Consider the following 69,854-nt stretch of genomic DNA (forward strand, 5'->3'; position numbering starts at 1 on the left):
CCGCAAACAAACCCTAACCGTACCCTTGGATTGTCCTTTGCATTAATTTCTGTTATACCCCCTCCGTGGGTGTGATTGGACTTGCTGAGTACGTTTGTACTCACCCCATTCCTATTTTTACAGTGGAAGACCCAGACTACGTCCCCGAAGACAACGAGTAGGGTTTCGTCCTGCACCCAGTCTTGCCTGTGGTTGAGGCCACCGTTGGATTCCGCATGGCGCAAGACTCTGATGATTCTCTTTTCGTAGCTAGTGTAGTAGTGTGGGTTCTGGTTGTAATCCTCGCGATAGTGGCGCTTCACTGCCCATTACCGCGTAGAGTTGTACGGTGATGTACCAGCTGATGTAATAAAAGTGTTATCAGCCTCCTGGGACTGATAAATCGACACTTTTAAGTCTTCCCTGATGGGGGGACGCTTCACATGATCGGTAAGATTAATCCTCCATCGAGTAAAGGCCATCAGTTCATCTTGGCCATTACAGATTATTTTACTAAATGGGTAGAGGCTGTGCCCATGAAGTCGGTAACATCAAGGGACGTCATCAATTTCGTCAAAGAACATGTTATCCATAGGTTTGGAATCCCTCAGACCATTACAACAGATGGAGGGTCGGTGTTCATATCTGATGAATTCAAAAAGTTCGCTGCCGACATGGGGATTAAGTTAATCAAGTCATCTCCATACTATGCTCAAGCGAATGGACAAGCCAAAGCGTCCAATCAGAGCCTGATCAAGTTGATCAAGAGGAAGATTGATGAATTTCCACGGCGTTGGCATGAGGTATTATCAGAGGCATTGTGGGCTTATCGTGTTTCATGTCACGGGGCAACAAGAACTTCGCCATATCATCTGGTATATGGGCAGGAGGCCATATTGCCATGGGAAATCACGGCCGGTTCAAGACGAATAGAGTTCCAGAATGAATTGACTGCTGAAGAGTATGCAGCACTAATGAGCGATAATGTGGAAGATATTACAGAACTCAGGCTTTGGTCGCTGGAAAAGATCAAGGAAAATAAGGCCAAGGTAGCCCGTGCATACAACAAGAAGGTTAAACCGAATGAATTCCAAGTTGGGGATTTAGTATGGGAAGCGGTGCTGCCATTGGGGACTAAGGACGCGGCATATGGTAAATGGTCCCCAAATTGGCACGGGCCTTATAGAGTTGACCAAGTCCTACCAGGGAACGCATACATGTTGAGGAATTAGATGGTAGTAAATTTCCAGTGGCTGTCAACGATCAACATCTCAAGAAATATTTCCCGAGCATGTGGGAAGACGAGTAATAAAGCCGATGTGATGCATCAGGCTATGGACTAGTATAATCAGGGCATTGGCAGGGATATAATCGAGTACTTTGCAGCACATCGAGTTGATCTAACCGGGTACTTTGTAGGCTGCAAGACAGCACTCATCGAGTACTTTGGAAGCCGGTGCAACGCATCAGGCTACAGGATGGGATAAGATGAACGAGTCAGACCTGTGGAGGAAAAGTAGTGCCGGTCCATACGCAGAAGTAAGGATCGAATAGCCGATGTTAAGCCATCGACTTCAGAAACAGTAGTTGGGTCCTCTCAATTCTGGGTCTTGATAAAAACAGAGAGGACGATCGCAGGAGTCTATTGATCTTAAAAGAACAGGTTCGACTTCTTCGAGGGTTTTCTCTGGTACCCGCATAGTTTGATCCGACTGAGGGAACGGGATCCAACAACAAAAAGGGTTGATTACAGGGTACTTTTGTTAGCAGGAACATTCACAAAGTACTCGAGTTCTTGAGATTTTGTTAACCCGGAATAAAAGAAGAACTCGAGATTAGTTCGAATAATGCAAGGGAAAGGACCGATGCGATGCCATTGAATTTTGAGATTAAAAGTCAAGGATTGGCTTGACGAAAATAAAGGATTTATTTACGAAAGGGTGGTTACAAAAGAAGCCGATCTACCGGCTCTGCGCGCAATGGCGGAAGACCCTATGAGCTACCACCAGTAAGCCCCTAGGGTTCTGTGGCGCTTATACGAGGGGAAACACTGGTGTCGTCGTCGCCATCGCCGTCGCCAGTGCTGCTGCTGTCGTCGCCATCATCACTACTACGACTGGCGTCGTCTCTGGAGTCTTCGTCGTCCTCTGAAGACGACGATCCGCCGCAGAGGTATCTTCTCGCTGCCGAATCACGGTCCGAAGAAATAATCTGGGTATCTTCTTCCGAGGAAGAAAAGAAGTCGCCATCCCAGGAGTCGTCGTCGTCTTCGTCCAGAGCCCCGTGAAGAAGGATCTGGAGGTCTTCATCGTCGGTCAAAGGCTCGTCGTCCTCTGACCAGGTACTGTAGTCCCACTCCTCTGCATCCCAATACAGAGGAGCGAGATCTTTATATGAAGCCATTGGATCGAATTCCGGCGTTGCCTCTCTGGAGGTTTCAGAATCAGGAGAGGTAATGGAAATGGTTTTAGAATCAGGAGAGGTAATGGAAATGGTTTCAGAGTCAGGAGATGTGATGGAGATGATGAGAGAAGACGAAGGGGAGTTGGAAGAAACGGAGGAAGAAGAAGCCATCATCGGGGGATGCAAAGTGAGCTAGCACGGCTAATGCACGGGGAAATAAGATGGGTGGAAGTGAATCCGCTGATACCGGTTTAAAGAGGCAAAGATGGAAGGCGAAGCGGCGGTACCGCGTTTCCCGAGGGAGAAGACAAAGGGACGCGCTCAATAAGATTGGAAGGTGATACGTGTGTACAGGCCTCGGAAGTCGAAGGGCCGTGTCTGGCGGCGTTGAGAACAGTACGTGCGTACGCAAGTCCAAGAAGTCAAAGCAACAATGGTTTTGGAATTATCATTGCCAAAACCAGGGGGGCATGTGTTATCACCATAATTTGGCCGGGCCAAAGGATGGACCGAGAGCAACATGGGCTGAAGAGAATCATCGTAATGGTCTGCGAATCGGCCTCTGTACAAACATGTCAAGGGCCAGGATGGCCGTGTATCTAACGATAGTTTAAATATAGTGAGTTAGAGATTGAATCGTAATCAGCTAGGGTTAGTTAAGATCAAAGTCTCCGGACTATAAATATGTATCGTGAGAATCAATAAAGACAATCAATCATCCACAAACAAACTCTCGGCGCATCGCCATCCCTTCCAAGGGCTTTTCTCCAGGTAATCGACATGCTGCTCTGATCATGCCCTGCATGGTCGGGGCAGTGTTGCGCTTATCTGTTTATCCTTGTGTTGCTCGTACTGAAGCGTTTTTGATGGCGAGTAGCACTAGTTATCTTAAACGATTATGATGCTGCATTGGTCCGGATAGTAAATCATACTTTGTTTGCTGCTTGTAATCGTTGAGCTGTCCTTGTGTCCGATCTCGGGCGCGGGGGCAGCGTCTTGCTCTGTTATTACCTAGTAGATCCAATCTGTTATGATAGTTCTTTGTCTTACAAAGAATTAGTTTAATATCTGCATGATTAGACCCTTCAAACGGGTTGAATGTTCCGGCTGCATGTTTGGTGCCTTATGATAACTTGACGAGGGATTGTTCCGGGGATCGACTTGTTAGTTGGTTTTTAGGCCTCTTTTTGGGTTAGTGTATGGTAATCTTTCATGTTTGTTAGGCTTAATCGCGCGTAGGATGTTCCGGTTATGCAGTGAAAGCTTTATCGTCGCAGGTTAGATTAATTTGGTAATTGCAGAGCATGTTTTCACCTTTTCTTATCGGATTCGTGCAAGCAATCATATGTTTAGTAGATCCGATCTGTTGAACATAGCAGTTGGCGTCTTCTAGCCGATTCTGGTAGAGTACCCGAAGGTCCAGCCTGGCACGAGGACAGGTCTGACCAAGTACAATGACTCCGTCGGCTTCTTTGGCTGACCATGGGAGTCATTGTAAGAGCCGATCACGGCTCGGACTAATGTTTAACATGTCTGTGCATGCAGGAAGATAGCTGACGAACGACTTCTACACCTTCCTGATCAGGTATAGGTCAGGTGGCACGCCTAGCACTTCACCAAGCCAGGGCGTGTGCCGGACTCTTGGGCCGTTGACCGAGGGACCGGGGCCCACCAGCAGTCCCGGAAGCCTCCCGGCTCCTCGTGTTGCCTGTCGCTGCTCGCCGGTGGGTTTTGACCGACAACACACCGGCAGCCACCTTCGTCTTCAATGAAGCGCAGGCGCGACGGCTCCGTGCGGCGGTAGTCAGCAGGGAGCTCCGCGCGGAGTCCTCGGCCACGGAGAGTTTTTTGTGTGTGTATGTGTGTGCAGGGCAATATGTACCTGGACAAGAAGTGAGATGAACCAAAACCAATCAGGGATAATTGGTCGAGCATGGTGTATCTTTATTTTTTTGCATTGAGAAATTCTATGAATCATCGATACTTCACTAACCCAGCCGTTTCAAGTGGCTGAGACAGAGCTGAGCCCCAGGGGCTCTCCCGTTCCTCTTCTCCCTCTCGCTTTCCCATCCTTCCTTCTTCCTCCTCAAATTTGTAGAAGAAGCTTAGGAGGGCTCCATAAAATTTCTGGAGGGAGGGGCTCGAGCCCCCTGACCCACTGATGGATCCGCCCCTGGCTATATCCGTATCCGATACTCCGATACTCTCTCTATATTATCACTGTGTTGTTTTTCAAACTCACTTATCACTGTACCCGTATCTCGTATCGGTGGAGAAATCTTCTCCCGTCGAAAAACTTTAAATGAAAGTATTGAGGATGCAACGCCTTTCGGCAGGGAAATTGCGTCTCCTTACACAGTGCTGTCAGCGAAGCAATTCTATAGAACACTTTATCCAAGAGAGAAAAATTCCTCTTTTAGATGAATGCAAGAAATTCCTAGTCATAGGAAACTGTAGGGATCATGAACAAAAGCTCTGTTTTTAAGGCTTTTTGGGCCATACTCGGGCCATTGGTGGGCCGCGCTGGAAATCTTGAAGTCTAGTTCAATCTGGAGTACCATAATGACCCATATGCTGATGTGCCAAGCGCTGAAGCGCGTGCCTTGTGAGGTGCTCAGGTGCAGTTAAGCTCTTTCTCTCTCTCTGTTTTTTTTTGAAGAAACGTTAATCTCTCTCACGATTCACCTGACCTTACAGCGATTTGCTGCCAGAACCTTTACGCAAGCAAGTTCATGGCTTCACCAGATGACATTGCGGACAAAAACAAACACAGGCATCACAGCAACATAGATGGATAGAGCATGAATTGTTCCATCGAGAAAGACATCGTATATAGTGTATCAGCAGAGCAAGCTGGACCCTTGTCAAGCATAATGGCGCTGCTATCACCATTAGAAAACTTGGCTCCAATGGCTGAAAGATTATCAAGATCATCTGAGTACGCGTCTCTTACCAAACCTACCACCACTGCAAAAGTCGGAAACAGCAGCAAGAAACATTTGTCAGATCTCATTTTCCACGAATTCACGAACGACGTGCACCTTCATCGTGTACTTGGTCTTCAGCAGCTCGAAGAGGCAGAGATCTCCCACCTGCAAATTGTTGTCACGTGCAAAACGTCTCCACCCTTTGCCAAGCTTTTGGAATTGGCATTGGCCGCTTGGAACCTGAAGGTGGCACATCACGTCCCAACTCTTGCCATGACGACGAAGCATCAACGTCCTCTTTATGAATGGAAGATATGCCTCAGAATATTCTGCAGAGAAGCGCTGACCACAGAGGGAAAGGGTTCTCATTGTTAATAAGGTCAAAATAATTGAAGTTCTATTTACTTCCCTCAAAGATTATTGTAATTCGCTCAAGGCATCTGGGGAGCTAAACAACATGCTCACTAGCTAGAAGACGTGCATTTGCAATGGAATATCAGTTGGGGAACAAAAATCCTCTCTCACCATATGTTGATGTTCTCCAGAAATATTGGTCGTCTTTATGACGCACCCATAGATAGGGATTTCAGAACAAATAGCTTGGACTTTCTTTTCTAGTTTCTTATTTTGCACATTAGTAAGGCTGGTTCCTCTTGGGAGGATGTAACTCGGAACAGAATGCGCTTCATGTTCTTCTGAAGATGTCGAACCTCCTATAACCAAACAAAAGGAACAGATAAAGTCATGATATTGTAAATGTACATTGACGCTACTAGGCTTGACACTTTGGGTCTTAACCTGATGACTCAGATGGTGAGCATGATGATGAACTGATATTTGCAATCTTAGCAGAGTTGCTTGAAATGTCAAAGGATTCCTCTTTCCTTTGTCTACAATTATTAGTATTTTTCGTGACAAAACATGTTGGTACTTTCTCGCAACCACTAGGATCAAAGATCAGAACCTTCATTCGAGAAATCCCATCGTACTTGAGGGCCTGTTTGGATCCAACGGAAAGAGAAAGAGAAAGTGCAAAACTTTTGCTCTTTTGCACTTTTGGATCAAAACACCCCAAAGTGTAAAAGGGCAAATGCTACCGTAATTTTACTAATTATGGATTAATTAGGCTTAATAGATTCGTCTCGTCATTTAGTCCTCATCTATGTAATTAGTTTTTTAATTAAACTATATTTAATACTTCTAATTAGCATCCAAACATCTGATGTGACAGGAGCAAAAATTTGCCATTTGCCCTTTTGCCATTTAGGGGTGGATCCAAACAGGCCCTGAATACCAAAAAGTCCAACATCTTCAAGCCATGGGCACTAACAAACGACTCCCATCCAGATTGAAGAACTAGTCTGCCCGAATTCTTTGCAACTTGAACATCAAAAGTATGGCCACTACGGGATTCAAGCCGATCCTTTAGTTCTATCAATGGTATCAGTCGCCTCTACTCGCGTTTTTTAGAAATCGGGATGAAATCAAACCCAAAGAAACCGAACAGAAATTGAAAATGCAAACCCTAGCAAAAGAAAACCGAACAAACAGAGGCCGACCGGGGGAGGAGGTGCTTTACCTCGCCTTTTGCCGCGTTGTCCACCGCCGGTGAGCCCGCTGCGTGCAGCCCTCGGCTAGATCCGGCGCCACCACGTCGGAACCGAGCCCGACCCGAGCCTTGGCGCTGTCGCCTTGTACGCGTCGCCCTCGGGCACCACAGAGAGACACCTCGACGGCGGCCCGTTCACCTTTCGGTGGACGCGCGCGCCGGCGAGGCGCCTCACGGTGGCGCCGCCACCGCGGCTGCCGCCACAGCCGCAGCCGCCGCCCGCTCGTCTCGGGAGAGGAAGAAACGGAGGCGGGGGGGGGGGGGGAGAAAGAATGAGCTAGGGTTACAAGGGGGTGCAGCCCGAGCTGGTTTTGATCGGCCGAAACGCGCAGTGGACCGTCCGATCGTGTGCGGTGGATCTGCACCGTTCGATCAGGGGGGAGGGGGGGGCGGGCCGCCGCGTGCCGTGGGCGCACCGCATGGGCCGCCGCGTGCGGGGTGGCAAAGGCCGCCGCCACGTTGGGCCGCTACGTCGGCCGGCGCGCGCGGGCCACCGCGCGCTGCGCATGGGCCGCCGCGCGCTGCGCGGGCCGCGTGGCCACAGAGTGCGGGGCTGTGATGGCGCCGCTATAGAATGGGCCGGGCCGGCGCACGCACACACGCGCTTAAACAGGCCAGCTCGAAGGTTTGTTTTTTTTAGGCCGGTCTCAGGCTGCCACATAATTTGGCCCAAAACACAGATCTTGTTCATTTTACTTCCAGAAAAGATTCAAACCAAAGATTGATAGAAAACTTAATAGATTATAGTTCCCTGCAAAATTTTGCACCAACGTCAATTATTTGCATGGAATTTTTACCAACAGACTATTTAAGTACTCTTTTATTTATTTTCCGCTGCAAAGATTCATAAGTTTTATATGTTTTATTGCTTGTCTTGATTGTTTAAATTCGAACCAACGGGAGAATTTTAAATTTTCAAGACGAATCGTGAACTTATTACAGAATTGTTTTTAGTGGTTCTCCTATATATATTTTCTGCTGCATAGATTTATAGATAATTTTTCTTTTTGGGCATGTCTTGAATTTTAATTTGAACCAACGGGATAATTTAAATTTCAAGACAAATAGATTTATTTCTATGATGTTGCAATTTTGTTATTTTCTGACCAACGTTGATAATAACAATATTGTAATATTTTCAGCAGAATTTATAGATATCCTTTTATGTATTAATTCTATTTTCTGCCCAACGGTGTTTTAGAATTAATACACAAGTTACTGCATGTTTTAATTCTCAGCCAACGTTGTTTATTAAAGTATGCAGTGATATATTCTTGATTCATGTTATTATTGTTCTCACTTGGCATGGCTAATTACAGGAGGGCATTCCATGATGTTTTCCATCAAGGATATCCCTATTCTAAAAGGAGAAAATTACCATGAATGGTATAAGAAGCTTGACCTGTTCTTCACACTGGCTGAGCTAAATTGGGTCCTCACTGCACCGGTTCCAAAAGAGCCGGAGAAGCCAGTGAGGGAAACCGAAGATACAAATGCTGAATGGGCGACAAAAGAGCTCTCCTACAAGGCGAGCAAACAGAAGTATGACAATGATCATGCTAAATGGGCCCCTGCCAACAAGAAATGTTTGGCAGTGGTAAAGAATACAATTGAGCCCGCCATCATGGGTTCAATTACAGATTGTACAACCGTCACAGAGTACCTTGAGAAAATCAGGAGTCAGTATACTGGCTCTTCAAAGACATATGCTACCCAGTTGATCAAACAACTGGTTTCAGAAAGGTACTCTGGAGGTGGTGTACGAGAGCATATTCATCGCATGGTGAACCAGAATAACAAGTTTAAGCCATTGGACCTTGCCTTCAAAGAGGATCACATCGTTCACTTGGTTTTTGCTTCACTGCCCAAAGAGTTTGACAGTTTTGTTGTTAACTAAAACATGCAGCCAGATTCTTAGGATATAGAAAAGACCATTGCGATGTGTGTGCAAGAGGAGGAAAGGATAAAGTCCGCCAATGGTGGCTCTATCAATTATGTGCATAAGAAAAAGATTGCCAATAACAAAGGCAATAATTACTCCTCTAAGGGAAAAGCCCCTCAGCAGATTCAGCACAAGCCTGGGGAAGGACAGTATGTAGTGGAGAAGGATCAATGTCTCCACTGCAAAGAAAGGGGACATTACAAGAAAGATTGTTCCAAATACTTAAAGATGCTCATGAAAAGAAGAGGTGAGAACATTATATCTTTTGTGAATGAATCTCTGTATGTAGATTATTCCAAGTCTACTTGGTGGATTGATTCAGGAGCAACTATTCATGTTGCGAATTCGTTACAGGGATTCCATTCGACGAGAACCACTCAAAGAAACGAAAGGCAAGTTAAAGTTGCAAATGGAGTCCAGGAAGATGTTGAAGCAGTTGGCGATGTTCATTTGGAGCTCGACACTGGCTTCACTTTAATTCTTAGAAATGTCTTTTATGTATCGACATTACAGAGAAACTTAATAAGTGTTTCATGCCTGGATAATGATGGTTACACTTGCTCTTTCGGTGATGGCAAATGTTTGATAGAATGTGATAATAATTTCGTTACTATTGCATTCCAAAGAAATGACCTTTACTTGTTATCTTTGCGTGAAAGTGTGAATTCCGTATATGATAACAACGCAAAGGCATCCTCATCTACAGTCCCGAATAAGAAAAGAAAAAGAACTCATGATGCGTCATCGAAATTATAGCACTGTCGTTTGGGCCATATTTCGAGGGGGAGAATAGAGAGATTAGTCACACATGAGATTCTTCCTCCATTAGAGTTCTCAGACTTCGATCAGTGCATTGACTGTATTAAAGGAAAATTTGTAAAGAAAATAAAGAAAAATGCTAAGAGAAGCACAGGTGTATTAGAAGTAATTCACACAGATATCTGTGGTCCTTTCTCTGTAAAGAGTGTGGATGGTTACGATTCGTTCATAACATTCACAGACGATTATTCCCATTATGGATACATTTATCCGATTAAAGAAAGGTCAGAGGCTTTGGATAAATTTAAAATATTCAAGGCTGAAGTAGAAAATCAACACAATTTAAAGATAAAAGTCGTAAGATCCAACCATGGAGGGGAATACTACGGTCGACATACCCCATACGGTCAAGTTCCAGGTTCTTTTGCAAAGTACCTAATGGAACAAGGAATAGTCGCCCAATATTCAATGCCGGGCGAACCTCAGCAGAATGGAGTAGCTGAAAGACGTAACCGTACCCTTATGGATATGGTGCGAAGTATGATTAGCTACTCCACATTACTAGTAAGCTTGTGGATGGAGGCCTTAAAAACCGCCATTCACATTCTAAACAGAGTTCCTAGTAAATCGGTGCCGAAAACACCGTACGAGATGTGGACAGGAAGAGTACCCTCATTGAACCACCTACGGGTCTGGGGGAGCCCTGCTGAGGCAAAAGTGTTTAACCCGACAATTGGAAAACTCGATCCCAAAACAGTGACTTGCCATTTTATTGGCTACCCAGAAAGGTCAAAAGGTTTTCGTTTCTACTGTCCAGATAAGTTCACAAAGTTTGTAGAAACGAGACACGCTGTCTTCCTTGAAGAAGAAATGATCCGGGGGAGCGTGACAGCTCGGAAAATTGATCTTGAGGAGAAGCGGGTGTACGCACCCAACCCTGTGATTCAAGAACCTTTTTTCGAGCTGCCCGCTTTTGCTGTGCCGCCTGTGCAAGTCACGGCAATGCCAGCATCTGTAGTAACTCCTCCTAGGGTAACGCAGAATGAGAATGTGGAACCTGTCCCTCAGGAACCTGTAGAACCTGTTACCACAGATGAAGGGGAGCAACAACAACAGCCCCAAGCAGATGAAGGGGAACAAGAACAACCCCAAATAGATGAGGCAACGCAGGCACAACCATCTGGAAGGCCTCAAAGAGCAAGAAAGTCCGCTATTCCAGACTATTATAAAGTCTATAATAGCGAAGAGGTTCAAATGGAGAATGATCCCACCTCATTTGAGGAAGCCATGAGAAGTGAACATTCATCCAAATGGCTTGAAGCTATGGAAGATGAATTAAGATCGATGAGAACCAACCAGGTTTGGGACTTGGAAGAAATTCCTAAAGGAGCCAAAACAGTAGGCTGTAAATGGGTCTACAAAATAGAATATGACTCCCAAGGGAATATAGATAAATTTAAAGCACGACTCGTGGCGAAAGGATATACACAGAGAGAAGGAATTGATTACAATGAGACATTTTCTCCAGTCTCATGTAAAGATTCTTTCAGAATTGTAATGGCCCTCGTGGCTCATTACGATTTAGAGTTACATCAGATGGACGTAAAGACTGCATTCCTAAATGGGGATCTGGAGGAAACAATATACATGGCACAGCCGAAAGGTTTTGTCGTGGAAGGAAAAGAGAGGATGGGATGCCGTCTAAAGAAATCTATTTATGGATTAAAACAAGCTTCAAGACAATGGTACTTGAAGTTTGATAAAACGATTAAAGGTTTCGGGTTTAAAGAAAATGTAGAGAATAATTGCGTTTACGCAAAATTCAAGAATGGGAAGTATATCTTCCTAATCCTATACGTGGATGATATCTTACTTGCAAGCAATGACGTAAGTCTGCTGCAGGAAACGAAAAGATTCTTATCCTCGCATTTTGAAATGAAAGACCTCGGTGAAGCGAGATTCGTGTTGGGAATCGAAATTCATCGAGACAGAACAAAAGGGGTATTAGGACTATCGCAAAAGACATACATAAAGAAGGTCCCGAAGAAATACGGTATGCACAAATGCAGTGCTTCACCTGCTCCTATAGTTAAGGGCGATAGATATGGGGAATTTCAATGCCCCAAGAATCAATACGAAAAGGAACAGATGAAAACGGTACCATATGCTTCAGCTGTGGGAAGCTTACAATATGCACAAGTGTGCACTCGCCCTGATCTAGCTTTTGTTACCGGGTTGCTTGGCAGATTCCAGAGTAATCCAGGACCAGAACATTGGAAATTGATAAAGAAAGTTCTGCATTATTTGCAAGGAACAAAAAGCCTCATGCTAACATACAGAAAAACAGAATCTCTGAAAGTCGTGGGATACTCAGACTCTGACTATGCTGGAGATGACAGAAAATCCACGTCTGGGTATGTGTTCACCCTCGCGGGGGGAGCAATATCGTGGAAAAGTAGCAAACAAACCGTCACTATATCGTCCACAATGTATGCCGAGTTTGTTGCATGTTATGAGGCTACAGGGCAGGTGAACTGGTTAAAGAAGTTCATACCCGGATTAAAAGTGGTTGACGACATCTCAAAACCACTAAAGTTATACTGCGACAATGAGCCCGCAGTGATGTATGCATACAACAACAAGTCAAGTGGTGCTGCCAAACATATTGACATAAAGTATTACGTTGTGAAAGACAAAGTCCGAGATCAAACCATAAGTCTCGAGCATATAAGCACAATAAAGATGCTTGCGGATCCACTGACGAAAGACTTACCACCCAACGTGTTCAAGGAACACGTGGCCGGCATGGGGTTAAGGGATAGCCTATGATCTCTGGACTAATAAGGCCCAAAGGATTATTGAATCGCTTTCTGAATAGAGGAGTATATTGTAGCTGTTGAATCTATCGGCGACTGACTGTGACGATGAAGCATGCTCTATGTACAAATCCATGAAGAAGCGAGAAAAGTAAAGGAAAGAAAAACACAGAGTGAGATCAAGGGGGAGACTGTTAGATTGATCTCCAAAACCCCCTCGGAGTCCCAACGGATCCGAGAGGGCCTTGCCCTCACGCGCCCTGATCGGGGGCGTACCAGCACGACCTAGCTGGTGGGCCCCCGTCGCACTGCGCCATATAAAAGGAGGTGGGGGCCAGCGGCACACGATACGAGATTCACCGGCGCCGCAGCCACCCCACTGACACAACCCTAACCCTAGCCGATCTAGAGGAGAGGCGCAGCAGCGGCGGGATTGCTTCACCGAGCCGTTCACGCCGCCCCAACATTCGACATGGCAACCTCTACTTCCTCGGCCACGACGACACACGAAGGTGCCAATGCTAAACCTCTCTCTGTTTCTTGTCATCTATTTACCTAGATCCATCGTTGATCATGACTAGAAATAGAGACCCGATCTAATTAGCGCGGTAGCCGATCCTTTAGTTCTATCAAATACTTCTTGCTATTTTGCCTCTGAAGTGTAGCGCAAGTTTATCTGGCAAGACCTGCAGCAAAAATATTAGTGCAGAACAAAGCGTGTATGAGGTGAGGGAGCAGTATATAAGTCATTACTATATTGAGAGTTTTGTTAATGTGATCAAGTTCATTATCTTCTAAGAAGTCATTGACACCATCATCTAGCAGAAAACATATTTAGTTCCAGATGCAAAACAGTTAGTAGAGCTGCTCAAATGTAGCTTGATTAAATCAATTTCATTCCTTGAAGCTGTTTAATAAGAATGCTTTCAGTATTTTGGAAATCCAATAAACATTTCTTCCTCATCTCATGGTGCAGAAGGATTCAGGTAAAATAGTATTTGCCATTTGTCTTGGAAGTGATGTTGATGGATTCATGCATACTAATAGAACTTTGATCAGTAGTCAATTAGTCAGGTAAAATATGCTAATATGCATTGGAAACACTACTACAATTGAATAAATATCACAAGTTACCCCACTTCTGAGCAGGTAGCAACTCCACAGGTAGTGACCTAGCGCAGAAGAAATTGCTCACCAATCTTTTACGGAAATCACCAATGAGAACCTTGAAGAAACGCTTGCATTGATTATCAGTGTGATTATTGCAGTGGTCATTTGCATCCTTCTCCCTCCATCCCTTACGAGGCTTTCCCATCTTGGAACCAAACATCCAAAAAACGATGAAACAAAGCTGGGAACAAAAAAAATGTGAGAAGAAATTGGGCGGGTTAGGGGAAAAACACCCTTTTTGTTTTGTCAAAATTCAGGGTAAATGTCGTGTGTCCTACTTACAATTTCAAATTTCGTTTCTCTATGGGTTTACACAAGTCATATAGAGGGAAACAGAAGTACAGGAATGATCTCAGATCACCTCCCGAAGGGGGAAGAAAAGAAACGCTGAAATTAAGAACGGGCGAAAGGATAGGGAAGAGATAGAAAGAACAAAACCCGAAGGATGCACAGATCAGAAGGATTTTCTTAGGACTAGGTGATAAAGACACCCAAAGGATGAGAACTTACAGTGCTTTACTAATTTTTCCTTTAAGATCCCAACTGCGCAAGTGTTTGCTACAGAACAGATGCTCCTCCAGCTTCTTGATGAGATTACTCTTGAGGCAGAGAGCCAGTGACCATTACTCTGACGGAGGAATCGAGAAGGTTGCTTTTGTGTGCAACAAATATCACCTACAAAACTCTGCTTAGGCGAAAATTGCATAAGGCCGGTCTCAATAGTAAATGTCGTTGATAATTATGTCGAAGGAGCGTGATCACGATCACACTCCTCTCTCATTTCATGAAATTTCCCTTTATCTTTTTTATAAATAGCTTTGTCATATCAGCAAATTTGCTGATACGGTATGATATTTAATGTTTATGATATTTCTATGATACTCCTATTGATATTGGCTTATGACCAACCTCAATAAATAATTTTATAAACATTAAATTTCATACCATATTAGTAAATTACTGATTTGATAAAATTATTACGAGTAGAGAGAAGAGAGTAGTTTCATCAGTGAGAAGTTTCATCCTTATAAGATCAGTCTTAATTCATAATTTTATTGCATAGTTACCAAGACTGAAAACTTGGGTAACCAAGTTAGATAAGTGTTATAGGGATAAAACTTTTCTCCTTCCTCCCTCCTTGTAATGATTCTGCCATATCAGTAAATTTGCTGATGTGTTACAAAATCTAATGTCTATTAAACTTCTGACGAAAACCTCATTAAGACTGGCCTAACACTTAGCAAGCGCAGTTACCAAGTTTCCAATTTTAATAACAGTATAATAAAATATGCACTGAGACTATTCTAAGTATGTCATATTAGCATTTTAAAAGTATGATAAAAAATAAAAAAATATAAAATCAATTTTATGAGGATAAAATTCTATATACACTGTTTTCAAGATAGTTTGTATCTTAGATATAGTTAAGAAAATAACAAATAATAAAATAATGCATTATTTATTTTATTGTGTGATACTCCCTTCGAACGCTTTTGTAAGGCGTGTCGGCTTCTATTTCACATACCAAGAACAATTAACTCCAGCACCATTTTATCAATTGACACGTGAAACCATCATCAATTTGCATGCATGCATGCCATGAACTTTGTGCTTGACCAGGTTGGAAGAATAAATAGAGCCAATAATTAAGCCCATGCAGCTGAACTTTAATTACCTAGGTCTATGCAAAATGTTTTGGTTTCTGTGCAATTTGAATGACCGGCATCAAAATGCATCGGTATCTACATCAACATCTTACATATTGGCCAAAATAGAAAATAAAAATACATCTTGCAAAAGGATCAGGAGAGAGTAGTGATGTAAGTCTGAGAGTATTCAATTTATAGTTAACATAGACAAACAACCTGACTTCAATTACAATCGCTCAGTAATTAGGGGCAATAAAATTATTTCTAGACGGTAATTTATCTAAACTTTAATAAACGTACATTTACTTTTGGATATATGTATTAGTTATTTTCTTGCAAAGAGTCGATTTCCCAAGCTCGTATTAAAAGTCAAGAGTGCATTTTTACACTGTCTACTTATGCTACTTTAATTATATTATCTACGAGTGGATGATATCGTATTTCTTTTGTCCCGACCGAAAGATAACCATTACATGAAACGTACTGGTGTAAATATATTGCAATATTCATACTATCGTATTTATGCGGATATTATATTCATTGATTCTCGTGCGCCGGCTGACTAGGATTAGGGATCGGAACAGATGAGCTGAAATACCCAATTATTCTTTTGGCAAGCAACTCAGGCTTCGTCACATGACGTATACCGCTTCGTCACATGATCCCGGACCTGTTTAGATTTTTTAAAATTAAATTTTATTCTATAATTATAATTTTGTATAAATTAATTAAGCTAATATAGTTATAATATAGTTGTATATGGAATATATTTGTATATTACTGTTGGTCATATAAAGGTCATATATACTTATGTACTGCACTTCTGTTATAAGGATGCGAGTCGAAAAGTATGCTATAAATTGTACATTAGAAATATAATATGAGGATTTATATAATTAATTTTCATCTCCCACCCCATAAATTTAAAATAAGAATATATATATATATATAGGAAAGTTGTGGAATGCCAAGTTTCAAAATAAATAGTGTAGATTCTAATTTTTTAAAATAAAGAGATCCAAATGGGACCTACGAGGAATTTTGCTAAATGTTTTTAGCTAAGTCTTAATAAAAAGTTTCAGTGTGAAACCTGCTACCCGTTATTACAGTGCATTGCTACCACTACTGTATTTTTTTTACATGCAATGGATTGATGTAATACTGTAAGTACGCCTCACGTAATATGCTTCTTTCCCCTTCATACCATTACATGGATTTCTAGAGGATTCAACATGGAATTTTCCAAAACTAACCCTAGCCGTAGATTCGGTATGTATTTGGATCATTTCTTTTTATTAATACAATGATTTGCAATTCTCTTACGTGTTTAAGAAAAAAATCATGGCATTTTCCAACTCGTTATCCACATGTTCTAGTACTGGTCAAAATTTATTTTGTTGTTTTTCTAATTTTTTTTTCTTTAAGCCGTTTGGGTTCAATCAAAAGCTGCCCAAGCCACAACCCGGTGGCCCAAACACGATACTGCTCAGTGATTCATTTATCTGTCACCTGCATTGTTACCCTTTTCGTGCCACATCCTGAAGTAAATATGCAAGTGCCTCAAACATTCCTGGAATGACCAAATTCACAATGCCTGAAGAGAAAACAATCTTGAGGCCTAAAACCAACCAGCTTAAGCCTTGGAGCGGCTCTTTGGGCAAACTCTGAATGTCATAGAAGCACATAGAAGATACGCTGTGCTGAAAAAAATTCACATTCCAGAGCCAAGTTTGGCTGCAACCTATATATTACTGTAGAACTAAGTAAAAAAGGACTGCCAACAGCTGGGCACGAACACACTCCTTTTGCTAAAAGGGAGAAACACACTCCCAGCAACAGGACATGCACCTCTATGAACAATTTCTATTTCCGAATAATATGGATGTTCATTGCGAGCATTTTTTCGTTCTTCAGTAGTTCAAAGAGGCATATATCACCTATCTGCAGCCTGTTGTCACTTACAAATTCTTTCCATCCACGACAAAACCGTATCGAATTTCTCTTGGTAGCACGAAGGAGCACTTGCCACACCTTTCCATGTTGCTGAAGCCTTAGAATTTGGCTCTCACTTGGAAGATACTGATTGGCATATTTTCTACAGAAGCCCTGGTAACAGAGTTTGAGAAATGTTTAAAACTAATAATTCAAAAAGAGAGAGGAAATTTTTTCTTCGAGACAAATAAAACATGGTTTTGCCCATGGGACACTCTTATGTAGTTACATTCGATAATGGTCTTAGGGCACTGCAAAATCATGGTTTTGTCTATATGAAAGACGAAAGGGGGAAAGACCATTCTGCTCTCATCTTCTTCACTTCTCTTGACATTTTTCCTCCATGCATAGATTGTATATAATTCATCCAATTTTCTTGAAAAATGAATACAATGCTAACCGTGCAATTTTTCTTGATTTTCTATGGAAAATTTGTAGAATTAAGCTGAGAGCATAATGGTCTTTCCCCTACAGTGTCCTACAGATAAAACCCTGATTGCAATACAGTATTTTTTGGACCAATTAAACATAAGGATGTCCCCTAGGAATAGCCACATTCAAATGATGTTCTGGATAAAAATTTTCCTGTTAGAAGTATGGCAGAAAATTACGATGGCCTCTGCTTCCATCTGAGAATAGCAAGGCTCATATATTACATGGTCATGGATTTAAATACCTTATCCTATTAATTCCAACAAATTCAAGCATGGGAAAATCAAACTCACCAGATAGCGAGGGTTTCGAGTAATGTTGCATTTTGTCATGACAGACCCAAATATGGGGATGCTAGAACATATATCCTGGACTCTCTTTTCCACTTTCATCCTTTGCTTTTGAGTGAGATGTGTAAAAGGTGAGAAGATGTAACTAGTCATAGAAGATATTTCTTGATCATTCTCTGAGGAATAAACATCTGCAAACTCTTCAGTGCCCAAAACAAAAGGAGAAGTGTGATACAGGAATTGAACCTTATCTGCAAATGAGTTATGCACAGTTGCACATGATAGTGTAAGTACTGTTATTACCAGGTGCATTTAGGTGGCAGGTTAATGAACTTGTATTGGTCTTCTTAGTGCTCTGGTTTGGGCCTTTCTTTTCAGCTGGAGTTGGATCTTCACTTCCTGATGATTGCATGGGCTCCTGGTCATCACCAGAGTCGCTTGAAATGTCAAGAAGATCTCTGTGCCTTTGCTGGACTTGGACATGATCGCAACAGTTCTGAGCAACATTTGAGGACTCTTTCACACAACAGCTTGGATCAAAGACCAAAACCTCAAACTGAAAATTTCCATTGTATCTGAATACAAGTAAGTCAGCCAGCCTTATGTCATGAGTGCTGATAAATGCCTCCCATCCTGCTTCGAGAACTAACTTATTCCGATGTCTGGCAACTACAACAGTGCAAGTGCTTCCATTATACACTTTCAACTTTATCTTTCCTCGGATCTTATCCCTAAAACGCTGTGCAAATTTGTCTGGTATGGTCTGCAATGATAAGAGGGGAAATTATTGATTTTAAAGCCAAAAACTATTATGATGTCAGGAAACGGTAAAGTACAACTACAATGCAAAGAAATAAAAAGGAAAGAACTTGCACGACCAAGTTGTTGTAACAAGGGTTAAAATGCTTTTGGGCTTTTGAAAAATTTAGTCGGAGTTGATCATGCCGAGAAGAAACGAATGAGCCACAATAGAAGGTATGAAACTCAGCCTCTCGCATACCAACTGAGAGCAACTGAGGAGCACAGAGAAAGTCCATGAGAATGACTCACCATTCGACTTCGAAAATCACCCATCATAACCTTGAAGAAGTACTTGCATCGATCGTCCATATCCCAAAAATCTCACTCTCCGCACCTTGCACAAGAACTGTTCATGGTATGGTCGAGACTCACCTAGTGTATGAAATACTGTGATTACAAAATAAATAATTAGGAAAATATTTTGTGCAAGGCTACATTCCTTTTCCATGACTTTGTGATGCCTTTTTAGGTAGTGTAATGGCCTATTTATACACCGGATTCTCAAAATACAGAAAATGGGAAAACACAGGATTAGAAAGTCCTGACACCTAGAATCCTATTGTCTACGGATGGAAAAAGTACATAAAATCTGCACGAATCCCAGTTGAGTTTGGAGCACAGAGAGAATGCACAGGATTAAGAATATAGAAAAGCATAGAGGAATTTTCCCAAGACAATGGATCTCATGTTAGAAACCCTCCAAAATTCATACGGAACAAGCGTTCTATCATAGGAATTTTCTGAGCAATTCTGGAGGTTGAATCCTTTGTGCATAGAGGATTTCATAGAATATTTTCCTACAGAAACAAACCCTTTGAATTTCTCAGCTTTTCCGTTGCTCCAAAGGATGCGTGAAGCAGGATGGTCGAAGCACGAAGACTAATCTACAACAGCAAAAGCCGCGAAGAATGGCTCACCTGCGAGCGCTCCGACAGCATAGACTGGAGGCGGCGGAAGGTGGAAGCGACCACTCGCGCTCGGTACCCTCCGCTGGGAGGACGCAGCGACCTTGTCGAGGAAGGAAGATGCAGATGGTGGGGAGGGCGACGCACACGTGGCCGTCCACCGACTTGGGGGCCCGAGGGCCGGCACCGGCGGCAGCCCGCGGAACGGTGAAGGCACGGCGGGCCGTACAGCGCCGGAAACGGAGGGGCCGCGCCACCTGAGACCCTGGATCTATGCGTCATCACCATCGGATGGGTGCCAAGTGGCAAGCGCTGATAAGCATGTACCCCCTACTTCTGGAAGTTTCTGGTCCTATGAAAATTTGTACTGCTATAATTTATCTTTTTACGTCACCTGAGAACTAACGGTTTCAGAGCCTCAATTAATATTAGTAAAATAAATAATAAGTGAAAACTCGAAGATCACAAAAAACTAAGTAAGTTTTGCCGAATTTTTATTAGGTGGAAGGGAAAACGACAAGCAAGAAAATAAAAATAAAAATTACAGCTTCACTCACTCAGCCACTACGCACAGCCTCCACTTAGAAAGAAAAAATTCCGCAAGCAGCAGAAAAGATTAAAAAAAGTTTAAGTATTTATGAGCAAAGAAAGTATGTCACGAAACGGTGAACCAATAGCTAGGTGAGGGCCTCATCAGTCATCTACCAATGCCACCCCCTGCATCGGAGAGTTGCTGAGGTGTAACAATAGCAGGACACGCCACCACGTCTTAGGAGAGCAAATTGCATCAACGATTTTTCTTCAGGTCGCTATGCCACCGCAAATCCCAGTCCATCAGAAAGCCAGCCAATTAGGTGCACTGGTCGCCGCGAATGATGTGCACCGCCATGGCAAGCCCCTTCTCGTTCTTCACGGGCTCGAACAGGCAGAGGTTTCCCTCCTCCAGGCGGCTGTCGCGGGCAAACTCGCGCCATTCTCCGGTGGCAAGCAGCAGCCGGTTGTGCAAGCTTGTGGGCCACGCCCTGCTCCGCCGGCGGAGCGTCAGAGCTTGCTTCCCGTCCGGGAGATACTAAGCAGCGTCGCTGAAGTCCTGTTTACAGGTAAAGGGAGTCGGACCAACCAATAGTTGCAGCCAATAGACAGCTCAGAATTGTAGAACTAAATTTTGGGTTTTATGCACATCCTTGAAGCATATAGAGACTTACTATGATGAGAGCATTGTCGTTGCAGCACCCAACAGTGTTCTTGTTCATGGTTGCCACAAAAATGGGCACTTCAGGCTTGATGGCCTCGACTTTCTCTTGCACGATCTTCTAGACAGGTACCGCCGAGTACCACGTAGAGAGGAGGCTTGGAAGGTCCACCGGAATCACTGCCGAGTACGTGGTGCTCTTCCATAACCCGACGCTTACGGCGGTCCGACGACAGGGAATTATTCTCTCCTGGTGAAAAAGGATTGTTCTTCATCAGACAGAGTAAAAGGATGCAAAATTTACGACATGCCGGAACCTGAAAGTGGGTAGTGTCCTTACGTCCTGATTTCTCATGAGCATCCACTGCTGATGTCACTTCTTTCTTCACATGGCTGCTCAAGCCGTGAGCGTCCCTGCCCAGGGAGGGAGTCCTTGATCTTGATTCACGAAGCAGATGGACCATCATTCTGAATCCTCTTTCACTTGTAATCGGTTGAAAGAGGCATACATCATTCACCCGCAATCGGTTGTCACGGACAAAGTTTGGCCAATGCGTGGATAGCATGAATCCACGTCCCTGAGGTCTAACATGGAGCCTGGGATGCCACTTCTTCCCTCCTGGGCGTTCAAGCGTGATGATCTGGCTCTTTTGAGGTAAGTGATCAACTGCATAGCTCTTAGCAATGACCTGATAGATAGAAACTAAATTTAAAAGGTTGAAAGAAAAGGCTAAGCTAGCACTAATCCAATCCAGCATGTATTCAGCTGATGCAGTGACAAGTAAAAGAAGAGACTGCTTCCATGGCATAGAGCTACCCAAAAGACCAGTGCACGTTACTAGATTAGCGCTAAGTCGTTTGATATTGCTCTTCTTCATTTGAGCCACAAGGATAGGAATCTCAGGTTGAATTTTCTTGACAATAGCAGCTATTTTCTCTTGTTGTTCTGCAGTCAGGTAACACCTACCCGATAAGACGTAATTAACCTCCGAGAATGCCTTAACATGATCTGACTCTGTAGATTCATAACCAGATAGACTGCCTTCTCCTGTTAAGGTACTAAATTGTAAAAGCGGCAACAATAAAAAAAGTATGATGCGGAAATGCACATGGCTTCACAATTTAACCTGATTCCTCATGCAGCGAGGATGCTGCAGCCTTCTTTTCCATCTTATTACGATGGCTGGAGCTTCCCCTGTGGCCTCTCGGTCTTTCACTTGCAGAAGAATAGGTGGCATGATCATGAGAACCGCTTAAGGTAGGAACGGAGTTTGCACTTCCTTCTTGAACACTAGAGGTACTTTTAGTTCCAGCACAGGAAGAATCTTTCCCGCAACATGGAGAACCAAAGATTTGAATCATGGTCTGCATAAATAATAGTGAACACTATTGGTTCAGACAGATCGAGAAGTTTCAGGGACAAGATAAGCAACAGAAGACACAGAAATTTTGTTAAATTTGTTATTCAAGTGCTTCTTTCAGCCAATATTAATGATCATATCAAATTGCAACATGCCAATTCATACTAATCTCAAAATGTCGAAGAGACGACCTATATCATCGTTTTCACATGAAAACTAATACGAAACATATGAAAAGCTCATGGTGGCGAATAAGCACGGTCAGTGTAGAGCACATTAATATGCTATGCACACAAGGTATATAAAACTGTACAGCAGAAACTGAACTTGACGGGAACTTACCATTCCATGTTTGGAATTGGAGTTCGTGTGACCGAAGCAGCACTTTATCTTTCCATCCCAATGCTCCAAGTATATTTTGCAACAATCACAAGACATGTTCTTCAAGCAATCTCGTCCGGCGATGTGAAACTGGAATATGCAGGCTATGTCAAATGCAGATTCAGAAAATGAAACATCTCTCCCCTGTATATACTTAAAAAAATATGCAAATAACATATCCTTCATGCTGCAGACTGCGGTAAGAAAATACGTAATTTTTCCATCCCTAATGATTCATTTGATAGGCACAAGATACTGAACACTAGTCCATGCCATGCGGTATATATCCTTCTATGTGGCAAAATACAATCACAAGGCAGCAGCAGCAGCAGCAGCTTCGCCATCAGAAGAGACTCTATCAAGAACAAAACTGAACGGGGTTACCATGACACCAGCACCTCTAACCAGCCAAAAACCAGTCAGAACTTCGGTACAAACAGTTGAACAACAAACACAGGGTAGGCAGGAGAAGAACTATTTTTCTTTTTCAGAACGAAGTATGACAATACTTTAAAGAAGGAAATCCGAAAAGAGAGCCAAAATTTACCAAGATTGCCTCGCGAAGGCGGGACTGAGACTGCACGGGATGAATGGCCAAAAACCCCAAGGCCCCACCCTTCGTTTCATCAACTAGATCGCTCTTATTTTTATCTGGACGAGGAGATGAAGGGTGCGGCAGCCCAAAAGGTGCACTTATTTTCCACTCTTTAAAGCGGCATTTTTTTTACTTTTAAAGCAGCAATTGATGCGGCCACAAAAGCTAGCGTTTGGTGCTGGCGCTGCGTAACACAGGCAGCTGTCCTCGTTTTGTTTCTTGGCACTATGTAGTATACAGCAGGCTCATAGATCATATAGGCCATGCACTCACTCAATTAACCCAACTTAAAAACAAGAAACGAGCACGATCCAGTTGCACAGGATTAGTAACGCTTCACTACTAACAAGTATGTTGAGGACTTTTCTTTTTGAAAGGAATATGTTGATGCATGCAGGCTTCGTTTCTTTGTGATAGGGATTTGTAGTCGATGCATGTCAATTACCCTCCCTCTAAATCATGACTAAATCATAGTACAATTCCTCATTGTAACATGAATGTACGAATTTTGGTTGTACGTGAAGCATTTCGATCTCTTTTCCATTCCCATTTATTTGGCCTTCAGTCATCACGGCTCACATGCTTAATCAGACAACCAAAATGATCATTTTAAAAGGAGTGCTCAGCTCGGCTTCGCCTGACGGATAACCATGCATGGAAAATTCAACAATTTTGAATTCCACTTGTAAACCTGCTATTGCTGGTGCATGGTGCCCGTTAATTGAAGGCTTCATTGTTCTTGTCATCCAAATGCTCTAGCGTGCCAAAATGATAATCTCTATGAAGGATGGTACGTGTAGCACATGTTATTGATGAAATGGTGCAGTGCAACCTACTTAACCAATTTTGGTACATTGTTAGGTATATTTTTGCAGTACCTCCAAAGGACAATATATTGGATTACGATTACAATATTGAAGTGCAACATAGAGTTCCAAAGGATATCATGTAACAGGAGCAAAAGCAACAAGAAATGCCAGCAGAAAGAACTACGAGACACTTATCACCCTAATGCATAGGGTAGAACAATATTGCTAGCCATGGCGAATGATATCAACTGTCATTGTAAGCCTCTTGTCGTCCATCTGCTGGAAGAGGCAGATATCTTCAACTTCAAGGCGGTTGTCATGGACAAATTCACGCCAACCTCCAGTGAGCATCTGCCCACGCGAACTACCGCTCCTTGGGAGCATCTTGACCTTCCATATCATGCTCTTCCCTTTCCTCAGGAGTGTCAGCGTTTGCTCACCATCTGGAAGGTACTCGGTGGCATATTGCTTGCCAAAGGCCTGTTTCAAGATACAATGTGTTTACGTTACAACAGCTGTGGAATTGATTGATCAAGTAGCTAGGGACGTGAAAATTGGCAATGAAATTATAATCTTATGTTCCTAACTGATTAGGCTTGCATGGCGATGCTAGCTGCTCAAGATAAGCTATCATAACTTTGGCAATGTAAATAGTGAATGGTATATTCAGAAGTCTTATTAATTTAAGAAAATAAATTTGATAGTTACGTTTCATGAATAACTAGAAAGTAATAACTGAAATGCGCCATAGGAAGAAACAAGATTTTCTAACTTACTAAGATGCAGGTGCTGTTGGTATCAACATTACTGTTGTTCATTATGGCCACATAGATAGGAACACCAGACTGAATGATGTGAACTCTTTCTTCCACTTTCTTCTTCTGCTCACAATTTAAATGAGCATGACCCGATAAAATGTAGGGATATTTAGAAGGTTGGTCAGAATCATCAGACTCAAGAGGTCCCTGATGAGGTGGTTCCTCCTTAACACGGGTTGCCAGTGTCACCTTTGCCTTTGGTCTACCTTCAGAGGAGCTTACTGTTTTAAGATCATTTACCTTTTGTTATCGCCATAATCTGACCGGGCCAGAAGTGGGCCATAGAGCAAGATGGGCTTGGAAGGCAGTTACGATAAACTTGCGAATCGGACCCTGCGCGGGAGAATGGGGCTAGAAAGGCCGTGTGTTTGGATATAGGCAGTTAAGATTCGTGTCGTGTTTAGTTAGGGTTAGTTAAAGAGGACAAGTCTACGGACTATAAATATGTACCATGAATAAATAAGAAACAGAATTATTCATCAACAACTCTCGGCGCATCGCCTCCCCTGTTTTAGGGTTTTTCATCGGGTAAGCGCCATGCGGCCCCAATCACGCTTTGCGTGATCGGGATAGCATTACCCTTGTTCGTCTGTTCATGTGTTGCTCATTCTGAAGCCTTGTAGATGGCGAGTAGCATTAGTTATCTTGGCACGCATAGAGTAATTTTATCCCTTTTGCATCTTGATCATGCTTTGCTTATTGCTCTCGTGTGCTTAATCATCGTGTTCAACCACGAATGCGATGGTTGTGTCTTGTTTTGTCTTTATCAGTAGATCCGATCTGTTAAGGCTAGTTTCTGTTTATTTAGAGGCTTGGTTCGATATGTGCATGATTAGGCCTTGCAAACGAGTTGAACGTTCCGGATGTATGCTTTTGTATCGGCTTGTAGCTTGAGAGAGGGTTGCTATAGGAATCGGCTTTTCCGGTTATTTATGCAATCTTGGTTTAAGTCGTATGATCCGATGCTTTTGTATATTTGCTAGGCTCAATCACGTGTAGGATGTTCCGATCGTGCAGTGAGGGCTTAGTCGTCGTAGATTGGATTAGATTGATATTTATGAAACAGGGTTATTTCATTATTAGATATATGTATATAGTGCCTGTCCCAGAGATCCGATCCGGTATTGATGCAATCGGCTCTTCATAGCCGATACCGGGGAGGAGTGATGAGCCGATCACGGCTCGGAATAACCTTTACGAATGTCTGTGCTTGCAGAAGTTTAGTATATCACACCTTCCTGATCAGGTGCAGGATTAGGTGGCACGCCTAGCAATCCTAAGCCAGGGTGTGCACCAGATCGCTGGGCCGTTGACCGAGGGACCGGGCCCACCAGCCGTCTCGGAAGCCTCCCGGCTCCTCGTGTTGCCTGTCGTTGCTCGCCGGTGGGTTTTGACCGACAACACCTTTGTCCTCATTCTGCCTCTACTAGAGCTTTCTTCCCCCGGACAATTTCTATTTTCATCCAACATATCAACCTTTGATTTACGAATTAGATGAACTTTCATGGTGAACTCTGTTCCAGCATTCTTCACTGGTTGGAAGATGCAGATGTCGCCTTCCCGCACATGGTTGTCGTGCACAAAGTCTGACCAATGCCCAAAAAACATGTAGGCGGTTCTATCTTTTCTGATGTAAAATTTGGGACGCCACTTCTTGTTCTTGCCTGGCCGCTGAAGCGTGACAAATTGATTTTTATGTGGGAAGTGCGCAGCTGCATAATCATTTCGAATTACCTAATCCCAGATAGACAGAATCAGTGGTGAATCAGTAAACATGACTATGTTGGGAGAGACTATAAAGGGACTAGAGCTCCAGATCAGATGATCATTTCTATATAGTTGCTTGTCTTGCCTCTCAGGTAATGCGCATTTTATTAACCGTTTTTCAGTTTATTAGCTATCTAGTTGGTCATAAAACTCAAATATACCACAAAAAGTACATATTGATTTCCAAAAAACGGAGTATTTACAGGATTAGACCAATTTAATTTACCAGAAAGAATAGTGCAACTTACAAGAGAAGGATATTGTGATTTGACATTGCTCGGCTTCAAGATAGCCACATATACAGGAATTTCAGGTCGGATTTCCTCGATAAGCTCCTCTACTTTCTCTTCTTCTTCTGCAGATAGATGACTCGTACGTGATAGCACATAATCAGGCTCCGGATTTGTCTCAGTGTCATCAAAATCGAAAGACGACTCATAACCAGCAGTGCCCTCGGTGTCTTGTCCTGCATAGAATCTAATTGGTAAAAGCATCTAACGAAAATTAAATGTCTCACATGCATTCATATAATAAAGAACCAATGTTCATGTAGAAGAGTCAACAATATAACCTGATTCCTCACATGAAGAGGCTGCTGACGCCACCTTTGCTGCTTTTCTACGATGATTTCGAGTAATCCTTTGACAACTGGTAGATCTTTTACGGATGCCTGACAATTTCTTGGTATAGTCATGAGCGGTATCTGAAATATCAACATACTCTGCAGCTCGTTCTTGGGCATTAGTAGTTATTTTGATTCCAGAGCAGGAAAACACTTTCTCACAACCATCTGAATCGAGGATCAGGACCTTAAAACGGGAGTTCTCAATGTGCTGGAACAGCAACGAATCATTTTCTTTTATGTGATGGGCAGCAATAAATACTTCCCATCCACATTGGAGAACAATCTTATCCATATGCTTTATGACCTTAACACCATAAACATTGCCATCAGGGGACTCGATCTCAATGCTCTCGGAGAGCTCTCCTCTGAAATGGTTCATGAACCTGTCTGGTATGGTCTGCACCAAAAACAGTAAGACATGATATAAATTAACACAGTAAACCCTGCTTCAGCGAGAGCCTTACCAAAAAAAAAGTCACATTATGTAGTAGCTTATTATGCAATGCATTGACAAGCGTTCTTTATTTATACTAATGTTTAATATAATAATACGAGCAAAAAGGTTCAAAATGACAGTAAAAAACTAGCTAATAATTGAGTTTGATTAACAACGATAACAATCTTTCAAAAACAGTGTAACAACAATAACCAGCCATCTTCACCTTAAAACTACTTTTGCTATTTTCGCAATATGATTGTTAACAGAAGAAATAGTACGCCTGGAATCAAAGATCTGATTGACCTTGCACGCTCATTTGATAACAAATATTGCTGGAATCTTTTCAGTTATGCATGATAAGCTAGCACAACACAAACTGCAGGAAGTTCAAAGTGGTAAGCAATTATCCCACTTACAGACAGAAATGGATTCTCCATCTAAAACATGGCAACAGACATGGACCTTGGAAAAAGAAGGCACTGAACTCTTACCATGCTTCGTCTATAATTAGCAGACATGTGGCTAAGGAAACACTTCATCTTTCCATCCAAATGGTCCATGTATCTTTGGCGGCAAACAAAAGATTTCTTCATCCGGGAACCGTGTCCAAACATGTTCACTGCAGATTGCAGCCACTTCAAGTCAAGAGAACGAACAGAGAGAAAACGCCCTTCGCACAGAAGCTGTACGACACAATGGTAGAACAGAGAAGAAACCTCAAAGCCTATGAGTGATATCTCTTTTTTTAAAAAAAAATGGACTAACTTCACAGAAAGACGGCTTGATGGATATATGCATTGGTAATTTTGCAGTATATGAGATTTTTACCTCTTTCACTGAAGGAAGACAGGGATTCTGCAGAAGCTGTCATGTTCTCCTTTGCCACTCCAAGGTACAACCATTAACAACAAAATTTATTATTTGTGGACTAGGTTCCCCATACCTAAATAACCCAGCTCTGCAAACATTCCCCCATCAGGATCGCAGCTTCATCAGAGTTGCATCTGTAGGGAGAGAACGGGAAGGATCCCAAAAGCCCAGCTTTTGAACTTCCAAGAGGTGCACACGAACAGATTAAATCCCTGCTGGTAGGAGAGAACTTATGGCGACTAATGTGGGAGACGTAAAGGGGAAATTAAAGATCAGAAAACTAATATGCTTTAAAGGATATAACAAATGAAATCCCCCCACCGAGAGCAGACAAACGTAAAGGGGGAATTAAGACGAGAAAATATGCTTTACAGCGTGGTTATTAAGGCGCCGCTTCAGCGTCGGACCGGTCCGGGGTCGCCGTAGAGGTAGACGTAAGGCGCCGCCCCGTCGCCTCACGATCATGCTGTCGCCCGATCGATTCCGCCATCTCCCGCTCGATTCTGCTGCTGGCCCGCTCGATTCAGCTCACTTCCAGCTCGGTTCCGTCTGTCACCCGATCTTTGCCCGCTTGATTGTGCCGTGCCGTTGGAGGATCCCAGGAGGTTGCAGCTGCGGCGGAGTGCGGACCGGAGGAGACTGGAGGCAAGCAGTTGGAACGCGGAAGCAAGGCACACGGGAAGGGAGAAGCAGCTCTCATACATGTCTGATCCAGTGCTTCAGTGTGCTGTGCACCCAGTTTGCACCCTGATTGAACGGCTGCCCTTGCCAACACACGACATCTATCCTTTCATGGATCAAGGACATATCAAGGTAAATGCGGTGAAACTCATGCAGATTCTAACGACTGACAGAACATTACGTAACGTTGTAGTCTTTGTGCCAAGCCACGCATTCAGGCTATGTTCACATGCACAGACACAAATTAAAACTCTAATCCAGCACAGCTGCACCAGTTACATAAAGATTAACAGAACTTGATGCCGCTAACAAGTTTTCACGAAACTTAAATTCAGTAGAACTAGCTAGTAGCAGGAAAGAGCCTCTCAATCAGGAAGCAGCATGCACCATCAAGCAACTGCATTGAGAGGCATTATTAGGCATACACTAAAGCAGAACAGCTCCCTGATCCTTCTGGGAGATAACCCGACACATCCACGGTTTTCCTTAAGGCCGCAGAGCCATCCCATCACAAAGCACACCGCAGCACCAGTAGAAGGCCAGCTAAGCATACTGCTCGCTGCGAATGATGTGGACTGCCATGGCAAGCATCTCCTTCTTCACCGGCTCAAACAGGCAGAGGTCTCCGGTCCGCAGCCGGTTGTCGCCGGCGAACTCGCGCAATTCTCCAGGGAGCATCCGCCGGTTCAGCATCTTGATGTGCCATGCCTTGCGCCACCCGTCTTGAGAGAGGGTCAGAGTTTGCTTCCCATCTGGGAGATGAGGTGTGGCATATCGCGAGGCAAAGTCCTAGTTTTTACAGAAAGAAAAAAAAATGAACAAGTATATGTATGCATGGATTTGCAATACTTAGCATGTTGATTCAGAGGTTGTGCCTTTCCAATTAAATCATGCTTGTTAATACCACATACTAACTGAAACCTGGTGGGAGGGAAAGTTGAACAAAATGCAAAATGATACCAGACTGGGTTCTGATCTAACAAAATAGAAGCAAGAGCTACATACTACTGGGGAGTGATGATAGAGCATGTCTGAAGGATATGTATAGAAACTTACAAGGGAAAAGGTACCGCTGTCACCAACAATCTCCTCGCTCATGTTTGCCAAAAAAATTGGCACATCACTCTGGATGGCCTTAACTTTCTCGTCCACTGTCTTCTCCTGCGCAGGAGTTAAACTGGTATGGCGTAGTACAATGAAGGGAGGAGGGTGAGAAGGTTCCTCTGAATCATCTGAAGCGCAATGGTTCAACTGTGGAAATTTGTCCCCTGAAAAAGGATCTCACTTTATCAAGCAGAGGAAAATGTGAAAAATATGCAGTGTGTTTGATTCTAGTAGAGTTAAGAGGCCATACTGCTGCTCGAATTATCATGAACATGTGCCGCTGAAGATTGTTTCCTTGCACTACCATTGTTTGAGTCACGGGGACGCCGACCGCGGGAATGAGTGCTAGCTTTGCCAAGCAGATGGACAATCACTCTGAATCTCTGACCCTTGATTGGTTGAAAGATACAAATATCATTCTCCTTTAATTTGTTATCGCGAACAAAGTTTTTCCAAGGCCCACACAGGATGTATCCACCTCTGTTTGGCCTAACATGGAGCCTGGGATACCACTTCTTCTTACATCCGGGACGCTCAAGCGTGATGGTTTGGGTTTTCTGTGGAAAGTATTCGGCTGCATAACCCTTAGAAATGACCTGATAGCAATGAGGCAGGAAAAAAAACAATAAAGAAATTTGTTTGAGGGACCTTACATGTTCTATACTATGAATGTAGAAAAGAAAGACCAAATATAGTTTTTACAGAAATATCGAGTTATAAACAACAATGAAGAAAGACACAATTTAAATGGCATAGAATTATCCAATATGCAGAAAGGACCAAGACACTTACCACAACAGGGTTCTGACGTTTGGCACTGCTCTTCTTCATTTGAACCACAAGGACAGGAAACTGAGGCTGCATTTTCTCGACGAAATCATCTATTTTCCCTTCTTGTTCTGGAGTGAGGTCACCCTTATTTGATATCATCCAAAGCTTGGAGAAAGTCTTACTATGACCCAACTGGGAAGATTGACTCTCAGATGGTCTATCCTCTGCAAACAACTTCAGTGGTAAGAGCAACTGTAAGACAAGTATGAAGAAGAATTCCAAATGACTCAACATTTTAACCTGATTCCTTAGACGAAGATAATGATTCAGGTGTTCCATTTGTAGAAGATTGAGTGGCATGATCACTAGAACCCCTTGAGGTATCAATTGAGTTTGCAGCTCCTTCTTGAACCATTATACCATTTTTGGTGGGAGCACAGGAAGGGTCTTTATTGCAACAGCATGAACCAAATATTTGAATTATAGTCTGCCACAAAAGTAGAGAAACGCATTTATATATCTTGAGTCTAACTGCAAATAGAGCAGTTTCAAGAACAGATCATCAATGGGTAATATGAAATGATGTTGATATTTTTAAATTTATACACGTGCCGCGCTCGTGCAGTGCATTAATTAACGATGGAACGTATTTACAAAAATCCTAACTACATCAGTAAACAAAAAAAAACCAAGGAAAGTATGTATTTCCATTCCCCACTGTAAATGCCTAAAATCCTAGTGCATCGTTCACATAACATGTTCTGACGAGGACTAACTCAACTCAAACGTCTGCAAGTGCTAATCAAATACTCACCTCCACATTTAGCACTCATGCATGTAAAAGCAACCAAGCTAGTGGTCATAAAACCGCTCACAGAAGGCATATGCTGGGTACAGAGGAAACTGAACTCGTGAAGAAGTTCCAAGAGTTTACCGTGCCATGCTTGCGATTGGAGTTGGCGTGGCTAAGGAGGCACTTCATCGTTCCATCCGTATGGTCCACGCATCTTTTGTAACAGTGGCAAGACTTGTTCCTGGGGCAACCTCGCCCAGCCATGTACATCTGAAATTTGAACCCTCCGTCAAATGCAGATTCGATCAATGAACCAACACTGCTCTGTACATGGCTACATGCAACATAGCAGATATATTCTAAACACCGCAGTACTAAATATGTTTAGCATCCGTAGAAAAACATTTCCTATGCGCTCAAGATACTGAGAGTATATTTAGTCGAACGGCACAATACTGTTACTGCGTTACGCACCTAGGGTCTGTTTGGAGGAGCTAAAGTTGAGCGCTAAACTTTAGCACATATTAACACTTGTGCACATGCTAAAGTTCTTGAGTCAGCTTATTAGCACTCCCGTCTGAATAAGCTAGTGCTACAGTTTAGCACTTTCACCCATTAGCACTTGGATCCGAACGGGACCTTAATGCTACTACCTTCAACCAGAAAACGTACATTGCAAAGAAAAACTACTGCTTCAACATCCAAAAGAGAACTTCTGCAAAGAACAAAATTGGAAGGGGTTTCTATGATGTTGCCGCCTCTAGGCTAACTCAGAACTGAACAAAACTGTTCAGAGAAGGGCATTTTCAACACAAAGAACAGTATACAATAAATTCAAGACTGCGACCAAGTAAACCAAAAGCTTGTCAAAATTATCTCGCAGACAAATATCACTTTTAGGAATTATATGCAGGGAAAAAAATCGAAGCAAAAGTGAAGCAAGAGGTTGTTTGTATAGATGCTGACGGGAGTAAAAAAAAAGGCATATGGCTAAACGGCAAACGGAACAGGGACTTGGGAGAAGAAACTCACTGCTGCGCTGCAAGGGGCTCAATGCATGGCCAAAACCCAGCGAAACAAAGGCAATAGGAAGCTCTTATTTATATGGGCAAGAAATCTACTAGGCGCTCCCAAAAGCTGGAACTTATGGCACTCGTCGTCCGCGGTAGAAATGGTGCAGACTTTGAGCCTTGTAATCAACGCATGTCTCGTTTCCAGTGCCATAGGCACACTTTTCAAACTGCCACCTTGACTACTGCCTTGGCCCAAAAATATAGGCACAGTTTAACATGGGATGGCTTCAAGAATAGTGCACTTTAATTGCTAATTTTCTTCTTATAAGACTAATCACAATGGGAGTTTCATGAGATGTTTCATGGTATTAATTAGCCTGCCACATCAGCAATTTGGATGACATGGCACACCATTTAAGAAGTAAGAGTTTCACGGAGTTTTATGAGGATGAAACTATATTAACCCATTTCCAAGAACTTGGAAACCGTGTGAAACCTTCATTGAGAGTGTTTCGTTTCATCTTCACACAATTGAGTAAATCCTATTGGTTATTTATTTGCAGCATTTAAGTAGTATGTTGGCATATGAAATAGTGAGATGAAACTCTCTATTGAGAGAGGGTATTTCATCCTTCTACAAAGTTGATGTGGCATTCTTGGAAACATGGACATGAAACTCCCATTGTAATTAGCCTAATATATCATGGCAATGCAAGTACGATTATTGAAATTTTGTATGAGTGTATGCCAATGTATAGATATGACCTTTACCCGTAGCAATCCACGTACGCACTCTATACTCTCTAGTAGAGAATAATAACAACATAACGCGACGATGGCGTAAAGAGAAAATGAGATTAGTTTGATGCAAACAACAATCATTTATTAATTACCCTTGGATACAAGAGGACGACTCGAGATTAACATAGTTGGAGGGCGTGTGCGTGGCATCGAGATCGCCTGCCGGCCTTATTGCCTTATTGGAATATAAAGAGGCAAACAAGCAAATAAACACAGGGTGCATGGATATATACTGAATCAGGTTACTCATGATACCCGATTATTTAGCACTCCGACACTTGCTCGTCGAAGAAAAACGAGAGGCGCCAAACACAAGAACATGCATCTTTCTTGGCCTCGGCTTCAGCGTGAGACTCGTTTGCAGAAGCGGCAGCATGCTTCGCCGCAGCGGCCTGCACGACATGGCTCGCCCCTCCATTGCCGACGACTGATAAAAGAAAATTAAACTCCCACTTTGTCGTACCTGCAGCCTTCATGTTGTGGCACACCGATGACGCACATCCCAAGCTTGCAGCACCCGTCATCGCGGCCCGGGATTCGCGCGTGGATGCGGCACCGACTCCAACAAACTGAGGCCCAAGGCTGCCCGCTGCCGTCGTGTTCTCGGAGGAGACGGAGGGCACCACCGCGCCAGCAGACCCGCCATGGCCGGTCGCGCGAGGCTTGGCTTGGATCCTGCAGCAGAGCAGGGGAGTGAAGATCTCGTGCTTGTGAAGGGCCTGAGATAACGACGGGGCTTTGCGCTTCCGGCTGGAACGGAATCTGGGGCGGGCTGCGGCGGCGGCCGCCGTTGCCGGAGACGGGGCGCTTTATGCTAATATGCGTTCGGGAATTTTACGAATGGACCCCTAATTTGGATCTCGATCCAAAATAGAGGTTTTATAAAAATACGATCTGAAAAGTTACAAAAAGATCCCTGATTTGGACCGCGACTATTAATCGCGATCCAAATCAGGGGGCGTTTTGCAAAATATTTGCCGCCGCCGGCCGGCGATCTCCGCTCGCACCGCCGCAATGGATGGCGCTCTAGCCTGCAGATATCACCCGTCTAGCCGCTGCCTCCGGCGATCCGGCGGCGCCCGCGCGTCGGGGCTCCTTGGGCTGAGACGGTGAGGGGGACCTACGCTCGCGAGCCGGTGCCCCGAAGGCTTACGGCAGTGCCCGTTCCGGCGTTTCGTATGGCGCTGCAGACCTGACGGTGACGACAGGTGAGGATTTTGCTGCCATTACGTACATGCCATACATGTTTCTTCAGGCTTGCTGCTCTCGTTTCTTGCTACCAGCTCGCCGGATTCAAATTCCTTGTTGCTCCGCCGCCGCCGCCGTTGGTGACTGGGCTCGTTCACGAAGACGCGTGCGCTGGCCCATCTCGCATGTCCGTGTGCCGCGCCTGGTTATTCCTTGCTCGCACCTCTCAAGTCTCAAGTGCCCGTTCATGGTGCTTCCTTTTCGATTTGACCTTAATTTCTGTTTCATTCGGGATACAAATTACGACTATGTCACAAAACACAAGTGATGCGTCTTCTTTCTTGATGAATTCTAGTATCTTTCCTTTCTCTATATATTTGCCTATGTCCTGCAGAAATTGGGTTCCTCAAACGGTAGGCCCAGTTCTGGGTTTCCAATAAACGAAGCAATCTCAAGCGAAACATAATAGGTTTCCTAAATCCTCACTCAAACAGTGCATCAGGGAGTTGGCCAGACTTATTAATTTCCTAACTCCTTGCAGAGATTAGCCACAACCATGGTTTAACTTCAGAGTACAGAACATGCACAAAGTACGAACAGAAAAAACAGGGGACGCCATTTTCTTCTACCACAGACTAAAGCAGCTCACTGAAAATGACGTGGACCGTCATGGTAAGCTTCCTCTCGTTCTTCTCCAGTTCGAACAGACATGTCACCGACTTGAAACCATTGTCACAGACGAAGTTGGGCCAACCTTCACAAAGGAACCACCTGCTGCCACTACGAATCACCATCTGGGTTTTCCATGACTTCGCCATGTAATGGAGGACCATACTTTGCCTTCTGTCTGGAAGATTTGCAGCGGCGTATCGTGCACTTATTTCCTGATGTTTTTACAGAAAATGAAGTTAGATGCACATCTTGGTGACAGGGCGACTGTGATTTAATGGAAAGATGTTTATTTTTTCTCACATGAAAACAGAAGTGCAGTTTACATTGAGACTGTTCATGTAACATCCCGAAGTTTTCTGGAATGTTACGTTAGTGCAAAATCGTGATTTTTAAAAACTTTTTGTGTTGTGCCTTAGTTAGAATCTAAATATAAGATTAAGTTCTCTCTATCTCGAGATCTCAGTAAATTTAACTTGAAACTAAGGACCATTATATGTTAGTGTGATTATTTGAAGTCTTTTCGGATTTAATTGCAATCTTCCTTGTTTTGAATTGGTTGTTGGATTTTTTTGTTTGATTTTCATTTTGTGTGTTTCCAATGTGTGGAATTTGAATTTGAATGGACTCTTCAAATTCAAATTCAAACTCTAATTCCTCTAAACCCTTTTTTGGCCCACCGCCTGAACCAGCCAGCACCATTTCCCTTTCTTCTACCGTGAGCACGGCCCAGCACAGCCCATGCGCAGTACCGGCCCAGTCCAACACCCCCTCCCTCTCTCCCGCGAGCCAGCCCGCGCGACACGGCCCACGGACCACCGCTGGCCCAGCCCACCGTTGCCGCCCGCGCAACGCTTCACCTTCCCCTAGGGAAGCTGACGAGCAGGACCGATGGCCAGGACTACTCGGAAGCCCAGGAGGACTTCAAAGAGATGTCAGGTTCATGCCCATCTACGATTTGAACACCTATTAGGTATTGCTTGAATAGATATGCTATCGCTATGTGTGTGATTTTATTGCGATGAACCTGCATGGCCTATTTTATGTACCCATACTCCTTGCAATCCTATCACACTTGTTTATTATATGAAATGCCTTGTCAATCCTTGAATGTGTATGTGTGGGAATGGATGGATAGTCTTGGCGTGTATGAAGTTATGCTATTCAGGAGTTGGTGTTTAGGGCTTTAGCCGGGAGTGGGCAAACATAACTCGATCATGGATCGATGGCTTGGGGTGTGTATCTTGGCACACCCTACGGTATACCTATGGCGGGTACAGCTTTTGGTTTCAAGGTTGAGGTCGTCACGAGTGCAGTCGCGGACCACCATGGTGGAGACGCTTTTGATGAAGATGCCTGCTTCGGCAGTTAAGGACCGAGTGAGAGTAACTATAACTTGTGGGAATCTATTAAGCATGCACACCACTTACCCATTATGAGGGTGGGCCCGGTCCGGGGTTAGCAAGCGCGGTACCAAACCGGTGGGAGGATTGAGTATCAGTGCAGGGGAAGGAGGTGCTAACCTCACGTTCCCCGAGACGCATGGGAGGCTTCACAGTCCCGGGACGACCTCGTGTGGGAGGATGCGCCCAAGACCCGGGAAAGCCGGATGGTGCCGTGACTCCTAGTTACGTTTTTGTAGACCGGTGTTTCGTATATTAGCCGGCTGATCTCCGGCTAGTGTCGATTCGAGTGGGTCCAGGTGTACAACCCCTGCAGGGTATAAACTATACGTGTAGCCGCGTCCTCGGTCATGGACATCCCTACTCCTCTGTTGCTCTTATTAGTTAATATTACTTATGAATTCTACCTCCCTCTAGAGTGACTTTCCTGCCAGGGGGCAGCTTTGGTGCGAGGAGAGAGAGTCCTCGCATCGACTTGGTGACGGTAGAAGGTGTGTGTTGGACCGGGAGTCCGGGATGCCGGAAGAGCCCGATCCGGAGCTGGAGAAGTGTTTGTGTACTTATATATATATGATGTTGCATGGCTAGGAAACTCAGCTTTTCCTTGAAATTGTATTTCCATTAGACTAGTCCACTTTAAAGCTTGCATTCGGATGGTGACGTGAACCTATCCCATTCCTTAGGGATAGCCTGGTACAATGCAGGATCCGACCCAGAGTTCGATCCCAACGACGACGGATGGTACGATTGAAGCTCGTGCTACGCTCGAGTCGCATGTGGAGAAGGTTCCCGAAGATAAAGGACGGCCGAAGACCTAGCTACCGCTTTGCGCTTTCTGCTTGTTCGTTCTAGCCGAGAGGCTTGTAATAAATTCCGTACTACAGATCCTTTGGATTTATGTAATAAATAAACCCATGTTTGACCTTATGGCTGAAATGAGTTCTGTACGTGATAGCGCTTGATCCAGGAACTATCACAATGATACAGGGAGTCGGATTCCTCGATTTGGGAGTCCGGTTCGTTTCAGTTCAGATCAACATATCGTTGGTTAATACCCGCAAAAAAAAAGAACAAATCGTTGGATAAGAGGAGTAGATGGCAAGAACGACCACAACCTAATGAGCCATAAATAATAATAATAATAATAATTCATAAAAAATAAAAAAACTTACTAGCTCATAGCGAATCTTGACACTGCATTTGTTCATGATTGCTACATAAATGGGAACATCACATTGGATAGCTCGCACTTTCTCTTCAACCATCTTCTTTTGGGATTGAGATAAGCAGCTTTTGAACGATATAATGTAGGGAGGCTCAAAAGATCCCTCAGAGTCCTCCTCTTGATATTTGTTGGAAACTCCATGCATGTCACTTTCTGAGGAAACATGTTCTTCTGCAAATCGTTTTAGGCTATAAGAAACGAGTAACAAAAAATGCAAAATGTTATTTTCAATCTTTTTCTATGAACTGATACATACCATCAGTTGGTTCCTCCTTAATATCGACCGCTAAAGCCATGTTTGGATTTGATATACCATGGCATGAGCTAACACTTCGTGAATTAGTTCCAACCCTGGAACGAGCTGCTGTCGTGCGAAATAGATGGACCGTAAAAGCGAATTTTCTCGCACCCTTTGTTCGTAAAAGGAGGCAAATATATCCCACTTGCACATGATTTACCCGGACAAAGTCCAACCATTGCCCCCTAAACATGTACAAACTTCTATAGAATTTGGGATGCCACTTCTTGCTTTTGCCTGGCCTCTGAAGTGTGATATTCGTGGTTCATGTGGAAAATGTGCAAATGCGTATTCCTTGGGAATCGCCTGTTTACATATGTGATGTGGTGCTGTCAGCTAACAATCAAGAATAATAAAAAAGATTGTATCAATTGTAAAACAAAGGAAAAGTCAACAGCTATCAACAAAAGGTAAAATATTAATAACAGGGAGTAGTGAACTTACCAGAAAAGCACTTGGACCTTGGACGTGACTCTTTCGCATGATTGCTACAAAAGCAGTAACCTTAGGTTGAATTTCCCGGATAAGTGCAACTACTTTCTCCTCTTGTGCTTCAGATAGATAACTTCTACGTGATAAAACATAATCAGTCCCTGGGGATGTCTGAAGATCATCTGACTCAAAAGATTCACTTTCAGACGGAATGTCTCCTGTAAAAAATTAAAGACAACTACAAGAATTATGTAAAATTCGAGGGGTAAACGCAAATACTTATAACAGTATAACCTGACTCTGATGACGAGGATGTTGCAGCCATCTTTACAGTTTGCCTACAATGACAGGAATTACCCTTCTCACACCTAGTGAATCTTTCACTTTCTGATGATTCTGTGATCTCATGACGAGGGCTGCTTGAAATATCAACAGAATCCACACTTGTTTCTTTGAAACTTGGAGTGCTTACTATGCCAGTACAGGGAAACACTTTCTCACAACCATTAGAATCGAGGATCAAAACCTCAAAACAGGATTTCTCCGTGTGACGGAACAGCAAGAAGTCATTCTTTTCTATGTCATGGGCGTCAACAAATGTGTCCCATCCATGTCGGAGAACCACCTTATTAAAGTGCTCCACGACTTCAACATCATAGACTACCATTGGGAGATTCTAACTTGATGGTTCCTGATAGCTTTCCTGCAAAATGCTTCAGAAATCTGTTTGGCACAATCTGTAGTAACAAGGGCAAGAATAATTGATGTAAGCAGAGCAATTCCTGCTATGGTTCCTTTGAGATAAATATATAACATTTTTAAGACGTATTTGTATAGTCATAAAATGCATTCATAATTGGAAATTGCTTACATGTTTAGTATTTAATATCAGCAAGTTTTTTGTTGAATTCTTGCCATGTGTTAACCTGTTTTTGGTTAAATTTGTAATAATAAATGACTATGTGTATACTTGGTTGCTGCAGTGGTGAGGCAATGCTATTCCTTCATCTAAAAATGAACTAGCAAGTTTAACACCAGAATAACGTATGGTCTTGTCATGTACAAAATCTCCAATAGTAAAAATTATCGAACAGACTGAGAAATGTCAATAACATCACTTAGAAAATAATATGAATGAATTAGTTTTTTTTGTTGAAACAAACTGGGAGCACCACTCGAAACAAACTGTGAGAAGCACTCGATTTTACGAACAGTCTGAAATCGGCATAAAAATCAGAAGCTGTCTACTATTCTGATTGGCAGGTGCCATCAAATAACAAACATGGGAGGTTTGTAAGCTAACCAAAATTTGAAGAGCATAGCAAGCATGGGACTGATGAAAATATTATTAACTTTATTCAGCATTTATCAATAGTGTGTGCAAGAAGGACAAGATAAAAGAAACAAATTAATTTCCATCAAGCGAGAAATGAGCTTTGCCTAATATCTGTACTATTCCTGTTTTAAGGCTTGGGGTTGTCACAGGAACACTATTAAGTGCCTGTTAGATATTTGTTGAACTGGTCGATCCTATAAATTTCCACACAAGATGCGTGCATTTTATGTACTAGCTCGAATAAAGTTCATAAAAGTAATAAAGCCACTATCCACTTACTTACTAATGCAGGCAATCATCAATACCAGACCGAGTGGAAAAGAAAAGATGTTTAGGCACATATATGCAAGATATTGAACTTGTGAAGGCTTACCATGTCATGTTTAGAACTGGTGGTCACACGCCTAAGGAAATAATTCATCTTTTGATTCTTTCCATCCAAATGGTCCAAGTATCTCTTGCAACAATCGCAGGATTTCTTAGTTTGGGAAGCACTTCTTGTTCTAGCCATGTCACCTGGAATCTGAAGTTATTATCAGACTAATATTCATAAGTGTACAGAACCTTCCAGCAAAAAAGAAAATGCTACAATCTACTATCACCATATATACTATCACCAAAAAAGAATAATAAACCGAAACCACCATGTAAGTCGTAAGTAATAACTAAACAACTGAAGAAAATCTTAGCTGTTCTCAGCTCTGTTATTTTCATGATTCGTATCAGAGAGAAAAAGGCGCCCTTACCTTTGCAACCGAAGCTCCACCAGGTAATGGCGATGCGGAGGAGAAACCTCAAAGCTGCTCCGCTTACCTATATAATGTATTGAGAGCTGCAGATCTTTACCAAACAAAGCAACAACCAGATGCAGAGGTATCCACATCCCGATGTTCTGAAAAAGAGCTCCATGGAAAGACGGTTCAGTAGACACAGCTCCTGGCAGGCACGATGTGAATCTGCACAAGAAGATGCCAACAGGGAATCTGCACGAGTTGCCACAATTCTGTCTCCTAGCAACTAGCAGTTCCAAGATTCACAAGTATACTGTGGCGCGGCAGATTAAAAACTTGAAATGAAACGTCGATATTGCAGAGGAAAAAACAGTAAGGTTACCGCTTGTAAAATGAAAAACTGTAGATCGCTGCTTCAGCTTCCAGGAAGCGTATTTGATGTCCTATGTGTTAGCAAATACTAAGTAACTGATGATGGCGATTAATGAGGGACAGGTGGGAGAAAATCAAGGTCACAAAGTATGAAGTCAGACACGACTCTAGAGAGGACAGTGACGCATTTGGAGATATGACTCATCAGGCCTGACATTAGCCACTAGCCAGTGCCTTCTGAATCCCAATTTTGGTGTCTGTTGGAGACACTATGTGAAAATACGGGATAGATGACGCGAGAAAGGTAGGTGACATGAGGTGATTAGTGTTGGAAAAAATAAAAATCTAGAAAATAAGCTCCGGTTAAGCACAGCAATGACATGACCAATCAGCTCCCAAGAGTCAAACCTGACAGAGCCTTTTACCCTCAGAGTTTTACTGAATCGATGGCGCGCACTGTATTTGAAGAAGATATCTAATCCAAGAGGAACCAAAGCAGGACATGATGTGATGTACTTGAAAGAGCTGGCTGTTGTCGGATTCTGATCAGTGCTACCCTTGGCATAACCATAACTACAATTATCTGGGGGCTTCATTCGCTAACTAAAACAGGGCAAGAGCCACTGGGCAATCAGTGTTCTCCCCAATTTTTTATAACATGAAATGCAAAGCAAATCTGCCTGCTAAATGTACTTTGAGCAACAGATGTTACAGATTGGTTTCTAACTACTTCCGGAGATCGTCAGCCACAACCATGGATTAGCTACATAGTACAAAACGAGAAAAATAAGCCCCAGGGTACCAGCCGAAAGAACAGGGGCCACATTTTCATCCACGGCAAACTAAAACTGCTCCTTGCGAATGATATACACTGCCATGGTAAGCTTCTTCTCCTTCTTCTTCAGTTCGAACAGACAGATATCGCCGACACGCAGCCCATTGCCACGAGCGAAATTGGGCCAACCTCCATTAATAAACCACCTCCTACCATTATGAAACATCATTTTGGCCTCCCATGTCTTTCCCCCGCACTGGAGCACCAGGGTTTGTCCTTTAGTTGGAAGATATACCGAAGCATATCGTGAACCTAATTCCTGATGCGTCATGAATAGATAATTAGCAACACGTTGCAAGGTTCAATAACTTTATGATTAACCTAGACAACTCCGAAGTTGTATATTGGTGAGGAAAATATTACATGGTTATGATTTACAGAAATCATTTGCTTATATGAGGGCGAGTGAATAGGTTAGCACTCAGATGACAAAAAAGATGCCAACTATAACAAAACAAGGTTAAGATGACAGGAATCGCAACCTTAAGAATAAAAAAAATAACAACTTAATATTTAAAACAAAAGAATTGAACTTACTAGCATCCAACGCTGAGCAACACCAACATTGTTGTTCTTCATTACTGCTACACAAAGGGGAATTTCAGATCGGATAGCTCGCACTCGCTCTTCAACAATCCTCTTTTGGGATTTAGATAGAGGGCTCTTGCATGGTACAAAGTAGGGAGGCTGAAATGGATCAGAGTCTTCGCTCTCTAAAGATTCATGAGGAATTTCGTGCATGTCACGTTCCTGGGAAATATGGTCTCCTGCGGAAAATTTTAGGCCATAAGAAAAATGATCTATAAAGATACTAACTTTCTAATGTTTTGCTATAGTACCGGTGGTTGGTTCCTCCTCGATATGGACTTCCGAAGCCATCTTTGTAGTAGATCCACCAGGGCATGATCCAACCCTTTGAAAACCAGCCCCGCCTCTAGAATGAGTTGCTGTTTCATGAAGTACATAGACCGTAAATGTGGATCTCCTCCCACCTTTTGTTGGTAAAAGGAGGACGATATCTCCCTCCTGAACATGATTGTCACAGACAAAGTCTAACCACTGCCCCACAAGAAAGTTCTTTCTACTTTCATTTCTTTTGTAGAATTTGGGATGCCACTTCTTGCTCTTGCCAGGCATCTCAAGTGTGACACTTGTGCTTTTATCTGGGAAATGTGCCAGTGCGTATTCCTTGGTAATTCCCTGATAACAAATAGAATATGATGTCAGGACACCCTGAAGATCATCATAGCTAAATGTCTCATATAACAGTGGCACAGCTATCAACAAAAAGTTAATGTTGAGAGAACTGAGTTACCAGATAAGGACCCGGGGGTTCAACACTGGTCTTCCGCATGGTTGCTATATAAACAGTGAATTCAGGTTGAATTTCCTCGATAAGCGTCATTACTCTCCCCTTTTGTGCTTCAGATAGATAAGTTCTATATGATAAAACATAATCAGCCCCCAGGGATGATCGAAGATCATCTGATTCCAAAGATACATTTTCTGAGGGAATGTCTTCTCCTGTACAAAATTTCACAACAGAGTTTAACAATAAGGGATGTATAATTCGAGGCAAATATGCAAGTAATTTGAATAATGTTATAACCTGACTCCTCAGATGATGAGGATGCTGCAGCCATCTCTAAAGTTTTCCCGCGACGACAGGAGCTACCCTTCTGATGCTCAGTGAATCTTACACTGCTTTCTGATGCTTCTGTGGTATCATGTTGAGAAATGCTTGAAATATCAACGGAATCTACACTTCTTTCTCGAACACTTGGGATACTTTTTATGCCACGACAGGAAAACACTTCCTCACAACCATCATTTGGTGAATATAGCGTGACTTTTTCCACAGCATCATTTTGCAGAGTGGGCAGCTGCGGTACATTTGCAGCCATGCTTCTCTGAGGCAACTCACACTTAGCCCTATAGTCTAGTTGGAATCTGACCTCTTCTTTTTCTCTTTCTGGCATCAAGCCATCTATGATATTGCTATTGCTATTGCTATCACCATGTACTTCAGACTTGTCCATGCTGTTTCTCAGCGAACCTACAGCCCCATATTTGTTTTGATCTGCAGCAACCACAGTTTCTTTATCCTTTACAGACTTGACTTCCATATTCTTGCAGCCAACTGAAGCATGTTGATTTGTCTGGTTGTCATGATTTCCACCACTATCCTTCATGCTATTCGATTTGCCTCTAGGTTTTTCAAGAACCGAGTTTCCAAGCTCAGCTGTGGAACATGATGACCCTAATTTATTAGATCCTAAAACCACATTCTCTCCATTCATAACTAATCCTTTGAATGCTGCTGTTAGAATTTTGGGGGTTTTCTTCGATTTGCGAGCCAACTCTTCCATTGTTTCCAACATGTGAGACTGGTCAGTGTCTCCCGATGTACCCAAGCAATTCACAATCAAGGGCCTAGGCTGCTTAATTTTCAATGTACCAGGGTTTTCATGATCCACTTGCTGGTTATTACCATTGTTGCTCTTAGCTGATTCTGTCTCAATGATTTCACAAGAATATGATGCCTTGGCACTTGTATGGGCAGAAATTTTATCAATCCGTCCTCTATTCGTGCAGTTGCCCATTGGTCGCATGTTTGAATTATTTTTAGTGCGCTTCTTTTGTGAAGAATAATTTTTGTTGAGAGATGCATATATGGTCACAAATGATTTACTTTTTCTATTTTTCCATGGCCCTGCATCTCTTGTGGACTCTACTCTCTTGGTGATTGGCTGATGTACGATTGAACCAAAATGAGCATGACTTGGTGGTCTTTCACTTGGTACCTTCTCTAGAGATCTGACGCAAGTAATCTCACTTTGCTTTTGTAGGCATTCATAACAGAACCATTCTATTAATGAAGCGTCAAAGACAACTTTCTCCAAACAGTATCTACACAAAGCGGAATTACAATTAGAAAAGGCCTAAATAAGCTGACAACATTTCTAATTATAAATCAACCAAATGTGAGGATAGGAATATATATATATATATATATATATATATATATTCTGTCTACTCCACTTCAAATTTATTGGCGTGAAAATAATGAGGTAAAACACTGTATTAAATATCAAACATATCTCTTTATAATTGCATTATTTTCTTTATAATAGCATTATTTATAAGGATTCTCACAAGGAACAAAATATTGTTGGCTATGCCCAATAACATGCATCACATAAAATCGAATTTAATTAAATAAAACATGATTTGGGTAAAAGGGAACATACTGGTGCGCAGCAGAACATTTGCAGTCTCTGCAACATAACAGAAGATGTCTAAAACCAATATCTCCGCATACTTCACACACAATGTTCTGCATAAATGCCAAAAGGTTTGCAGTTATCAATTTACACAAGTAATTTACAATATGATCATCAAATTGCTTTAAATATATTCCCATGTTTGCTGATAAAGTATCTGAGTGTTACATCAATAGAACATGTTTCTCTTAATATAAATATCGATATCTTGTGTTTGCACTTAAGTCTTCCTCTTTCCTTTCTTACATCTGATCCACATAACTGCACTTAATTTGCCAATGCTGCCATAAATCCATATAATTGCCACCATCCTTGACATTACCAAATCGAAATCCCTGTCACACACTGCACCAAAACAGGTGCCCAGACATCATCCAAGCATGAATTCACAGGGATTCCAGTTCTGTTTTGCGTGTTTTTCACAATTTTGCATGTTTTGCGGATTCCGGATTTTCCATTCAGAAATTCCGGCCAAAATTAAATAATAAATAGGTTCTTGGCACCAAAACTTTATGAGCATTTTCCCTTTGGCTGGTTACTGAGGCTAGCTTTTCTATAGGTCCTGGGGTCGATTCGCAGCTATATGTGATTTTATTTCCCGCAAGTTGTAACCCAAAGAAATATGAGGAGGGGCACACACACTTCCCACCACACCAGTGTACTACTGGTCCTTAGGCTTATATAAATCCTATTTAACCGTCATAAAATTCAGTAAGACCAGGGTTTTTAAACGAAAACTACATATTTCTGTTCAACTACGGTAATAACAGATTTTGCGAATTCCAGCTGGAAGTTCGCTGAAATTTTGAACCCTGGTCCCCCACTGGTGACGTGGAAATGAAAGGCATGGAGACCGATGGAGCATATATTTGCATCAGATGACACACACAAGTGAACAATTGGACGCACTGACTCGGTGACCTAAAGGAAAATTATGGAGGGAATTAGGGAATTCCAGAGTAACAGAACCAAACAAACTTACATTACACCGGCAATAAAAAAGCTCGACCAACCTAGGAGGAAATAGGAGGCGTTGTAAATAAAAGGAAACATGCACCCGAATTCGAGTCCAGTCTAGGAATTGGGTGGTGGGGGTCCCCGCCCACACCTCGCGCCGATTGTGCTAGGCTTGATTCCCTACATTGCACCACAGCTTTTATACAACACCAATGCCCCAATGGCCCAACCTTATATTGCGCAATCCCAAAAAAGGATCCTGTAGCACAATGGGGGCAATCGGTACCGTCGTGATTAACATATCAGTGTCCTTTCCATCCCCATCGACACCGGGATTGTGCGCCTGACAACAATTAAAGCCTAACCTTGCCGCACAACGGGAACATCTATCTTTTTTTCCCCTTTTTTGGTGGGAGCGCACTGCCAACCAACGTCACTCCGGCCAAGAATCGAGGAAGAAAGGAAATCGCGAGAGGACGGGAGAGTATGAATCGAGTGCACATACCATGTTTCCCTCCGACGGCCGCCGCGACCTTCCAGCTCCCAAGAATCACGAAACGCCTCCGCGCCCTCAACAGCTCAGACAACCGGGGGGCCGCGCATTTGCAGGGGCCAAAGGGGCTTAACGGGCGACGAGGAGGAGGGAGGCGGCGGCACGGCGGGCGGTCAAAAGGAAGACGGTGGAGAGGAGGGAAGGGGAGCCGCGCGGGCCGCCGTTGGACTCGGCTTCGGACGACCGGGCCGGGGAGGGCAGTAGGGTACGAGGAGAGATTCTAAGCTTTTTTTATTCGAAGAACTGGAGAGCTTTCCGCACCGGGCCACGTGGGCCCACCCCGACGCCCAGATCACCTGAGGAGGTTTTTGTGGTCCCGACTCCTCGTCGGGGGCCTGCGGCGGCGGTGCGCTACCAAAGATGGAGAAAGGCTGGAAGCTCAAGGCGGAAAGCACAAATGCACGATCGGAGTGGGGAAAAAAAGGCTACACGAGCCCCAAAATGCATTGCAATAAAAGACAAATTGCATATATCCTTATGTGATTTCAACACATAAAACGGAAAATAAAACATGATGCTATCGGCACAAACACTCGACGCGAATGTACTTAAGCTTAGACTTATCCACCCACTCTACATGTCCAAAAGTACATCGACGTGCCCCATTGCATCCCTCACCCATAAACGGCAACTTCGATGGGCAAGGAGTCATATCCCATGATTCCATCACCTCCAATCAAGCAGGGAGAGGCCTACATGTCTCATTGCTATCCCATCTTCTTCGGATTTCACATTGGCAGTTTTAAAACACTAGGCAACATACCCATACATTCTACGAATAAAATCTAAAGCAGTTAGAGTAGACAACGAAGAAATGAATTCTCAAATATTTGTATTCATTTAAAGATCTTCATTTAAAATGTTTAAATGTGAATCTTGCTAGCTAATAACAAGATGTTAATTGTTTTGGTTTTAATAGAAAATGTGATATAAAATCCATAGCACCATCTAGTTTTTGTTTTCTCTAGGTTTATTCAAGTGTTTATGGGCTTTAATTGTGCGCGGTTTAAACTCGAACCTAGTTCATAATAATCAAAACCATTATTCATATATAATCATTCGATACAAATTCCCTTTCAATATTAAACATTGAGTCCCTTATCAATTTTCCTTATCATCTCTGATCTCAAAGTCCGAAGTCCAAACTTGTTCTCTCGGGTAAAGTTCAAACTCAATGCCGCAACCTAGACCTTGCTGTCTGAGCTAATTGTTAATTTCAATTTTGGACCATCTATTTATCCTATCCGGGTACAGATTGAATATAAACAATGCAAATGAACATAATTTTGTTGGTTCTTTGAGTGAATTTCTTTCTAATTATACAAATAGTCTAAATCATTTGCACCAACTTTTTGAACTTAATTTATTTTAGACCAAATTTTGATCCGTCCAACGTCAATTTAACCTAACACTAAGTGTATCTAAGTTATATATTTATACCTAAACTACCCTCACCCATCCGCTCATTTTCCTCCCTACCGCCGCCGCTACTCACCTAGGCCCCGTTTAGATTGCAAAACTTTATAACATTTGGAACTGTAGCGTTTTCGTTTGTATTTGACAAATTTTATCTAATTATGGACTAACTAGGCTTAAAAGATTCGTCTCGTGATGTACAATTAAACTGTGCAATTAGTTTTTTTTTACATACATTTACTGCTCCATGCATGGATCCCAAAATTGATGTGATGGAGAGAGAGTGTAAAAATTATAACATTTTGAGTGCATCTAAACAAAAACCTAGTCACCTGTCGCCTCCTTCCTTCTCTGCTCTTTCTTCCACCCGAAGCAGTAGTGCAGCACACAGCAAGCCGTGGTCCAGACTTCAACACCCTTTCCTCTCCACCGAAGAGTACAGCAACTGCAGCTCGAGACCACAAAGCAGCACATGCTCGCGATCTTCCTCAGCCCTGAGCTAGTAATGCTCCCTCTCGCCTCCAATCTCGCTTCTTCCTCCAATCAGCTGTCAGGATGTATGACGACGCTGAAGACGGCGACACGATCGCTGCTGGCTCCGGGCCTTCTTGTGATTGGCCGCCGCGTGACATAAGAAGGTCCTCCTAAACGAGGTCTTCCTCAATGATAGACACCCACAAACCAAGCTAAGAGATTGATGGCGCATCACCTTCCATAATGGATTTCGCCATATAGAGCTCCCTTGGCTCATGTCACCCCTGCTCTAGCCCTAGTCCGTAGTACCAGTGACACCCCTCAACTCTCGGAAGCTTCTCAACATGGTTGTCCACCATGAACTTTGTTGCCATCGCCACCACCTCGAGGCCAACAAGCTCGATAATGGAGGTGGAAATCGCCGAGAGGAGGTGGAGGTGCATCGTGACTTAAGAGGTGCTGGCAGTGGCGGGTGGCGTAGGGGAGGGAAGGGGAAACCCTAACCCTGACCCTTCCCTTGCCAAACCATGCCTATTTCGTAGCAAAGAATCTAAGAATTCTCGAAGTTACAACACCTATACAAATTTTTGAACAACCATAAACACCATTTTTCTTCTACTTCAAACTAAACTGCTCCCTGGAGATGATATGGACCTTCATGGTAAGCTTCCTCGCGTTCTTCTTCAGATCAAACAGACAGATGTCACCGACTCGCAGACCATTGTCACGAGCAAATTTGGCCCAACCTCCATTAAGAAACCACCTCCTACCATTATGAATCACCATCTGGGTTTTCCATGTCTTCCCCATGCACTCGAGCGCCACGGTTTGCCCACTAGCTGGAAGATGTACAGCAGCATACCGAACACCTAATTCCTGTTGTCTTATGGATAGAAAGTTAGCAACACATTACAATGGCAGGCCGCATAACTTTGTGACTAAACAAGATAATTTATAGGGTTTACATATGTTGATTCTATATGGCTGATGCCTGATTGGTACGGCAAAAACATGATATGAAATAACTGCAAATAATTTGCTGATATGAAGGAGAATGAATTGTTGCATTCAGATGATCGACAAGCATGCAGCTTAACAAAAAGTGAGTTCAGGTTACAGGAACCGCCTTGAAAACAAAAAAAAAACAATAATTCGATACCAAAACAAGAGTTGAACTTACCAGCATCCACTTCTGAGCATCACCAACATTGTTGTTCTTCATTACTGCTACACAAATGGGAACTTCGGATTGGATGGCTCGCACTCGCTCTTCAACAATCTTCTTTTGGGATTTAGATAGATAGTTCCTGCATGGTACAATGTACAGAGGCGGCGATGAACCACCAGAATCTTCACTGTCCAGAGATTCGTCTGCAGACAGTTTTAGGCCATAAGAAAGGGACCATCTAAAATCCTACTAATTTTGTAAATGTGTTTCTATAATACCATTTGTTGTTTCCTCCATAATATGCACTTCTGAAGCCATCTTTGCACTAGATCGACTAGGGCATGGGCAAACTATTTGAAAACCAGCTCTACCTATGGAATGAGTTGCTGATGCGCAAAGTAGATAGACCGTATATGTATATCTTCTCCCACCCTCTGCTGGAAAAAGGAGACAAATATCTCCCTCCTGCACATGATTGTCACGGACAAAGTCTAACCACTGCCCCATAAGCATGTTCTTTCTACTGGCATTTCTTTTGTAGAATTTAGGATGCCACTTGTTGCTCTTGCTAGCCGTCTGAAGTGTGACATTTGTGCTTCTATGTGGGAAATGTGGAAATGAATATTCCTTGGAAATACCCTGATAACAGATGGAACATGGTGTGCCGCTGTTAAAAAAAAAAGAATACTAAACAAAATCATTTCAATCATCAAGCAAAAAAAAAGTAAGTCATTTGTCCATGCGTGTTCATAAGATTCATAACAACTTTCCCATGTAATTTTGGCACAAGCTATCGACAAGTTAATGTTGAGAGAACTGAGTTTCCAATTCAAAAGGAGTAGTGAATTTACCAGAAAAGGTCCAGGGGGTTGAACATTCCTCTTTTGCATGACTGCTACATAAACAGTAACTTTAGGTTGAATGTCCTGGATAAATGCAATTACTCTCTCCTTCTGTGCTTCAGATAGAATACTTCTATATGATAAAACATAATCAGCCTTTGGGGGGGCCTGAAGATCATCCGACTCCAAAGAATAGTTTGCAGAGGGAATATATTCTGCTGTAAAAAAATTGCAACAAATTATAATAATAAGTGATGTATAATTTGAGGAAATATGCAAGTTACATTGGCACCAATGCTTCTCTGGGGCAACCTCATTGTTAGCCCTATAATCATGTTGGAATCTGAACTCTGCGTTTTCTCTTTCTAGCATCAGGCCATCTATGGCGTTGCTATTACTTTCATCATGTTCACGTACGATTACCTTCTCTTTTTCTTCCCGGCCCTGCATTCCTTGCTGAATTCACTCTCTTGGTAACTGGTTGATGTACTGCAGAACCAAAATGAGCATGACTTGGTGACCTTTCACTTGACACCTTCTCTAGAGATCTGTTGCAAGTAACTTCACCACGCCTTTGATGGCATTCATAACACCACCACTCTGCTAATGATGCATTAAAGATAACTTTGTCCAAACAGTATATACACAATGACAAATCATAATAAGAGAAGGCCAATCATAATCAATGGTGCACATAAGGTAGAACACTTGGAGTGATTTACCATAGATTTTTTTATAAGGGACAAACTTATTTTTTGTTTAGGTTTGGACTAATTTGTTGTTGAGTATGCCCATGAACAAGCATTATATAATTGAAATAAAGTACCATCACGGTGAAAAGAAAACATACAGGTGCACAACAGAATACTTGCAATCTCTGCAACAGACTATAAGACGTTTGTAACCAATATTTCCGCACACTTCACACACAGTGTTCTGCAGAAATACCAAGAGGTTTACTGTGTTATGAAAATATCAATTATACAAGTAAAGTAACTCAGAAAACAATCTTCACATTGTGTCGGCGAAATGCCACCACTGATGATGTGCAAAGCGAACGCTAGTCAAGTCAGAATCCTTCCTAGGCTACAAGGAGTCACCAACACCGCTTCTAAATTCTCATGTGACCATTTCAAAGTTGCAATAGCTCTGCCCAACCGAACAATTGGAGGAGCACTAACCCTTCTGTGACCGGAACTTGAGTTCCATCCAGATTTAATACCGGAGGACCAGAACTAGGAACGATCAGTACACCACAATCATTGGACCAAGGCGGGTCCAATGATCCCCCGTCAATCCATCGCCCCAAGAAACTCATCTCTTTTTTGGGGGCGCTGGATGCATTGCCAAATGCCAACCAAACTCACTCCGGCCGCATCTCTAACTAGGTCAAGAACCCCCAAAAAGCAGGGCAAGAGGGGAAGGATGGAGTGTACAGACCATGCTAATACCGATTCCGATCCCGGAATCTCCAAGAAGGCGTTGCGGAGAAGGGGATCGAGGCGGCCGGTGGAGAGGAGAGCAGCTGCTCCGGCGAGCCGTTGGTCCGACGGCAGCGTATCCACACAGCTCCCACTGGGCCGTCGGGTGCGGGCCGCCGGCGATCGGAGAGGGATCAGCGAGATCCTTTGGCGTCTGCTATAAAAAATATTTGCGAATGGGTCCAAATATGTACAAATATCCCTGATTCGGATCGCGATTATTCTCCGCGATCCGGATTTTTTACATATAGACCCCTGATTCGGATCGTGATTATTCTCCGCGACCCGAGTATTTACACATAGACCCCTTAATCGGATCGCGATTATTCTCCGTGATCCGATTTTTTACACATTAGCCCCTCGTTCTTCCCCTTACCTCCCATGGCCGTGGCCACGCTTCCCTCCGCCGCCGGCGAGACGGACGTGCCGCCGAGCTGCGGCTGGCTGCGCAAACTGATCCTCCGTTCGACACACCACCCACCATACCGACCATTCCGGTGCTCCTCCTCTTCTCCTTCGCCAAGTCATATTTGCTCGGCTTCCTCCTCCCTTCTCCGACTCCGGCGGCGGCTGGGCGCCCTCCCACGGTGTCTCGACTGGGCTCGAGGGGGCGAAAGGTTCATTGGATACGCCAGTGCCTGCGGCAACTCGCGCATGGCCACGTGCCAATCACGGCCGCGCAGGCTTAACCGCACGCGCCGAACCCGGAGGCCTCGGCCGCGCGTGCAACCGACGGCGCGGCCGCAATGCCGCCGTGCGCACCGCCTGCGGCGCCGCGTCTTCCCTTTCCGGCCTATGCGAAACCTCGTCGCTTCTCCGTCCTCTTCCCGTCCAAGTCCAACCACCCTCTCATCGCCTATTCCAAGTCCGGCCTCCACCGCGACGGCCTCCGCCTGCTCGACGAAATGCCCCGGCCCAACGCCGCCGCCTCATGGTCCGCCGCCATTGCGCGGCTTCACCCGGGGATACCGGCCCCGCGAGGAGGTTTGCGCTGTTCCGGCGGATGCGTCTTGCCGGCGCTTGCGCGCCCTACGCGAGCTCGCTCGTTCGCCGGTGCCACGGTCACCGGCCGCGCGCGGCAACTGTACGCTCTCGCCGTGCGGCTTGGCTTTGAGTCCGGGACACCGTCTCGTGGCGAAGGATGGTCACTGGTCAGGGAAGCTGTTGGCGCCGGCGGGTGAGCTTCCGCACCGTGCTTTCAGGACTGGCAGCAAGGGTGGGCTTGGCAAGCGGCTTGCTAGTTCGTGCGCAGCTCGTCCAGAGTGGCACCAGAGCGTGAGCGTTCACCGAGTTTCACGGCTGCAAAGATGTGTCATGAACAGTCGAACAGAGATGGCCGCTGGCTGCCTATATTGTGATGAGCCTGCTAGCGCAATTGGCGTTCTCAGCCGCATGATGGTGGATGGAGTTTTCTACGCCTGACAGTTTCCTCTCTAAAGAAACATTACAGTACCCACACAAAAAGCTTATGCTTCCGTCACTGATGAAAAACAAGGTGCTTCCCCCCGAGATTGTAGGTTCAGTGGACTCCTGTAAATTTGTAGTACAACATGGAAAACACATGCAGCTGCCAGCTGATGGAACCTAAACACAAGCAGAGCTTTTCTTTGTTCCACGAGTAATAATAGCTCGCAAAAGATGCCGCATCGCATAAAACTTGCTAGGCCATTCAGGACAAGGCCCGACAAGGCCATGGGCTGTACATAGAGGTCCGAAAACCCAGGAGACCCGAAGACATGCTGCGAGTCCCCCCATCCAGACAATCGAGAAGCAGCTAGGTCGGCCAGCCTCTCTGCCCGCACGCCAAGTTCTGATTTCACATCCATGTTGTCCAAGCTAAGCCAGCAGACGAATCACTGATCCCACGGACCCGAACGACGGCACTTGGTCAACTAGCAGCAGTACTTAAGTTGCGGCGCGAAGTCATCCGGAGCCCGCAGGGCGGCGGCGAGTGGATCCGATCCGATCCGACAGGACAGCAGCACCGGCCAGCCCCTGCGAGCGCCGCTGGTACGTCACCGTGGCGTTCCAGGCCGATGACGCGCTCCCCGCCGGACGCGGTGGCAGGCCTGGCCGGCGTCGTGCGCGCTGGGCAGGGCCGCAGGAGGGCAGCATCAAGAAATGAAAGCGCGCGCTAGCTGGCTGTGGTGCGAGAGAGGAGTGTTGATTTCGGTTCCGACCCCGCAAGTGTACGTGGCACCTACTGGCACAGGAATACGATCCATGTCACGCTGCGGGCGAGCGGACCCGACTGGAAATCAAGTTAATCTTGTCCCTCCGGCCGTTTCATCTACACACATGCGGCCGGCCGCCGTGTCGACGTCCATCTCCTAATAAGTTGGTGCGAGCGGATCAGACATACGGAGTAGGAGAGAAATGGTTCGTACAAATTATGTGCTGTGTCGGCACACGAATTTTAAGGGGTCTGTATGGCAAGGACAAGAAGCGCGGAACTGATTAGAACGATCACCAAATGTTACTCGGTTGGCTATTACTCCGCCTCCTACATCTCGAAGAACTCTTACGGAGATGACCGGGGGTATGACGATTACCTGATCCTGGAGCGCTCCAATATGAGTTGGTGCGCGCCGTGTCGACGTCCATCTCCCAGTGAGTTTGTGCGTGCGGATTAGACAGTGGAGAGGTCGTTCGCACAATATATATACCGGCACACAAAGGGACAAATCTAAGGGGGGTTAGGGGACTCAACCTCCTCCCCCACCCTAAGATCAATGGATACCCTCCTAAGCCTTCCTTCATTTTTATACGAAGAATCCTTCATTTTTTTACAAAGAATGAAGAAGAAGAGAAGTGAGATGAACCCCATCTTCATATATTGGCTGGATTCGCCACTGGGCATACACCAATCCGATCGAGAGGGTGTCAAACCCAACCCAATCCCAATGCATGGCGACCTATCCCCTGCTTACCCTTACATGGTAGTGAATGGTACATGCCACGCCAGCGCCACACCATGCATGAACCTCATCATAAGAGGGTTCGAGGAGACGGTGCGTCCATCTCCTAATGAGTTTGTGCGCGCAGATCAGACAGAGAAGAGGTCGTTCGCACAAGATATGTGCCGGCATACAAAGTGACAAATCTAAGGGGGGTTAGGGGGGCTCAAGCCCCCCTCCCCAACCTCCCAAGATCGATGGATACCCTCCTAAACCCTCCTTTAGGACAAATAATGAAGAAAAAGGGAGGAAGAAAAAGAGAAGAAGATGAACCCATCGGCTCCATATATTGGCTGGATTCGCCACTAGGCACGTACCGATCCTATCAAGGGTGCGGACCCAACCCATTCCTAATGGTAAAAAAACAAAATTAAAATCAGAGCTATATATGTGGATCCCGAAATGCATGGCGACCTAGCTATCCCTTGCTATGCATGCTATCCAGCTACCCGATTTCCTTTAAGAACCTACCGGGGAAAACTGGGATCCCAAGGATAGAACGCGAGTCACTGCAGCATGCCACTGTTGATTGTCACCTCTCGTTTCGTCGTCTAAAAACAACACAATGCGTGGAGAAAAATTGAATGCATTGCCGCAATTATCGATCTGCGCGATCTGGTACTGGGGGATGTAAGGTTCCTGAACTGTACGCTCACGTAGGGAGGGGGACGGTGGATCCGTCTTGAGAATTTTTAATTCAAATTGAAAATTCATTACAAAATAGAATCGGTAAGTGCAAAATTGTTACTTGTATAAAAAAAATTGAATCTCCAAAATTTTTGAATGAATGCCAAGAACCGAGACAATATGCCGAGAACGTAACGAATGCTGCAACCGCTCGCTCTGACCACGCCACATGCTGCTGCCTACGGCCTACCCTTTCTGTTTCTGTCGCATGCAGATACCTGGTTGCACTCCTTGCTTTTGAGTGGGGTGGCTCGGCTGACTCGCGATGCGCCATCAACGTGTTGCGCACTCTTAATTCATGCACAAACAGGCCGGCACTAGGTAGAATATTTCCATTTCGTTTTCCACACGGACACGAAGCAACCCAACATACGCCGGCAACATGCCCACATGAAACCAAAGGTCCATGCACCCAATGCAAGTACGTACGTACATACTACTAACTATTGGCTTTCGAATCAACCAACCAGTAGCCCCCCACTCGTGCCGGTTTGCCTTGCATCTGGGCACGCTCTCTGCTCACACTACTCCGTCCGGACACTTGACATGCAGCCACCAGGCCCACCATGGCATGTCAGCCTCGCCGCCTCCTTGCCGTCGCCGTCGCCCTCACCCTCGTCGCCACTCTCCTCGCCTCCCCCTCCGCGTCCACCAACGCCGCAGACAGCCTGTCTTTTGGCTCATCCAATGGCAGCGTGTTCGAGCTCGGCTTCTTCACGCGCGCTGGAGGGGAGGGGGGCAGCGGCACGTATCTCGGCATCTGGTACCGTGGAATCCCGGGGCCGACCATTGTTTGGGTCGCCAACCGGCACAACCCAGTGGTCAGTTCCCCCGGAGAGCTACGGCTCTCAGCCGGCGGGCAGCTCCAGGTCGTGGACGGCAACACGTACGGTGCTGTGGTCATCTTCGGCGGGCAATGTGACCGGCAGCGGCGGCGCACGGCTACTAGACACCGGCAATGAAGAACACAAGCTCCGACGATGATGGAAGCATATCCAGGCATAGCTTTGATCACCCGATCGACCGACGCCCTGCTCCCCGTGATGCAGCTGCTGGGACTGGATCTTCGGTCCGGCGTCAGCACAAGCCTCACCACCTGGACAAGTGCGACTGATCCATCGCCGGGTAATCTGAAGCTCCAACTTATCCAAGGCAGCGGCCTCATCCAGTTCGAGCTAATCAAGGACACAAGCAGGATTTATGCAACTGGTGGCCTGTTCTTTATGTCAACAGAATTTGATTTCACCATTGTCTCTGGCTCCGAACCTAGCTACTTCAGTTACTCTGTTTGAATCCCTTCACTTCTATCCCGCTTAGTGTTGGACAGCTCCTTAGGGCAGATCCAAATGCTAATCTGGATAGGCAAAAAATGGATATTTTTCTCTTATTACCCATCTGACCCCTGCGATGTTTACGCCTGCTGTGGCGCCTACGGATGCTGCGATGCAAGCAAAACTCTGATGTGCAGCTGCTTGCCGGGATTCAAGCCCCGATCACTCAGCAGCTGGAGGCTGCGGGACTATTCAAACGACTGTCCCCGTCAGAAAGCACTTGTGTGCACGGGAAACAAAAGCACGGACGGATTCCGTCGTTTCATTCACGGGGATGAAATTGCCTGAGGCCAAGTTAGGTCAAGGCATACAGTGGACTTTCATTCGACCAACCAATGCCTGGATATCTGCCTCAGCAATTAATTGCAGTAGCCGGGCGTACGCTGCCTCAAGCATTGGCTGCAGTATCTGGACGGGCGTACGCTGCCAAGGACTATGATCCTTTTGATTGCTTCTGCCTAGAAAATAGAAATTCTATTCCATATTTGCTCATGAGTGAATAAATAAAAAAGTGCTTTCACTGACACCCTTACATTTCAGTTGCTTCAACAGGCGAAAAGAGAACCCTTTTGAATCATCTGTAACCACAAAAGTGTGCGCACGCATATTCACAGCAGAGTACAATCTGCTCTTATCTGTTCATTTTGCATTAATGTTGCAGGAAAGTTGAATTCACATGAATATGAAGACAAAATCACTGTTCTAATAGGGTTGAACCAATCAAAACCAAATACACTCATATATTAGCCTGACAAACCAAAAGCATTTCCACTGATATAGACTGTCCAAAGTACGCACAAGCGGGACTATAAATGAATTCCTTAGTGCCGTGTATGAGATTGTTCGTCAAGAATGTCCATCCTTGGCAACACCATATTCTTCGACGAGCTTCCTCACAAGTCCATGAGATGGAACTGAGGGGGGCTGGCAGGGGCCATGCCCCTCAATAAAAAGAAAATTAATAAATAGTATATAATTTATTGATAAAATTAGATTAAATTTCTATAAAATTCAATGCAAAACTAAAAGAAAGACTAGTTTTTCTTTGGCAGAATAGCCTATTTCGTCCTCAAATTTTAAGTCGAGGGTCAACTTCATCCATAAACTTTTAAAATGACTGTTTCAATTCTCAACATTTTTCATGCAGCTCAATTTAGTCCTTCATTCTACGTGTCTTGCCACGTTAGTATGCCATCTCAACATCCAATTGTTCCTACTTTTTAGCAACAATATATATTGGTTTCACACATACTTAAGATAACACAATAAAACTTTAACTTGGATCTACAGAACTTGTGTATAATAAATATAATAGGATCAACTCCCTTCCTTTAAAACTGTACATTATTTTAGTTTCATCAAGATGAAATTTTTATAATAATTAAATTTATAGAAATGTAATTTTTATGAACCCCACCTGACTAGATGTGACAAACGTAGAATGAAGGATTAAATTGAGCCAGATGGAAAAGTTTAAGGACTAAAATTATCATTTTGAAAGTTTAGGGACAAAGTTAAGCTTCGGCTGAAAATTTGGGATAAAATTGACTATTCCGTATGTTTGTCCCGCCCTTCTTGGATTTTCTCTCCAGTTCCACCACTGCATGAGATCAACAAAAGCGATGACCGCTGAATGATGCTCGCAGAAACCGGGCCTCTACTGCTGCAAAGTGCCTGAATTCACAAATCAGAGGACTTCAGTCTTTTAGCCTTGGCACAGTAATGTAGTCATTTAGAGATGCCTGATAGAGTCATCTCCCTCTTGACCTTGTCTGGCTGCAACTGCAATACATAGCCACAAAGGCACGTTCGTTCAAAAAAAAAAAGCCACAAAGACACCAGCAAATAGAAATTAGTTAGAGTTCTTAAACACAGATGATCTTTTGTCAAGAAGTACTAGTAGAATACGGCTGCTTTACCTCCTTGTCAACTGCTAACGTTTTGTAGACTTCAAAGTACTGCCAAACAATATGTTAGTGCTGCACTGTGCACTCTACCCAGAAACCATTTACAACAGAATGCGCAGTAGGGGTAATATTTGCATCAAGTCGTCACAGTTTTCTGAGGCAGTAAGTATCATCTCAATTATCATCAAAAGCAAGGGGTTGAAGGGCCAATCTAGAAACCAAGTAAGCGGCTGATACTGATATTAAGTTACCTCTAGTCCCTCGATATTCATAATAAGGCCGGGATTAAAAATATTTTTACAACAATTAGACATCAACACAAGACGTGTATACTCCACTCAGGTGTCCTGAGAACGCCGGGACGTGCACCAAATATTGCTGAATGTTGACTGTGCAAACTACGGATCGTTCAGTAATAGTAATGATCTGATCGCGTTAAGTTCTTGTTAGTTGCTAACTTGCTATGATAACAACTGTACAAGCATTTCTCATCGCAAAGCTAGCTAGGTCTATTGTATTTGTATAACCACGCAATGCGAATGAACAATATATATTATGCTTATTTTCAAGATGTAGTCGATAACCTGATGATCATATCTTGCTTAGCTTCTTGCTTAATTGCCCTTGTCATTACGGGTGGTACAAGAGATCGTGGATAATACATCAAAGCTCACGGCGACGGTGAAACAGGTGATAGAGCAGGACTCCTGCTGTTCATTTTTCTCATATTTGCTTGCATATTTGTTTCAGAATGGGATTTGGGAATCCAATGTCATGGTAAAAAGAAGGTAAAAGGAAGCTGAGCATGATAAATTGACAGGATCGAAGTCAACATGTGGGAAGAGTGAACCCCCGTCTCCTATGCTTGGCACATACATAGTTGGGTGGGTTTGGTTAGATAAGATTCCTTCAGGATCAGACTGAGTTAGTTTTGATATTGAACTTGACCAGCTATGTATGTGCCAACCCTAGCTAGCTTGATTCCTATTAGCAACTATCTATCAAAGAACAATCAATTGCATCCATATTATCTACTCTGTTATCTCCTGCTAAAACCACGGTTCCAAAGTCATGTGGAAGTAAGGTGGCCAGGGATAGATAGGCCAGTGAGGTCCAGCAGTTACCCTCTCCGTTCTCTCTGGCAAGGACATGACACTTGAGCTGTTAAGTTTCTAGACATATGTCATGCCCTTCAGGAGTTCAGGATATCGTATATAGAACTGAGAACCTTCCTTCCCCTAGTAGGTAATTACAATTAGGACCAGCAAATGTTGCAAGGGGCTCCACAGTACCAGTGTACCACAGTGCAAGATATGCAGCAATAAGATTCATGCTTCAATGTGCAATATTCAGACATTCATTTCTAATCATCATGACATGGTAAAAATTATAAGAAAAGCATGATGTATATATGCAAGGAAAGCAACGAGTTGTTGTATGAGCAATTTAATTAGATGGCATTTCACTACAGAACTCATACCTGGAGGCTCTAATAAGGGAAAATACGCCACCGCCAAAAAAAAATATATATTCAGCTGATGGTCCATTTGCCACCGTTGGCACAGATAGGGTCTTCCCATTTTGGTTCAATCTTGTTCTTGAAGCAATGGAAGTGGCTCCCACAACCAACTTGCTAGGGTGGTGAATATATATTATTGTAAAGGCTGAAAAAAGACACGGAATTGGTTAGTTGCTCCCGTGGAACATATAAATAGAGGAGGAAGAGTTGGAATAGACGAAAAAGGAATTGTTGATTTTTTGAAGTCTTAACAGATGGTATGTTAAAACTAGTAGTTATTATCAGCCTTATGCTTTTGCATGAGTTTGTGTTGTTGCGCTATATATCATGCTTATTTTTAGTTATTAAAACGCGCGCAAACCCAACGCGCACATGGCATGGATGCGATAACGAACGTTTCTTTTCAAAATGTGCTGCCTCGCAGGGGCGGAGCCAGAATTGGTGCACGGCCCGGGCCGAAGAAGTGAACACCTATCTTGAGCTAAAACTGGCTTCCTAAGTCTTGCTTTTCTATAGCTAACCAGCTAATAAAGCATACATATACTACGGGGAGCATATGAGAGCTGGACCCGGGCTGCAGCCCCCCTAGCCCGGGTCCTGGATCCGCCCCTGCTGCCTCGTTTTACATACACCACCGCTGTGGCGCTGTCAGTGGGAGATCTTCACGTTTCACCATGACACCTGCAAAAGTGTCGCCAACCCAACGCAATTAGGAATTGAACTGGAAGAGCTGATACTAACACGACAATCAACGCAATTAAACCTTGATCTGGAGCGAGCTGTCCTCATCCGAGTCATGCATGATTTTGCGTAAGCATCTGGCACCTTCCTATCTAATTGTCAAAAGCATTGAGGTTAGATTGTAAATCATACATGTTGAATTATTGTTCAATGTCTCTAATTTACGTATTTTTATTTATACGATGACATGTTCGTTCACTAAATGTTTTCCTAACATTGGAGGCTTAGGAGCTTAGCTTCATATATAAATAAATTAATGTCACTGCTTGGATGCTTATTACCTCGATGTCAAATTACTTTTTAAGCCTTCTGGTTTTTTGTCACTTATAAGCCATTATAATACAAGCAAGCTGGAGTAGTTGAATTCATGGTGCAATATTAAGCTGCAGTACAATGCTTTACGTACTGTGTAAATAGATATAGTCTGTTCTTTTACTTTTTTTATTTGGAATTTCCATGATCAAGCTTATCAGATAGATACATGTATGATACCATCAAAGTCTGCACGCGTGACGTACTGCTATTGTTGTTTTATTTTTTTTAGCTGGCCTTTGTATTGTATATACTAGTAAAAAAGCAGTGGTGGTTAACTGCAGCTTTCATCGCAAAAATAATAATAATAATAATAATAATAATAATGCAGCTTGTACAGTTATATATGTTTATGTATCGTTAATTTTCAGTGGTAAAATGTGTTATCAAAAGTTTTCAATCTTTATAGTATAGATTATAAAATTCATATTGCAGAACCTACGTGAATGCGCTTGCATTCATCGATACAGGTGTCCTCCTTCCAACGCATAAATATAAGTTGATTTCTTTCACTGATAAAGTTAAAGCAACAAAAATTTAAGTTGATTTGGATATTAATATAGTCTTGTTAGCTTAATAATATGGAACTAATCAATAAGTCACATGGTACAGAAAAACACAGGGTTGGTTTTTGGTAGAACTAATCCAAAACAAGCAAACACACAGGTTTCCTCTGTCTCAGGACGGCCAGATTGGCCAGAGAAACGGACTTATTCTAACCCCTACCACGCTCATGCCTTAGCGGCAATTGGTTGTAATAGTCCTCACAATTCCATTCAAGAATGGGATGTAACGCCCCATGGTGTGGATGGAGGCTTTGGTGGCCAGCGATGTCGCTGAGGCTATAAGTTAATGGAAAGCTCTTTTCCTTTCAAAAAAGAAAGAAAAATAACCGATAGAACGAACAGGGTCCCCAATTCCTTCTGCTTCAATTCAAACTAAAACTCCTCCCTGGAGATAACATGGACCTCCATGGTAAGCTTGCTCTCGTTCTTCTTCAGTTGGAACAGACAGATGTCACCAAGTCGCAGGCCGTTGTCACAAACAAATTTGGGCCAACCTCCGCGCAGAAACAACCTGTGGCCATTACGAATCACCATATCGGTATTCCATATCTTCCCTTTGCACTGGAGCACCATGGTTTGCTCTCTAGCCGGAAGATATGCGGCAGCATAGTGTGCACCAAATTCCTGATGACATGTTAAATATTTTAGGTTATTGGAGACATATCACAGTGACAGTCTGACATTGTCAAAGCAAACCGATTTCTAGAGTGAGTTTGTGTACCTTTTTTCAGGGTGCATATGTCATTTGTGGCATAGTGGCAAATAGTTTTCAAAAATATGAATGAATGTTGGTAACAGTTTGACATTCAGGCCAGTAAACACAAAAGTATGGAACTTACTAGCATCTGCTTAGAGACAACAATGCTGGAGCTCTTCATGATTACTATGTAAATGGGAGCTTCAGATTGGATGGCTCGCACTTTCGCTTCAACGATCTTCTTTTGAGATCGAGATAGACAGCTCCTGGATGGTACAATGTAGGGTGGGTCAGAAGGACCTCCAGAGTCATTGTTGTTCAGGGATCCGTCAGAAATTTCTTTCATGCTACTCTCCGAGGAAACATGTTGTCCTGCAAATAGTTTTTCAACCATAAGAAAGGGATGATCTAAAAAGCTACGGATTGTTGTTGTGTTCATCCGTGATACCATCTGTCGGCTCCTCCTTAATATGGACTGGGGAAGCCATCTCCGTACTTGATTTACCATGGAATGGGCCAAGCCTTTGGAAACCAGCTCCACTTCCACCACTGGAATGAGTTTCTGTTGCACGAAGTAGATAGACCGTCAACGTGAATTCTCTCCCTGTCTTTGCTGGTAGGAGGAGGCATACATCCCCTTCCTGCACATGATTGTCACGCACAAAGTCTAACCACTGCCCTCTAAGCATGTACACTCTTCTATCATTTCTTATGTAGAATCTGGGATGCCACTTTCTTGCTTTTGCCTGGCCTCTGAAGTGTGAGATATGTGGTTTCATGTGGAAAATGTGCCAATGCATATTCCTTGGATATAACCTGATTACAAATGAAACATGATTGGGTGTTGTGATTCAGCTCCTGCTGAATGAACGCAACCCACTCCGGAGATGCTGTCACCAAACCATCAAAAATACTAAACAAAATCATTTCTATCATCTGCATAGCAAAAAGGGGTCATTTGTCCACAAATATTCAGAAGATGCTTGATAACTGCAAAATAGTTGGATTATCCTTATAATATTTGCAAGATGTACATCATCAACTGTCAACAGTTGAAAAATTAATGTTGAGAGAAGTGCGTTGCCCAGCAGGTGAACTTACCAAGTATGGACCTGTGATTTGAACATTGCACTTCCGCATGATTGATACAAAAACAGCGATTTCAGGTTTGATTTCTTGGATAAGCGCAATTACTTTCTTCTTTTGTGCTTCAGATAGATACCTTCTACTTGATAAAACATAATCAGCCTTTGGGGCAATCTCAAGACTATCAGACTCAAAAGATGTATTTTCAGAAGAAGCGTCTTCTCCTGCACAAAATTTCACAAGAAACAGTATAAAAATATACGGTATCCTTACTTCCTTTAGACTCGCGCAAAATAGTACCATGTAAACAGAGCTGCTCTTGGCTCTCAAATTTTTTGACTGCTCAAAAGAAAGGGGAGACGCCCTCACCTTCGCTGAGGAGCACCACCAGGTAGTGAGGATGCAGAGGAGGAGAGAAGAACCTCAAAAGCCACTGCCCACTGGAGTAGTGCAGCAGACGAGGAAACGTCAAGAAATGAAAGTTTACACTGAAACTGAAGCAGTCGGAAGCACGCACTTCAAGAGCGTGTATTCAATGTGGGAGTTATATCCACCGAACAATCTACAAATGGATTGACGTTGGAGGGATGGATGGAGATTAAGGCACAGTTTAGTTCCCAGACTTAAACGCAAAAAAACTGTAAACGCAAAATTTTCGAAGGAATCTTACTAATTTGAAGTACTAAATGAAGTCTATTTACAAAATTTTTTGCATGGATGGGCTGTAAATCGCGAGACGAATCTAATGAACCTACTTAATCCATATATTTGCAACAGTGATGCTACAGTAACCATCCGCTAATTATTGCTTAATCATGGATTAATTAGCATCATTAAATTCGTCTCGCGATTTACAACTCATCTATGCAAAAAGTTTTATAAATAGACTTCATTTAGTACTTCAAATTGGCAAGATTCTTTTGCAAAAGATTTTTTTCGTTTACACGCAACCAACTAAACATGCCCTAAATTAAAAAAAAAAGAGAAGCATCCTCGTGTGAACTCGGTCCCTGGGCCCACAATGCAGAGAGAGCACTGACGCTGCAGGATCCTACTGGGTTGAAGTAAGGACCATCAGGACTGACATTGCCAGTGCCTTCTCTCTATTTTTTGAAGACTCGGCTGTATTGTTGATTTAGGAGCAGAGTGCCTAGATCAGGGTAAAACTTCCTCGTCGAGCGTTTCAAGTGCCGTGAGCACAGAACACAGGTCAGTGTTAGAGTGCCATTTTCCATGGGAATTCCCCACTAACAAAGTACTAGTATTCCTATACTCCCTTTGTTTCTGTGACATGACGGCATGTTATTTCAACACTCGAGTTTCGTAAAAGGTTATCGATTTCCTTCTGCAATGCGTTAGTGGGCTTGAGCTGGAGGTGATTCTATCATCATTAGCATTGACAGTTTCTGCTGCAACTTTTGTACCTTTATTTACCGGTTTCTGCTTATAGATTTAAGTATGCACACTGGTCATAAGGTAATAATACATATCATTCTGCTAAATGTAAGTAAGCATACAAGTCATAAATAGCACGTGCTGATGTAAAACTAGCGAGCAAAAGGCGTTGCATTTGTCAGCCTGACAAACTGTTCATCACGTACACAAAGCAATCACCAAAGAAAGCTAACACCGAAATCACTAAAGCGTCTTAGGAATTAGGATGGGTAGTGCATCGCCATCAGAGAGTTGATCATACATATCGGTCCCTAACTCCTTTCGAAGTTCAGTTCAGCCACAACCATGGATGAATTCCAGACTACAAAACAAGCAAAATAAGCCACCGCAAAGTACCGACAGAAACAACAGGAGGTGCAACACTTTGTACTTAAACTAAAACTGCTCCCTGGAGATGATATGGACCCTCATGGTAAGCTCCCCTTTCTTCTTGAGTTCAAACAAACAGATATCTCCTACTCGCAGACCATTGTCACGAACAAAAGTGGTCCAGCCTCCTACTAGGAACCACCTTCTACTTCCACTATGGATCACCATTTTGGTCTTCCATACCTTCTTCATGCACTGGAGCAGCACAGTTTGCCCTCTATGTGGAAGATGTGGGGCCGCGAATCGTTTTCCTAATTCCTGATAAATTTTACTGGCAGAACGTTAGAGACACATTACAGTTAAAAGATTTAGTAGCTTAGCAATTGATATAGTAGCAGATAGTTTGCTGATATGGAAGTGGGTGAGTAGGTTGTAGCATTCATATTTGATATGACAGAAGTCTTTCTACTTCAATAAGCTAAAGGTTTAAGATGACAACAAACATAATATAAATAAGAAAGGAAAAAGTGTATTTTTCATCCCTCAAGTATTACAAAAGTGTGACAATCATCCCTCATGTTTCATTTGGTGCAAATTAACCCGTTAACTAACTAAATTGGTGCATTTATCATCCTCACCTTAGTTTAACAATGGTATAGTGCTATCTAATGGCGATTTATGCCACACAAATCATCTGACTAATGACTAATCCCTGCTTGGCAATGTAATGTGCTAAGTTGAAGATATAAAGCCCATAAAAAATTCAGTAAATTCTCTAAATTAGGTACCCATAAAATTTTATCCAAAACATTATTAACATAACCGATCCACACGAACGATTATAGTGATTGAATCAAAATTAGACGTGGCTAAGCAATGATTAGTTAGATTATGACATGACCATTATGACATGACCTAAACCAATATTATATGACACTAAACTATTGTTAAGCTAAGGTGGGATGATAAATGCACCAATTTAATTAGTTAAGGGGTTGATTTGCACCAAATGAAATATGATGGATGAATGTCACACTTTTGCAATACTTGAGGGATGAAAAATACACTTTTTTCAATAAGAATTATAGAATAGTATAAGATCAAAATAAGAAAGATAACTTACCATAATGCAGTAACGGTAAGTGACATCAGCATTCATCTTCTTCATGATTGCCACAAAAACGGGGACTTCAGATTGAATGGCTCGCACTTTCTCTTCAACAATCTTCTTTTGGGATTGAGATAGACAGCTCTTGGATGATACAATGTAGGGAGCCTCCGAAGGACCACCAGAGTTGCTCTTGAGAGATTTGTGAGAAGCTTCATCCTTGTCACTGTCCGAGGAAACATGGTCTGCAGCAGAAAATTGTAGGCCATAAGAAAGGAATGATGTATAGTGATACAGATTCTTATGTTTTTCTATGATACCATCGCTTGATGCCTCCTTAATATGAACAGCTGAAGCCATCTTTGTGCTTGATCTACCATGGAACGACCCAACCCTTTGAAAAGCAGTTCCACCCCTGGAATGAGTTGCTGTTGCGTGAAGTAGATAGACTGTAAATGTGAATCTTCTCCCACCCTTCGCTGGTACAAGTATGCAGATATCTTCCACCTGCACATGATTGTCACGGACAAAGTCTAACCACTGTCCTCTGAGCATGTACATACGTTTATCTTTCCTTTGGTAGAATCTGGGGTGCCACTTCTTGCTCTTGCCTGGCCTCTGAAGTGTAACATTTGTTCTTTCATGCAGGAAATGTCCAAATGCATATCCCTTAGGAATTGCCTGATTGCAAATGGAACATACTGTGAGGCTCTTAACAGAACCAAGAACAATAAAGAAGGCATTTCAGTCCTCAAGCAAAGGAAACAGGAGTTATTTATCAACAAGTGTTGGAAGGGTTGTGAGAATTTGAAGCATAAATGTACAGCATTATTTATCAAAGAAAGTTCATACTGATAGAAGTCAGTTGCCTTTTTAACAGGAAAGAGTGGTTATATTACCAGATAAGGACCTGGTTTCAAAATATGGCATTTCCTCATGACTGCTACGTAAACAGTACTTTCAGGTTGAATTTCCTGTATAAGCGCCATTACTCTCTCCTCTTGTGCTTTAGAAAGATAACTTCCACGGGATAAAACATAATTAGGCCCTGGGTTGGTCTGGAGATCATCCAACTGAAAAGATTCATTTTCCGATAAATTGTCTTCCCCTGTAGAAAATTGCACAACAAGCTGCAAGAATAAGTGGACGTAAAATCCGAGACAGTTATGCAATTGAATTAACAGTATACCTGAGCTCTCAGACGATGAGGATGTTGCAACCATCTTTGCAGTTTTTTCACGATGACTGGAGCCACCCTTCTCGCATCTAACTAGTCTTTCACTTGCTGATGATTCCGTGGGGTCATGAAAAGAGCTGCTTGAAATATAAACAGAATCTACTATTTTATCTTGAACACTTTGGGTGTTTTTTATGCCAGCACAAGAAAACACTTTCTCACAGCCATCAGCATCGAGGATTAGAACCTCAAAAAGTGAGTTCTCAATGTGTCTGAACAGCAAGAAGTTGTTCTCTTCTATGTGATGGGCATCAACAAAATCCCCCCATCCATGTCGGAGCATTACCTTATTAAAGCGCTTTGTAACTTCAACATCATATAGACTACCGTTAGGGGAGACTAACTTGATGGTTCCTGACAACTTTCCAGCGAAGTTCTTCAGAAATCTGTTCGGCATGACCTATAGTAACAGTTGCAAGAAGTATTGATGTAAACAGAGAAATTCCTGGAACTGCCAGAGTAACGAAGTGAAATAAGATGCCTTTTTATATGGTGAGGAAATGCATTAGTGAATGCAGATTGCTTCGCTTTAAACTAGAGGGCACAACACCAAAAATCATATACTCATGTCTTGCACAAAATTGACAATAGTAAAGATTGATTGTGAAACAGAGCGATGTCAGAAGCTAATATGGATAAATCCTTTTTGTCGAAAATAAGCTGGGGTGTGGCCACACTGACTTGTCGAAGGTCTAAAACCATTTTGACACAACAATCAATAATAATATTTACATAGTATTCTGACTGACAGGATTTGCCAATCACGGGAGTTTTGTAAGGCTAAACAAATTTTGATGAGAAATCATGTGCCTGGGATTGATGCAGATGGTATTTGCTTTATTGAGCACTGATCAATGGTACATGCAAGAATACTCAGATACATGAAACATACTAAATCTCGGGCAATTGGAAGCTGATCCTAATGTAGGCGACACAAAAGCCTACTTTGCTACTGTTTTAAGCTTGTACATATCACAGAAACACTGAACTACTTGACGAATTTTGAAAATTTGCATTGTGTTCAGATAGCAGTTCTGGCTAACTCGAATCAATTATACCAAAGTACTAAAGGTCTAAAGCCATTATATCCCCTTACTAATTCCAACAACAGAATTATGTCAAACAAAATGGAGGAAGCAATGTACGTAGGAACACGAGCAAGATATCAAACTCTCTTACCATGCTATGCTTAAAATTGGCAGTCATATGCCTAAGGAAGCAGCTCATACTTTGATTCTTTCCATCTAAATGGTCCAAGTATCTTTTGCAACAATCACAAGGTTTCTTCATTCGGGAACCACCATTTCTAGCCATGACAACTGAAATTTGCATTTTACATAAGAACACAGATACATCTTCGTTTTTCAATCAAAAAGGAGATAATGTTGTGATGTACAGAAGCAAAACAAAATAGGTATTTCACCTCGCTAAAGATTAGTTTCTTGTTAGCTCAGTCCTTTTCTCCCCCTGAAATCATGAGCACAGACTAGAGTGACGGTGTACTACTTCCTATTATTGAACCTACAGAAATATCATGCTTGCTTATGTTTCATTCAAAAATAAAACGAAATGTGTGGATGCTGC

At 43.3% G+C, this 69,854-nt stretch overlaps 6 protein-coding genes and 2 pseudogenes across 18 annotated transcripts in view; all 8 read right to left on the reverse strand.

Moving 5' to 3' along the window:
- Nucleotides 1-16,865: 16,865 nt before the first annotated feature.
- On the reverse strand, nucleotides 16,866-19,944 carry LOC112876425 (putative B3 domain-containing protein Os03g0621600). 4 transcript variants are annotated; one of them, XM_025940533.1, is made up of 5 exons: nucleotides 19,687-19,944; nucleotides 19,019-19,115; nucleotides 18,272-18,731; nucleotides 17,972-18,168; nucleotides 16,866-17,360 (listed from the first exon to the last, which is right to left on the reverse strand). In XM_025940533.1, exons 2-5 carry the CDS (start codon nucleotides 19,076-19,078, stop codon nucleotides 17,118-17,120), a joined length of 960 nt encoding a protein of 319 aa, XP_025796318.1. In that variant the 5' UTR covers nucleotides 19,079-19,115; nucleotides 19,687-19,944; the 3' UTR covers nucleotides 16,866-17,117. The 4 variants fall into 4 exon arrangements, with proteins under 4 accessions (XP_025796318.1, XP_025796317.1, XP_025796319.1 ...); XM_025940532.1 differs by having other exon boundaries at nucleotides 19,019-19,141; XM_025940534.1 differs by having other exon boundaries at nucleotides 17,972-18,159; nucleotides 19,019-19,156.
- A 4,293-nt stretch (nucleotides 19,945-24,237) lies between these two features.
- LOC112872744 (B3 domain-containing protein Os03g0620400-like) lies at nucleotides 24,238-28,627 on the reverse strand. Its single transcript, XM_025935808.1, has 7 exons — nucleotides 28,490-28,627; nucleotides 28,153-28,280; nucleotides 27,147-27,619; nucleotides 26,846-27,044; nucleotides 26,307-26,564; nucleotides 24,789-24,893; nucleotides 24,238-24,492 (listed from the first exon to the last, which is right to left on the reverse strand). Exons 1-7 carry the CDS (start codon nucleotides 28,530-28,532, stop codon nucleotides 24,238-24,240), a joined length of 1,461 nt encoding a protein of 486 aa, XP_025791593.1. The 5' UTR covers nucleotides 28,533-28,627.
- Nucleotides 28,628-29,386: 759 nt separating this feature from the next.
- LOC112877596 (B3 domain-containing protein Os03g0619800-like) lies at nucleotides 29,387-32,937 on the reverse strand. Its single transcript, XM_025941936.1, has 7 exons — nucleotides 32,913-32,937; nucleotides 32,022-32,150; nucleotides 31,388-31,574; nucleotides 31,109-31,311; nucleotides 30,567-30,912; nucleotides 30,269-30,480; nucleotides 29,387-30,001 (listed from the first exon to the last, which is right to left on the reverse strand). Exons 2-7 carry the CDS (start codon nucleotides 32,148-32,150, stop codon nucleotides 29,756-29,758), a joined length of 1,323 nt encoding a protein of 440 aa, XP_025797721.1. The 5' UTR covers nucleotides 32,913-32,937; the 3' UTR covers nucleotides 29,387-29,755.
- Nucleotides 32,938-35,401: 2,464 nt separating this feature from the next.
- Nucleotides 35,402-39,336, reverse strand: LOC112877939 (annotated as a pseudogene).
- Nucleotides 39,337-41,948: 2,612 nt separating this feature from the next.
- On the reverse strand, nucleotides 41,949-47,329 carry LOC112877515 (B3 domain-containing protein Os03g0619800-like). The gene is made up of 7 exons (XM_025941837.1): nucleotides 46,930-47,329; nucleotides 45,435-45,520; nucleotides 43,793-45,093; nucleotides 43,499-43,707; nucleotides 43,023-43,383; nucleotides 42,721-42,950; nucleotides 41,949-42,442 (listed from the first exon to the last, which is right to left on the reverse strand). The coding sequence occupies exons 1-7, from the start codon at nucleotides 46,930-46,932 to the stop codon at nucleotides 42,191-42,193; spliced, it is 2,442 nt and encodes an 813-aa protein (XP_025797622.1). The 5' UTR covers nucleotides 46,933-47,329; the 3' UTR covers nucleotides 41,949-42,190.
- A 1,350-nt stretch (nucleotides 47,330-48,679) lies between these two features.
- LOC112877514 (B3 domain-containing protein Os03g0619800-like) lies at nucleotides 48,680-52,866 on the reverse strand. Of its 4 annotated transcripts, none has more exons than XM_025941834.1 (7): nucleotides 52,735-52,866; nucleotides 51,728-51,813; nucleotides 51,301-51,518; nucleotides 50,887-51,092; nucleotides 50,314-50,674; nucleotides 50,048-50,238; nucleotides 48,680-49,743 (listed from the first exon to the last, which is right to left on the reverse strand). In XM_025941834.1, the coding sequence occupies exons 1-7, from the start codon at nucleotides 52,849-52,851 to the stop codon at nucleotides 49,483-49,485; spliced, it is 1,440 nt and encodes a 479-aa protein (XP_025797619.1). In that variant the 5' UTR covers nucleotides 52,852-52,866; the 3' UTR covers nucleotides 48,680-49,482. The 4 variants fall into 4 exon arrangements, with proteins under 4 accessions (XP_025797619.1, XP_025797617.1, XP_025797621.1 ...); XM_025941832.1 differs by having other exon boundaries at nucleotides 50,887-51,095; XM_025941836.1 differs by having other exon boundaries at nucleotides 48,680-49,750; nucleotides 50,887-51,095.
- Nucleotides 52,867-62,750: 9,884 nt separating this feature from the next.
- LOC112872745 lies at nucleotides 62,751-65,248 on the reverse strand (annotated as a pseudogene).
- A 461-nt stretch (nucleotides 65,249-65,709) lies between these two features.
- Nucleotides 65,710-69,854, reverse strand: part of LOC112873894 (B3 domain-containing protein Os03g0619600-like) — a 4,905-nt gene continuing 760 nt past the window's right edge. For 3 of the 7 annotated variants that reach the window (XM_025936988.1, XM_025936985.1, XM_025936987.1), the window contains 7 exons: nucleotides 69,694-69,791; nucleotides 69,450-69,603; nucleotides 68,223-68,670; nucleotides 67,933-68,141; nucleotides 67,354-67,714; nucleotides 67,049-67,278; nucleotides 65,710-66,243 (listed from right to left, as the gene is read on the reverse strand). In XM_025936988.1, coding sequence (XP_025792773.1) covers nucleotides 65,992-66,243; nucleotides 67,049-67,278; nucleotides 67,354-67,714; nucleotides 67,933-68,141; nucleotides 68,223-68,670; nucleotides 69,450-69,602 — 1,653 coding nt within the window. In that variant the 5' untranslated portion in view covers nucleotide 69,603; nucleotides 69,694-69,791 and the 3' untranslated portion in view covers nucleotides 65,710-65,991. The remainder of the gene's footprint in view (nucleotides 66,244-67,048; nucleotides 67,279-67,353; nucleotides 67,715-67,932; nucleotides 68,142-68,222; nucleotides 68,671-69,449; nucleotides 69,604-69,693; nucleotides 69,792-69,854) is intronic. The other 4 variants (XM_025936990.1, XM_025936989.1, XM_025936992.1 and 1 more) reach the window with 3 other exon arrangements.

This window comes from Panicum hallii, chromosome 9, assembly GCF_002211085.1.
Source record: "Panicum hallii strain FIL2 chromosome 9, PHallii_v3.1, whole genome shotgun sequence".
Taxonomy (NCBI): Eukaryota; Viridiplantae; Streptophyta; class Magnoliopsida; order Poales; family Poaceae; genus Panicum; species Panicum hallii.

Bases quoted from the DNA above. Each gene is read 5' to 3' on its own strand.
- LOC112876425 (XM_025940533.1), bottom strand. From the start codon at position 19,078: ATGGACGATCGATGCAAGTACTTCTTCAAGGTTATGATGGGTGATTTT. The intron at 18,169-18,271 runs GTAATAACAGTA...TGGGCACTGAAG, and splicing joins CTGCCACCTAAATGCACCTG to AGTTTGCAGATGTTTATTCC. The intron at 17,361-17,971 runs GTGAGTTTGATT...CTCTGTTACCAG, and splicing joins CTCGAAACCCTCGCTATCTG to GGCTTCTGTAGAAAATATGC.
- LOC112872744 (XM_025935808.1), bottom strand. From the start codon at position 28,532: ATGACAGCTTCTGCAGAATCCCTGTCTTCCTTCAGTGAAAGAG. The intron at 28,281-28,489 runs GTAAAAATCTCA...TGCAATCTGCAG, and splicing joins GTCTTCCTTCAGTGAAAGAG to TGAACATGTTTGGACACGGT. The intron at 24,894-26,306 runs GTTGATATGTTG...AATTGTGAGCAG, and splicing joins ATCTAATTCGTAAATCAAAG to AAGAAGAAAGTGGAAGAAAG.
- LOC112877596 (XM_025941936.1), bottom strand. From the start codon at position 32,150: ATGTACATGGCTGGGCGAGGTTGCCCCAGGAACAAGTCTTGCCACTGT. The intron at 31,575-32,021 runs GTAAACTCTTGG...CTTTTGTGGCAG, and splicing joins CCAATCGCAAGCATGGCACG to ACTATAATTCAAATATTTGG. The intron at 30,481-30,566 runs GTATGGCCTCTT...ATCCTTTTTCAG, and splicing joins TCATGATAATTCGAGCAGCA to GGGACAAATTTCCACAGTTG.
- LOC112877515 (XM_025941837.1), bottom strand. The intron at 43,708-43,792 runs GTTATAACATTA...AATTTTGTACAG, and splicing joins CTCATCATCTGAGGAGTCAG to GAGAAGACATTCCCTCAGAA. The intron at 43,384-43,498 runs GTAACTCAGTTC...ATTTGTTATCAG, and splicing joins AACCCCCGGGTCCTTATCTG to GGAATTACCAAGGAATACGC.
- LOC112877514 (XM_025941832.1), bottom strand. From the start codon at position 52,851: ATGGTCGGTATGGTGGGTGGTGTGTCGAACGGAGGATCAGTTTGCGCA. The intron at 51,814-52,734 runs GTAAGGGGAAGA...GTATTTCTGCAG, and splicing joins CGTGGCCACGGCCATGGGAG to AACACTGTGTGTGAAGTGTG. The intron at 51,096-51,300 runs GTAATCGTACGT...ATTTTTTTACAG, and splicing joins GCCGGGAAGAAAAAGAGAAG to CAGAATATATTCCCTCTGCA.